A 72,089-nucleotide genomic window follows, 5' to 3' on the forward strand; every position below is an offset into this window, starting at 1 on the left:
ATACAGGCAGCCTCCCCTAGGTCCTTCATAGCAAAGCACTTCCCAATCCAGGACTTAACCTCCTGCAAGGTTGGGATGTCATTTCCTATAAGTAGTATGTCATCCACATACAGTACCAAGAAGCTAACTATACTCCCACTAGCTCTAACATACATGCAAGACTCATCTTCACTTCTCGAGAAACCAAACTCTTTGACCTTCTCATCAAAACAAATATTCCAGCTACGAGATGCTTGTTTTAATCCATAAATGGACTTCTTAAGCTTGCATACTCTATTTGGGTACTCTGCACTGACAAAACCCTCTGGCTGATTCATGTACACATCCTCAGCCAACTTTCCATTAAGGAAAGCGGTTTTGACATCCATTTGCCATATTTCATAATCATGAAATGCGGCAATGGCTAACATAACCCTAATAGACTTAACCTTTGCTACCGGCGAGAAGGTTTCATCATAATCAATACCTTGAGTTTGAGTAAAACCCTTCGCAACGAGTCGAGCCTTATAAGTATGCACTTTTCCTTCCATGTCGGTCTTCTTCTTGAAGATCCATTTACACCCGGCTATTTTACAGCCTGGTACATTGTCAACCAGGTTCCAAACTTGATTGCCATACATGGACTGCATCTCGTTGTCCATAGCCTCCTTCCATTTGGCAGACTCTGGGCCTGCCATGGCTTCCTTAACACTGCTAGGTTCATCCAAATTTACCAATGTACTATCACTGATAAACGTATCACCTTCCGTAGTAATATGAAAGCCATAATAAAACGAAGGTGTGTTTCTAACCCGTGTGGAACGCCTCGGAGGTACAGACTTATCAGCTTGCTCAACAGGAGTTTCCTCCTCAGGTTGATTGCTAGTGTCTGAGGTTCCTTCACCAATTGCTTCTTGAATTTCCTCAAGATCAATTTGCCTCCCACTGTCTCCTTGGCTCATAAATTCTCTCTCACGAAAGACCCCTCTTCTTGCTACAAAGACCACATTCTCACTGGGTCTGTAGAAGAGGTAACCGAAGGATTTCTATGGGTAGCCGATGAAAATACACCTTTCACTTTGGGGTTCGAGCTTATCTTGAGTCTCACGCCTCACGAAAGCCTCGCAACCCCTAATCTTGATGTGATCTAAATTGGGAACCTTCCCAGTCCACATCTCATGAGGTGTTTTGGTAACCTTCTTTGTAGGGACTAGATTAAGGATATGGGCGGCAGTCTCTAAGGCATACCCCCAAAAAGAGACTGGTAATGAATCTCGACTCATCATAGAGCGAACCATGTCTAACAAGGTTCGATTACGCCTCTCAGCTACACCATTCAGTTGTGGTGTCCTGGGAGGTGTCAATTGTGAGACAATCCCACACTCCTTAAGATAGTCAAGGAACTCGGTACTAAGATACTCACCACCTCGATCGGATCGAAGCATCTTAATGTTCCTGCCCAATTGATTTTCTACTTCCTGTTTGAATTCCTTAAACCTTTCAAAGGTTTCTGACTTATGTTTGATTAAGTAGACATACCCATATCTACTAAAATCATCAATAAAAGTCACATAATACCGATTAGCATCCCTTGTGGCGGTTTTGAATGGCCCACATACATCAGTATGTATTAGGTCCAACAAACCCTCACCCCTCTCACAAGTTCCCGTGAAGGGTGATTTTGTCATCTTTCCAAGTTGAAAAGATTCACAACTATCATCCGATTTAAGGTCGAACGACTCCAAGACTCCACTCTTTTGGAGTTGGCCTATGCGTTTCTTGTTTACATATCCAAGACGACAATGCCACAATGATGCTTTATCTAAGCTAGTAGAAGAATCAATATAAAACACATTATTTCCTAAGTTGTCTACAATCGACACAGTTTCATACACACCATCACAAGGTAATGCTTTAAAATAAAACACATTATTAAAGAAAGCATCAATACCACCACATTCATTATTAAACGAAAAGGTAACACCTTGTTTGAACAATGCATGAAAAGAAATAATATTCCTCGCCATTTCAGACGAGTACACACATTAATTCCAATCTAATTTCAACCCATTATTAAGCAACAAAGTATAAACTCCAATCTTGGAAACAGGGGAAGCCTTCCTATTCCCCGTGATCAAGTTTATCTTCCCGTGCTCCACATTCTCACTTCTTCAAGCACCCAAGAGTTAGAATATGATCAGTAATTAGACAATATAGTGTAAATACCTGCGTGGGTGGGTTTCACTTTCCCATCCTTTAGATCCTGCAAGTACTTAGGGTAGTTTCGCTTCCAGTGTGCCTTTTCATGGCAATAAAAGCATTCAGCATCCTTGGGAATGGCAGAAGGAGTGACAGAACCGCTCTTGGTCTTCGATGACGAGCCTTCAAGAGACTTTCCCTTGGTACCCTTCGAAGGATGCTTCCACTTCTTCCCTTTGCCTTGCCCGATAGCCAAAACAGGGGTAGATGTTGGAGTTGGAGTAGTAGAGGTAACAACCGCCTTACCCTTAAGACCGGATTCCGCGGTCTTCAAGAGTCCTTGAAGCTTGCTGAGGGTAACTTCCTCCTTGTTCATATGATATGTCATACGGAAATGGTCATAACAAGAAGGTAAGGAGTGGAAAATGATGTCAATTTCCAACTCGTCAGGGATGTTTACATTGAGCTTCAGCAAACGGTCCACATACCTTTGCAACTTTTGCATGTGGGCCGTGACGGATTCACCGTCCTTCATGCGGGTAGTTATTATGGAGGAGATTATTACATACCGCTCCTGACGAGCACTCTAATGGTACCTTTCCATCAGGTCTTGGTGCATCTCAAAAGGGTAGAAATCTTCATATGACTTTTGAAGCTCGGCTGTCATCGTGGCCATCATGATACATGCCACCTTAGTAGCATCTCTCTCATGAGTCCTGAATTCAGCGATCTCCTCAGGAGTAGGAGTAGTCTAATCAAGCTCTTTTAACTCCTTATCGAGGACATATTCTTTGTCCTCATAACGAGTAACCATCCTGACGTTCCTAGTCTAATCCATGAAGTTGGAACCATCAAAGATGACCCGCCTACAAAGATTCATGAGAGAGAAAGAACCAGTTGGGTTAGAGCCCGAAGCATTAGTGTTGGTAGACATCTGAAAGAAGAAGGCAAGTTTAGATTAGATATATAGAATCCTTAATAAGACACCCAAATGTAATATTAAGGCTAGAACCCAATCACAATATATTATACTTAGAAGAGGGATGTCATAGTCTAAGTAAAAATATATTTGAAAGGTAGGTGAATGACGATTCACCAATTTCCACCATGAAAACAAAATGAATTATTATGTTTAATTGGATTTGAAATTCCTAGATTCTTTTGAGATTCATTGAACTTTTCAATGGCATGTTTCAATCTCGATTGTGCCCTTCAAGTTTTGTGACTGGGATGCCGAGGATCACAAAACAAGGTGTGAATAACCATGCTAATTCACTTGGTACCCTTAATATTATCACCTAATCAATGTGCCGGTTATCCACACACGCTCCACCAACAACTTTGTAAGGTACAAAGTGTGAATTCCACGGACTAGCGCCATGTTCACATTTTTCCTAAAATAACTAAGATTGGGAATTAAAAGAGTTTAGTTACTTTATAATATTCACTATACTTTTAATGAGGATTTAAAGTCATTGTTCTACCCGTTCCGCTAACGACCCTCCACCGATCAAGCAAGCGGTGGGTGAGAGTATACACCCATTAAGTCGCCATTTTATAGGCAACAACCTTATACCCACCTTATAGACCGGCTTCGTGAATGAGGCCTACTAACGGTAAAACGACTTATTCTTATACATATATATATATAACAATTAATCATTAATGTTATAAATAGTATAAGGGTTGAATTTTAAATATTAAAACTCTAAGGGTTGGAATTAAAATTTATTAAAGTGTGTGAAACTTTACAAATTCCAAAACTTGAGGGCAAGTTTTGTAACTTTGCAAAACTCTTCATTTCATAACTTATGAATTAAAGGTTCATAAAAATGAAGACTCTTCATTTTCATGTAACTTATGTGTTTTAAGTGTGTTTTAAATAAAAGTGACCTTTGGTAATCCATAACTTGAGGACAAATTATGGACTCCATTAAAACACATAAATGATCAAAAATTAATTCTAAACAATTCAGCAAATAATTCCTATCATTTTCTAAATTCATATAGAACATGAACATGATCATCAAAAATTCAAGAATTATATGAACACATAAAATCATGGAATTTTGATATATGCTATTGCAAATGCATTAGAACAACCATTACACCAACTAAAATAAGTTTTATAACACCAAAACAGTTTAGGGTAATGTTTCTAGTCCATTTCCAGCAGCAAAAGTCGAAAAACTGCACTCTTTCGATCATACTCGTCGAGTGCATGAACTTACTCGTCGAGTAGGTTGAAGTTTGCCTTGGACTCGTCGAGTCCCCCCAATGGACTCGGCGAGTCCACCATGCTGACAGCAACGATTTCAACTTTTTTCACTATTTTGCATCAAGTATCAAACAAGCAAGCCTAGGCTCTGATACCACTGTTGGGTTTTGAGCAATCTAACACTTCCTAAGTGTGCATGCAACCCTAATAAACCTTGGATCTATGTTTGTCTAAATACATGCAAAATAATAAATTTTCCAAGGTTTATAACCTATCTAACATGGCATGGGGAACATTTCAACATAAAAGAGTTAGAAGAGATTACATACCTTTTGGTGAGTTTGGTTCTAAGGAGTTTGAGGGCCAAGGACCAATAGTGTGAATGCCTCAAATGGAATCACAAAACACCACAAACTCTTGGAAAACTTTGAGAGAGTATACACACTTGTATAAAATCGGTCACACACAAGCACACACACACTAGTTCCCTAGTTTCCTCTTAGGCTCCATTTCATGCTCCATAAGCATGCTTATATAGTGTGCATGGTTAGGGTGAAACCCTAATAACCCATGTCTTTTCCTTTCCAAAGATCCATGGGTTAAAAGCTCCATGGATCATCCATGGACTTCCACATAAGCCTACCCATTAACAAATGAGTATTAGCCCACACTATATAAAACAAATAGCCCATAATCTAATTAGTCTTCCTTTTAATCTCTAAATTAATTCATAATTAATTTAAGACTAAAACTAATTAAATAACGTAACTTCATATTAATATATTATAACTCACAATATATTAATAAACATATGTGTATAACTCTCATAAAATTATCCACAATAGTTTGGATGAGATGCAACCCAAATGGACCATGTCAGTCGGGTCAAGTATATACCAAATAAGTTATGGACTTAGACACCTTATCCAACACTACCATGATCCCCCGATTCCTTGGTCAAGGCAACCGCTCCTTCATTATCACAGAAAATCTTCATGGGCTCCTTTATGGTAGGTACAACTCCAAGGTCACCGATGAAGTTCTTCAACCATATTGCCTCCTTCGACACTTCGCTCGCTGCAATGTACTCTGATTCGCACGTTGAATCAACTTCGATTTCCTGCTTGGAACTCTTCCAAGTTACTGCTCCTCCATTCAGGGTAAAGACCCAGCCCGACTGCGAACGGTAGTTGTCCCTGTCAATTTGAAAGCTGGCGTCACTATAACCTCGCACCTTCAAGTCATCACTCCCTCCGAGGACTAAAAACCATTCCTTCATCCTCCGAAGGTACTTAAGGATATTCTTCACCACAATCCAATGGGCTCCGCCAGGGCTCCCTTGATATCTACTAACCATGCTCAAAGCAAAAGCTACATCAGGGCGAGTACAAGTCATAGCGTACATGATTGAGCTAACTGCAGAAGTGTATGGAACTCGGCTCATTTCAGCTATCTCAACTTCGTTACTCGGACTTTGATTCTTACTCAATTTGGCATTACTTTGTATCGGTAATTCTCCCTTTCTTTGAGTTTTCCATACTAAAATGCTTTAGTACCTTCTCTAAGTAAGTGTTCTGACTGAGTGATATTAGTCTCTTAGTTCTTTCTCTTACTATCCTTATTCCCAAAATATAGGAAGCCTCTCCGAGGTCCTTCGTAGCGAAGCACTTCCCGAGCCAGGACTTAACTTCATGCAGAGTCGGGACGTCGTTTCCTATGTGTAATTTGTCATCGACATATAGAACGAGGAAGCTTACTATACTCCCACTGGCTTTGACATACACACATGATTCATCTTCGCTTCGTACAAATCCAAATTCTTTGACTTTCTCATCGAAGCAAAGATTCCATCTGCGAGACGCTTGCATAAGTCCATAAATGGACTTCTCAAGCTTACACACTCTATTCGGATGCTTCGGATCCACAAACCCCTCCGGCTGAGCCATGTAAACATCCTCAGCCAACCTCCCGTTAAGAAAGTGATCTTGACATCCATTTGCTAAATCTCATAATCATGAAATGCGGCAATAGCTAGCATCACTCTAATAGACTTTATCTTCACAACTGGTGAGAAGGTCTCATCATAGTCAACTCCAGGAGTTTGAGTAAAGCCCTTCGCAACCAATCGTGCCTTATACGTGTGTACTTTTCCATCCACGTCGGTCTTCTTCTTGAAGATCCATTTGCACCCAACGGTCTTACGTCCGGGCACATTATCAACCAAATTCCAAACTTGGTTATCATACATGGATTAGATCTCGCTATCCATTGCCTCTTTCCATTTTGCAGACTCCGGGCCTTCCATGGCTTCCTTATAGCTATTAGGTTCATCAAAGTTTATTAGTGTACTATCACTAATCTACGTGCCCCCTTCGGTAGTAATATGAAAACCATACAACTGGGGTTGAACTCTAACTCTTTCGGAACGTCTAAGAGGTAATGATACGTCAATCGGTTCAACCAGAGTTTCCTCCTCGGGTTGAGTGCCAGCGGTAGAGGTTCCTTCATCTATCGACTCTTAAATCTCTTCTAGCTCGATTTGCCTCCCACTGTCTCCTTGGCCTATGAGTTTTCGCTCTCGGAAAACTCCTCTCCTCGCAACAAAGACAACATTGTCCTTCGGTCTATAGAAGAGATATCCAAAGGATTTTTACGGGTATCCGATGAAAATACATAGCTCACTACGAGGCTCGAGCTTATCGTGAGTATCTCGTCTTACGAAAGCCTCGCAACCCCAAACCTTGATATGTGCTAACGAAGAATCTTTCCCCGTCCACATCTCGTGAGGTGTTTTGGCAACCTTCTTAGTATGGACTCGGTTAAGGATATGGGCGGCAATCTCTAAGGCATACCCCTAAAAAGAGATAGATAGCAAAGCACGAATCATCATAGAGCGAACCATGTCCAACAAGGTTCGATTACGCCTTTCTGCCACACCATTCAACTGTGGTGTCCTAGGTGGCGTCAATTGTGAAACTATTCCACACTCCTTGAGATAATCGTGGAATTCAAGACTTAGGTACTCTCCTCCTCGATCGGATCGCATCGTCTTAATTTTCCTGCCCAATTGATTCTCCACTTCATTCTTGAATTCTTTGAACTTTTCAAAAGTTTCTGACTTTTTCTTGATTAAGTAGATATACCCTTATCTACTATAGTCATCGGTAAAAGTCACGTAGAAGCGGTTTCCATCCTTCGTGGTAAATCTAAACGGTCCACACACATCGGTATGTATGAGGTCCAATAGACCCTCACCCCTTTCGCACGTACCAGCGAAGGGTGACTTAGTCATTTTTCCAAGTAAACAAGACTCGCATGTGTCATCTTCCCTAGAGTCGAATGACTCCGACACTCCATCCTTTTGGAGTTGGGCTATGCATTTCTTGTTGACATGTCCAAGACGAGAATGCCACAAGGATGCCTTATCCATACTATTGGAAGAATCCATGCATAAAACATCATTTCCTAAGTTATCTACAATCATAACAGTTTCATAAATTCCATTACATGGTATAGCTTCAAAATAAAAGACACCATTTAGATAATCCAAAATAGAATCATTCTCATTATTAAAAGAAAATATAAAACCTTGTCTAAACAAACCATGAAATGAAATGATGTTTCTAGCCATTTCTGGCGAATAACAACAATTGTTCAAATCTAAAGATAAACCATTCCTAAGCACTAAAGAATACACTCCAATCTTGGTCACAGGCGACGATCTTCTGTTCCCCATGATTAGATTTATTCTTCCATACTCCACGTCTCTATTTTTTCTTAGTCCCTGCACATTAGAACAAATGTGGTAACCACAACCGGTATCAAGAACCCAAGAAATATCATGAGACGAATCGTAAGATTTAATTGTGTATATACCTGCGAAAGACGGCTTGATCTTTCCTTCCTTGATGGCTTGCAGGTACTCTGGGCAGCTTCTCTTCCAGTGTCCTATCTTGTGGCAGTGGTGGCACTTTGCCTCCTTTGGGTTTGGGCAGGGTTTAGCAGGATCAACTTTGGTCCCACTAGAAGAGGCACCATCTCGGGGCTTAACCTTGCAATGGTTCTTAGATGAAGCCTTCCTCTTCTTTCCCTTTCCTTGTCCAATAGCCAAAACAGGAGCAGTGGGTGGATTGGGAGTTGGTGCAACAGACTTGTCCTTGAAGTTTCTTTTAGCGACCCTCAAGAGACCTTGGAGCTTGCTTAGGGTGACCTCTTCTTTGTTCATGTGGTAGGTCATCCTAAATTGATTGTAACTTGGAGGCAAAGAGTGAAGCACCATGTCGATTGCCAAGTCCTCCCCAAAGTTAACATTCAACTTGCAAAGACGGTCGACATACCTTTGCATCTTTTGTAGGTGCATGGTAAGAGACTCTCCATGTCCCATCTTAGCAAAAATCATGTTAGTAAAAATCTCATAACGCTCTTGTCTCGCATTTTGGTGTTATCTCTCCAACAAGTCTTGGTGCATCTCGTACGGGTACATGTCCTCATAGGACTTTTGGAATTCGGAGTTCATAGTGGCTATCATGATGCAATGTACCTTCGTTGCATCACGCTCGTGAGTTTCAAAAGTGGTCATTTCAGTCGGAGTAGCGATTTCAGGGTTGATTTTCTCGAGCTTCTCATCGAGGACATACTCCTTGTCCTCGTAGCGATCAATTGTGCGAATGTATCTTATCCATTCGCTAAAATTCATCCCATCGAAAGTCACCTTTTGAAAAAGGCTCATCAATGTGAATGAACTAGCAGCAATGTTGTTCGCGTTCGACATCTACAATTAGAAAGGACAAAGATAGATTAGAATATGAATCCCTAATTATCACCCAATAAGAAAAATTAGGGCTAGGATCCAACAACAATATTTACACATTAGAAAAGGGATGTCGTAATCCAACATGCAAACAATTTGAAGGTAAGTGAATGACGATTCACTAATTCTCCATCATGAAAACATAACTTTAAGTTCTAAATGCATTGAGAATTCCTAGTTATGGATGAGATTCATTGAATCCTTTCAATGGCATGTTTAAATCTCGATATGCCCCTCTCGTTTGTGACTGGGATACCGAGGATCACAAAGTGGGTGTGAATTACCATGCAAATTCACATGGTGCCTTCATTGTAACAATCACCTATTCGATGTGCCGGTAAACCACACACGCTCCATCGAACTATGATAAACAATGAATCACCCTTTTCCACCTTCGCTTAGAACCAATTTGTGTGCCGGTAAACCACACACGCTCCACTAACTTCTTAGCAAGGTGCAAAGTGTAATTTCATGGGATTGCATCAATTCACTTTTCCTAAAGTAACTAGGATTGGGAAAATTTTGAAAAACATGTAGTTACTTTGTATTTCATATTATACTTTTAATGAGAGGATGAGGTTGTCCTATCCTACCCGTTCGGCTAACGACCCTCCACCGATCAAGCAAGCGGTGGGTGTGAGTGTACACCTATTAAGCGCCATTTTATAAGTAGCAACCTTATACCCACCTTATAGACCGGCTTCGTGAATGAGGCTACTAACGGTAAGACCAGCATATTAATTATACATATATATATATATATATATATATATATATATATATATATATATATATATAACTTGTAATAATATAATAGTATAGGGTGTATTTTAAACATTTCAAAAATACTAGGTTTTTAATCTCCAATTTAAAATTTTCGAAATTTAATACCATTAAAATTTTAAATATTAAAACTCTTGATTTAATAATTATCACAAATTAAACTATTAATTTAAATTATTAAATCATAAGGGATTATCTAAATCATGAGGATAGTTACCATTTAAACAATTAACTTATCCTAATCCCTTTTATCCCTATAAATTTCGAAAATAATGGGATGAGAGAATTCAAAATCTTTAATTACCATATTTAACCATTAAAAGATAATTACAAGATATGGGATTATCCAAATCCCTAAAATTTAGGATTTTATCTTGGGGAAGGAGGCAAATCTCGAAATCTAAGGGTTTGTAAACCTTAGATTTCGAAATCTTGGATTTAAAAGGAAAGGATTCAAAAACCCTTTCAAGATTTTCGCAAATTAGGGTTAGGAAACCCTAATCTCGAAATCTATGGCCTCCTAGGGTTTATTGGCTATAAACCCAAATTTGTCAAGTTCATACAATAAAATAATACTAATTGAAAACAAGTTAACCAAAGGCTCTGATACCACTGATGGGTTTTATACAAACAATCCTATGTGTACATGCAACCCTAATTTGGATCTATGTTTTCACTATTAGATACACAACATTATGATCACATGGATAAAACCCTAATGTAGCACGTTATTTTTGAAAATCATATATAAGGTTAAATTACATACCTCTTGTTGTTATATTGCAATAACAACTTAAACCTTCAAACCCTTAGTCTTGAAAGCAAGCACCACAAGTGTAGTGCCTCTAATGGCTCACAAACACCACAAGCAATTGGAGAGGCTATAGAGAGAGAAGGGAAGAGGTAGAAATCATCCTTAGATTCTCTAGGTATCAAGTGGACGAAATCCTAAGGCCTTAGGGGTCTTTATATAGGGTTGGGATTAGGGTTTCAGTCCTTATGCTTATCCAGTTACTTGCCCACCAAGCAACCACAAGATAAGCCTTGAAAACCCTTATCTCTTGGACCTTGGATGCTTTTAAGAATATCCTTATCCTTGAATTTGTCCATCCTTTAACAAGGATAACCATTGCCCTATTTTACAACTATCACATAATTACAATTCAGTCCCTCTAGTTTAATTAATTACACTTGATCACAAAATTAATTCCTAATTAATTATTGACCAATATTAATTAAACAAATATGATTTCTCCTTTAATATATTATTCTTATAACATATTAATAAATCATAATAACCGCTTTCTCTATTTATTTCTCCAGTCAAGTTGCTTTGGTGAAGGCAACTCAAAAGGACCATGCACAACCGGGTCAAGTGCTTGCCTAATATAGTTGCAGCCTTAGACACTATTCCAACACGTAATAGATAGTTAAAAGTCAAGATGGACCAAAATACTTAAAACATGATTTAAAAGGGTAATGGCATTAAGGTTTTCGGCCATGGAAAACCATGACCGAAAACATCTCTTAATGGATGAGCTAAGGACGGAAAACTCTCTTAAGGAGTCATCTTAGAACCGAAAACCTTAGGAAAAGGCCCAATAAGGCCGAAAACTCACTAATTCAAAAGTAAAGGGCCGAAATCACTAGAAAATGGTATGATTTTGGTCAAGCAAGGAAGTTAAAAGGGTTTGCGGCCAAATTAAAGTAGTTTCCAGTGGGGTTATTCTTCAATAAGATTTGTTGTACGTCAAAGATATACATTGGGAGAAAATATTTAGCTTTACACAATTATACCCAGTACATACCATGCAACACACTCAAATATCTAACATATATCCATACCTAATTCTTTCCATTTAAACCATAATAGAAGACCTTTTTCCATTTACCAGCATCCTTCATTTCTCCATCTTCCATTCCTTGTAACACTCTAACTTCATATTTCAAAATTCTCTCAAGAAGCAAGCTTGGTTGTCCTCAAAATTTTCATCATCTAAGTGGTCATTAGAATTTTAGTAAGCCATTTCGAAAACCCCTAGTGTTTTTACACATTATTTTGTTAATACCATCTCATTTACACACAATATTGTGTGTTGACCATCTTAGGATAATATAACCTTCAAGGAGTTCATTAAGAGCATCCTATTGTTTAGGCTCGAAATCTTCTTCATAACACTTCAAACCATCCATAAAACCAACCCAAGGTGAGCTTCATACCCCCATTTTCTTTGAATTTTTCATGCTTTTAGGGGGGGGGGGGGGGGGAATAAAAGTCAAAACATGTTTATTTTATGGATATTTTCTAGTCTCATCTTTATTATTTGAATGTGAAATAATATCAGCATAAGATGTGCCTATCACTATTTTATCTACACAAAAATCGTGTTATGTGAGTTGATGTACAACAATAAACCTCATTATGTGTTATAAGTATCAACAAGAAAATATGAGTGCTAAAAACTACAAGTTTTGGTAATTCTTTTTTCTAAAAATAGCTTTTCTAGTAAAAGTGGCCATATTAGTAGTCATTACTGTTTTGGTGGGTTAAAACCCAAAAATATTATGTTATAACAACATATATTACTACTATACAACACTTCAAACCATCCACAAAACTAATAAACATGTTTAGGCTCGAAATCTTCTTCACAACACTTCAAGCCATCCACAAAACCAACCCAAGGTGAGCTTCATACCCCCATTTTCTTCGAGTTTTTCATGCTTTTAGGGGGGGGGGGGGGGACGGGGTATACAAGTAAAAAATATTATGTTTTAACAACATATATTACTACCAAACAAGATTTCAACTCGATATTTATATAAGGTTTATATAAATAGTTTACATGAAATGGCATACAAGAACAACTTTAAATGGTATTAGTTTTGGTGTCATAATACGCATGTCATAAATTTTCAATAAAATAACTAACCCATTATACATGAAAATGGGAGTCGTAGTTCATGTAAATCCGTAATTCACTAGTAAGAAATTCTCTTCACCGTACCTACCTAACGTATACTCCAAGTCATGCATTATAACTAGACTCTCCTTAAGGGAGAGCAAGATAGTTGTGTATAGATCTGTATGGGATTGACGACCCACACCTGAGTTGTTCATTACAGCTAGACATGTCAGTCTAGGGTGACAAATAACTTACCTATTGTAACGCCTGAAGAACGTCGTATGGGCAGAACAGTTACATCAAGCATGGTTATAATAATTTACATAGGGATTAACAATACTATCTTGGTTTACGTAAATCTTACACTTCACCGGTTTTATTAAAAATAAAACTACATACTATTTTCCAGTTCACTATCACTACAATTTTGGTCTTAGGGTTTTAAGACTATAGTTTCATACATCAGAAAATATTGGATTTTCTAGGAACAGACATTTTCGTACATACAAGCGAAAGATATAAAGGATACACATAAATTTTTAGTCTTGGTTATTAGACTAAAAAACTTGTAACATCCGGAATTGTGGGGATGCTATTTTAATTATTTAATCATTTAATTTTCGGAGTTATTGGAAAGACTCGATGAGTTGGTGCATCAACTCGCCGAGTAGGGTCGTAACTTTTGACGCGTTTTAGCGACTAGACTCGACGAGTTGGGTATCTGACTCGACGAGTCGGTGCTGACAAGGAAACCCTAATTTCTCGGGTTTAGGACCTATTTAAAGGTTCTTATGGCCTTCATTTATGGCCACTTACACCCCTGAGAAACCCTAGAGAGCGAAAAGAGCTTAGAGAGCAAGGGAAAGGCTAATTCATCATCCTTTTGGTGTGTTCTTGCAAGAAGGAGTGGGAAAGTCCAAGCTAGAATGATTGTGGAGCTTGGATAAGTGTTATTAATAATGAGATTCGCTTCTGGAGATACAAATCCTTTCCCATTTCGTGTATTTGATAGATTTCTTGAATCTAGGGTTTCTTTGCATCATTTTGAGTTGGATTATGAAGCATGTGATATCCCAAGGTGGTGTAGATGTTGGATCTGGACATGAGAGGTCCAAAAGTCCCAACCTTCTAGCTTTATGTTGTTTCATGAGATTTTTGAGAGTAGGTTACCATTTTGAAGGTTATTTCTCCATTTATGGCTTTATGTGTGTTGAATGAACGTAAAGTTTAAACCTTTACGTGACTTTTGAGTTGTAGAAGGTTAGATCTATTAGTTAGAGAAGCAGATCTGACCTCATAAGGTCGTTTGAGTGTTGCCATGAAAGGAACTCGCCGAGTCCATAAATGGAATCGACGAATCGAATCGGGTTGCCCCACGATTCATGACCAGTGGTAACCCGTCGATTGCAAGGTTCACTCGACGAGTCGAGTGAGGTTTAGAAAGATCCAAAGGACACGCTTGGACTCGCCGAGTCACCTATGTGCACTCAATGAGTCTGGCTAAAGTTTCACCGTCGACTACAGTTGATTTTCATTGAATTTTAGGGCTGTGTCAACACTTGGACTTTTGGACCATTAGAAGGGTAAAATGGTGTCACACCCCGAAAACCGAAGGCGGAAACATTTCCGAGGTTGACTCCACGTTGAGTATCAAATCCAATGCACATAGTAAGTAAAGTAAAGCAACCATTACATTACATAATAAAAGTTTTACAGTTGTTTCAAAAGTAAAGTTTGTACAGTTCTGATACATAGTATATATATACAAAATGAAACGGGTCTTCATGTACTCCGTCTTCTGATCAAAAAGGGATCTTCGGGTACCTGTTCTAACGCTGACCTGAGAACACAAGCGGTTTGAAAATGAGCATAAAGCTGGTGAGTTCATAAGCGGTTTTTGTTTGTGAAAATGTTTCGAGTTTCCTTTCTGTATCTGAAATGTTATGTACACCAAGAAAATCCCGTATTTTCTTAAAAGTTGGTTATGTTTCACAAATGTAAAGTATAGTAAGTTTGTACACTGAAAACATGTCTACTCATATGAAAATGTATAGTTGGTTATCTGACTTGTTAAACTGTTCTGTTTACTTATCATGTGTTACCAGGAAAGTCCCATACTTTCCTTATTGTATGTTACCAATTGTAAAAGATGTAATGATATCCAGTTTGTTACTCTTTCTAATTATGTAAGTGTTACCCAGGAAAGCCCCATGCTTTCCTGCATGTTGGTTTCTAATGTAAACGATGTTAAAGATGTAAAAGATGTAAACGTGATTAGGTTCCATGTTTTCCCCAGGAAAGTCCCGTACTTTCCTGATTGTTAGTTACAAAACGTGAAAGATGTAAAAGATGTATAAAGTGATTCATTATTACTATGAGTAAATCTTTGTTATCCTAATTGAGAGTTCCATAACCATACAATAGACTGAAACCTGTGGCAATAAGTAGTCCACATGTGGCAATAAGTAGTCCACATACTTATGACTTTCGTCACCCTTGAACCATTTCGGTTCAGCTGTAGGTAGCAGCCGGGTGTGGGGTAGTCAGCCCCGTATAGATCTATACACTCAAGTCAGGCTCTCTAAATACCAGAGATTCTGGTTATGGGTGTAGTCCTCCACTCGCGTATCTCGGTGGAGTGTTCGCCGAGGACGTGTCTCCAATCATACAGGATTAACAAATATTCTAGTAATAATATGATAGTCATCCACTCGTGTATATGTGTGGAGTGTTACCGAGGACAAACAGTGTACAGGTATTATATTCAAATGTCTAATGTCATGCTTTTAACTGATAAATTGTGGGAAGTTTTTTGTGAAATATATGTAAAACATAACAGTTTAAAGACCTATTTCACAAACATATGTTACGTGATCTGCATGTTCAATTGGTTATCAGTTGTGGTAATCAGTAATAAAAGCATATGAAATATGAAACACATATTTGAAAATATGTTTTGAGTACAAGAATTCCCTTGTACTTTGCTTGTGTTCCCCCCTGAAAACAGTGAAAACAGTGAAAAAGGGTAGGGGTATGAACTCACCGGACTCGGAAATGCATCGGTTTTGAATACTAGACGTTGGTTCGGGGTTTGATTACTCACGATGTCCCTATGTAAAATGAAATAATGTCCGTATATATACAATTAGGGATACATTCACTAATCTAATGGAACATTACACTACAACGAGGTTAAACACCTCAAAACGAGCGTTTGGAGTAACCCGGGTGACATCTTCGGACGTGTAATGGCACTAGTGATTTGGGACTTGAGTTTACTCCCCAAGAGTAAAGATTTTAAGGAGTTTACTGCCATTGAACACACACATACATGAGTTTATGGTCGTAAACTCATGTGGGTGTGATTTTGAGTGTTTAATGGCCTAAATGGACATGGGGATTGTTGGAATGGATTTCTAAAATGCCTTGGAATGGATTCTATGAAATTTTAACACTTAAATGGGAGTTTACGGCCACACCATAAGATTTTACGGCCGTAAACTCACCTATGGCCAAGGAAAATTTGATTTGAGCTTCAAAGGACAATCACATATGATTCTAGTTAATTTTCCAAGCCTTGTTATGAATTTAGAACATCATTTAACACACTTTTTGGAGTTCACGGCCTAGAGGCATGTTCTAAGGCCGTAAAATGTATTATACCCATGAAAAAGATAGTTTTTGATGCTTAAAACAATCACATGTGATTCTAGAAATTTATACAAGCCATTTGAGTGTATTTGATGCATTGTTCAACAAGTTTTATGAGTTTACGGCCAAGGGTATGTTCCTAGGCCGTAAACTCCTATAAGTGACATTTTTGATGTGTTTAAAATCCTTAAACTATTTTTAGATGCATCTAGATTTTACCACAAGGCCATTGGTTGAGTTTCAAGGCATTTGGACATGTTTTAAGGCTCTAAATCCCCATTTATGTGGAGTTTATGGCCCAAGAATGTGTCTTGGCCATAAACTCACTATTGTCCCCCAAAAATCATGTTTAAATTGTTCCAAGTCTAGTTTAGCAAGCCTTAAGGTCATATCTAGATCCCAACTATGATTTGGAAGGGTTATTTGGCTCAAAAACCCCCATGTACATGAGTTTACGGCCCAAGAATATGTCTTGGCCGTAAACTCACTTTTGCTCCTCAAAATCAATGTTTTAAATGTTATAAGTCCTTTCCATTAAGTCATTAAGCCATATCTAATGTCCAACATTGCTTAGGAGGGGTTTTATGGCTTAAAAACCCATGTTATATGAGTTTACGGCCCAAGCTTGTTCCTTGGCCGTAAACTCGTGTTCTTGGTCCCAAAACATAATTTAAACATAAATTTGAAGGCTAAAGAGGTTGAATAACAAGTTAGGGGTGTTACCTCTTTGATTTCAAGCCTTAAATCTTTGTTTTGGACCTTGATTTTGGGATGAGGAGAGAGGTTGTGAGAGTTAAATGAGAAATTGACCAAAGGCTTCAAATGGAGGCTTAAACACGTTTATATAGTGTTTAAGTTTTGGACACGTTGGAATTCTACCCGATACCGGCGTTAGACGAGGCTTTTGGTCGTACCCGATTGAGTTGTCGTAACCCGATACGGTAATTTCAAGAATTATTCCGATCACTAAAGTTGGGTGTTAAAATAATTTCTAAATGTATTAAGACACCCATTAAGTCATTTTAAATACGTATAAGTTAATGACTTAATTAAACAGAAGATCGAAAATTGAATTTGGGAACGACGATTGGTTGTGTGAATTGTACTACAAAAGAGTTACAATAGATGATACGGAAATTTCGGGTTGTTACATGATCCCCCTGTTATAGGGAATTTCATCCCGAAATTCAAAGTTTAAAACACAAGACAAGATACAAATCATGGATCAAGAAAAGATTTGTGGATACTTCTGTTTCATTGAATCTTCCCGTTCCTAAGTGAATTCTGGTCCCAGCTTGGCATTCCAGCGAACCTTCACTAATGGGATGCGACTTTGTTTTGTACGTTTGAATTCTCGATCCATGATTTTGATCGGTTCCTCCACAAAGTTGAGGTTTTCATTGATCTCAATCTCGTCTAAGGGAATTGTTAGGGTTTCATCGGATAGGCACTTTTTGAGATTTGAAACATGGAAGATAGGATGAATGTTACTGAGTTCGTGAGGTAAATGAAGTTTATAGGCAACTGGACCGATCCTGGAGAGGATCTCAAAGGGTCCAATGTACCTTGGATTAAGTTTCCCACGCTTACCAAAATGTACAGTGCCTTTCCAGGGCGAGACTTTTAACAGGACACGGTCTCCAACCTGGAATTCTAGTGGTTTCCGACGATTATTAGCGTAACTCTTTTGACGATCACGTGAAGCTTTCAATCGGTTACGGATTTGAATGATCTTTTCGGTGGTTTCGCGGATGATTTCAGGACCAGTGAGAGCACTGTCGGGGACTCGACTCCTGGCTAACTGTGAATCCCCCACCTCGGCCCAGCACAGAGGGGATATGCACTTACGACCGTATAGGGCTTCGAACGGAGCAGCCCTAATGCTGGTGTGGTAACTGTTGTTGTATGAGAATTCAATCAAAGATAGATGTGTTTCCCACAACTTTCCAAAGTCAATGACACATGCCCTAAGCATGTCCTCCAGGGTTTGGATTGTTCTCTCACTCTGTCCATCGGTCTGAGGATGATATGCCGTGCTCATACCTAGTTGGGTTCCAAGGGCTTTCTGAAGGGATTGCTAGAATCTGGAGGTAAACCTGCTATCGCGATCAGAGATAATGGATACAGGTACACCGTGTAGATGTACTACCTCCTGAATGTAGATTCGTGCAAGTCTTTCCATCTTGTATGATTCTTTGATTGGAATGAAGTGAGCGGATTTTGTCAAACGATCGACAATTACCCAAATGGTATCGTACCCACTAGAACACTTGGGCAGTTTGGTGATGAAGTCCATGGTAATCATCTCCCATTTCCACTCAGGGATCTCAGGTTGTTGGAGCAGACCTGAGGGTTTCTGATGTTCAACTTTGACTTTGGCGCAAGTCAAACACATGCCCACGAATGTAGCTATCTCAGCTTTCATGTTTAGCCACCAGTATTGTTTCTTGAGATCCAGGTACATCCTGTCCAAACCCAGGTGAACAGAGTATTTGGTTCTGTGTGCTTCTTCCATGACTATTTCCCTGAATCCACCGGATTTGGGAATCCAGATTCGATCCATGAAACAGTGAACTCCGTCACCTCTGATCTCAAGTTTCTTTTCCATTCCTCTCAAGGCTTCATTTGATATGTTCTCGGGTCTGATGGCTGTTAACTGGGCTTCTTGGATTTGTATGGGTAAGTTGGAATGGATGGTCATTGTCTGGTTCTTCACTTTGTGGCCTGCACTATCCTTTTGGCTAAGGGCATCTGCTACCACATTGGCCTTGCCGGTGTGGTAACAGATTTCACACTCATAATCACTGAGTAATTCTACCCATCGCCTTTGCCTCAAGTTTAAGTCTTTCTGATTAAAGATGTGTTGCAGGCTCTTGTGATCAGTGAAGATCGTGCACTTGGTTCCGTAGAGATAATGTCTCCAAATCTTCAATGCAAAGACTACTGCTCCTAGTTCCAAGTCATGTGTAGTATAGTTGACCTCGTGTGCTTTCAGCTGTCTAGAGGCGTAGGCAATCACCTTTCCTCTTTGCATAAGCACACAGCCTAAACCTTGATTAGACGCATCGCAGTAGACAACGAAGTCCTCTGTCCCTTCAGGTAGAGACAGAACAGGCGCGCTGCATAAGGCTCTCTTCAACGTTTGGAATGCAGTTTCTTGTTTATCACTCCAACAAAAGGGTACACCTTTCTGTGTTAGAGTGGTTAAAGGTTTGGCGATTTTGGAAAACTTCTGAATGAATCGTTGATAGTAGCCGGCGAGACCCAAGAATTGACGAATTTCTATGGGTGTTTTCGGTGCCGACCAATTCTCTATCGCTTTAATCTTGGAAGGATCTACATGAATACCCTCCTCGCTTACCACGTGACCGAGGAAAGTTACCTTCCGTATCCAGAATTCACGTTTGGAAAATTTCGCGTATAGCTTTTCGGATCTAAGGGTCTCCAACACTAGTCTCAAGTGTTGCTTGTGGTCTTCTTCGCTTCGGGAGTAGACGAGGATGTCGTCAATGAACACGATGACAAATTTGTCTAAGAAACAACATCACACCCGGTTCATCAGGTCCATGAACATAGCAGGTGCATTGGTTAGACCGAAGGGAATCACTACGAACTCGTAGTGTCCATACCGAGTCCTAAAAGCTGTTTTGGAAACATCATTTTCCTGGACTCCTAACTGATGGTACCCTGATCGAAGGTCTATCTTTAAAAAGTAGCTGGCTCCCTGGAGATGATCGAAGAGGTCGTCTATTCGTGGGAGAGGATATCGGTTCTTAACGGTTAACTTGTTCAGTTCACGATAGTCGATACACATCCGAAAGGATCCATCTTTCTTCTTGACAAACAGTATCGGAGCTCCCCAGGGTGAGGAACTCGGTCTAATGAATCCTTTACTGAGCAACTCATTGAGTTGACTGGATAACTCCTGCATTTCTACCGGAGCTAAGCGATACGGAGACTTTGCTACGGGGGTAGCTCCAGGAATTAGGTCAATACGGAACTCGACCTGACGTTCGGGAGGAATTCCTGGAAGCTCTTCGGGAAACACATCTGGAAAGTTACAGACTTCGGGGATGCTCGCGAGGTCTCTAACTTCTTGTTTCTCATTGATCACATGGGCTAAGAATGCAATGCACTCCTTCCGTAGGAGCTTTCGAGCTTTGATGCAAGAAATGATATGAAGATTGGAACTGGGTTTATCGCCATAGATTACGAGAGTTTGATCCGAAGGAAGATTGAGACGAATGGCTTTTTCGTAACAAAGGATATCAGCATGATTGGGACTCAGCCAATCCATGCCAATGATAACATCAAAGCTCTTAATGGAAACGGGCATGAGATCTATAGGAAATGAGTGATCATTTAGGGTAAGCGTACAACCTATGAATACATCGTTAGCGCTTTCTTTCTCACCGTTAGCCATCTCGACGGTAAATGTTTCAGTTAGTGGTTGAGGATTTGGTTTTAGATTATGTTTGAATGCATGACTAACAAAACTCCTTTCAGCACCCAAATCGAAAAGAATACTAGCATATGAGTTGTCGAGAAGGAACATACCCAAAACAACAGTGGGATTAGCAACTGCTTCCTCCCGCCCCATGGTTAGAATCCTTCCAGTGTTATCAGCAGTTGATTTCTTGGGACAGTTCCTTTTAAAGTGCCCAACTTCTCCACACTTGTAGCAGGCTTGACTAACACCTACTCCAGATGATTGGTTGGCTGATTGGGTAGGAGTTTTACAGAATCGAACTGTGTGCCCTTTCTTACCACAGTTGGTACAGGATAGTTCTCGGTAGGGACCAGGATGATGATGGTATTTGCACTTGTCACAGAGAGGAAGATTACCAGCATATTTACTGGTAGGAGTTGGAGTTGTGGATCCCATGACAGAAGCAGCAGCAACAGGGGTAGTAGTAGCAGCATGAACTGCTACCGTCTGTTGTTTCTTGGAAGATCCTTGAGAAGATTGACCCTTCTTCTTCTTCCAGAATTTTCTCTTTTCGCCACTCCTTTGAGTCGGCTCAGAAGTGGTAGTGATTTCCTTAACATCGTCGCTGTGATCAATTAGAATTTGAGCTAAAGTCTTAGCACTATCATAGGTATCCGGACGAGCAGCCAAAACATGACTCTTTGTCGGTTGTGATAACCCCCAAACGAACCTTTTGATCTTTTTGTTTTTAGGAGTGACAAATCCCGGGCAAAGAAGTGCGAGGTCATCGAATCGGGAAGTATATGCAGCAATGTCGGAACCTTTCATCTTCAGGTTCCAGAGCTCGTGCTCTAATTTCTGCATTTCACCACGGGGCAGTATTCGGCAATAAGAAGTTCTTCCATGGCTTCCCAGCCCATGGCATTGGCTACTGGTAAGGTCAGAGATTTGACTCAACCATTCCACCAAGTCAAGGCTTTATCAGCAAAGGTACAGGCCGCGAATTTAACTTTATCGGATTCCACACAAGCACAGATTTCAAAGATGGACTCGATTTTCTCGAACCATCGAGATAAGGAAATGACACCTCCAACGCCATTGAAGGATGTTGGTTTTGCGTTCATGAAATCTTTTTAGGAACCCCCTCTTTGGTGTCCCTGGCTAACCTCGGGGTTTTGAGATTGAGGACCACCCCCTGAACCACTAGGGTTCATTTGTGACATAGCTGCTACCATTGCAGCTGTCATCATCGTCTGGAGCGATGCTAGGTCAAACTGGGGAAGAGGTGGCGACGAAGAAGGATTGTTGTTGTTCTTTGAGTTGGGTCTCTTTCGGGGAGGCATCTTGATCTAATAAGATCAAGAAAGAGAGGATGGTAAGTCCTCTACATTGAATCGATAGATATGGCAGTTATATGATCCGAATAAGCGAAAAAGCAGGAAAGAGTTACCGAAACAAATAATTTATCGCTAAAAATAATCACATAAAGCCACTCGAATAAGGATTACTACAGAGGATTGGGATCGAGAAATACTCCCATAGTTTTTCATGAATTGATTACGACAATTGTTCGATGTTTGGGATATTAGGGTAAGTTTTAGGCATGCCGTATACCACAGTCACTGCCAAGCACATGTTGGCCGTGTCTCGAATGAATATAGTTGGCCAGGCTATATTGACCCTAGACACGACTACATAACTGCCCAGGTTTAACCATAGTACACAACACCCAATTACTTATGTTCTGTTCTACTTGTGGTTACGGATGACGACGGTTCGGTATACTTGTACACTTTTGAAAATACTTGTACTTTGAAGATACTTTTAATTCAGAGCACTTAGGCCCTTTAGTGTTATAGTTTTATACCATGTAAGGTTTGGTATACTTCATTGACTATAAACAAGGGCTCTGATACCAATCTGTCACACCCCGAAAACCGAAGGCGGAAACATTTCCAGGGTTGACTCCACGTTGAGTATCAAATCCAATGCACATAGTAAGTAAAGTAAAGCAACCATTACATTACATAATAAAAGTTTTACATTTGTTTCAAAAGTAAAGTTTGTACAGTTGTGATACATAGTATATATAGACAAAATGAAACGGGTCTTCATGTACTCCGTCTTCTGATCAAAAAGGGATCTTTGGGTACCTGTTCTAACGCTGACCTGAGAACACAAGCGGTTTGAAAATGAGCATAAAGCTGGTGAGTTCATAAGCGGTTTTTGTTTGTGAAAATGTTTCGAGTTTCCTTTATGTATCTGAAAGGTTATGTACACCAAGAAAATCCCGTATTTTCTTAAAAGTTGGTTATGTTTCACAAATGTAAAGTATAGTAAGTTTGTACACTGAAAACATGTCTACTCATATGAAAATGTATAGTTGGTTATCTGACTTGTTAAACTGTTCTGTTTACTTATCATGTGTTACCAGGAAAGTCTCATACTTTCCTTATTGTATGTTACCAATTGTAAAAGATGTAATGATATCCAGTTTGTTACTCTTTCTAATTATGTAAGTGTTACCCAGGAAAGCCCCATGCTTTCCTGCATGTTGATTTCTAATGTAAACGAAGTTAAAGATGTAAAAGATGTAATCGTGATTAGGTTCCATGTTTTCCCCAGGAAAGTCCCGTACTTTCCTGATTGTTAGTTACAAAACGTGAAAGATGTAAAAGATGTATAAAGTGATTCATTATTACTATGAGTAAATCTTTGTTATCCTAATTGAGAGTTCCATAACCATACAATAGACTGAAACCTGTGGCAATAAGTAGTCCGCATGTGGCAATAAGTAGTCCACATACTTATGACTTTCGTCACCCTTGAACCATTTCGGTTCAGCTGTAGCTAGCAGCCGGGTGTGGGGTAGTCAGCCCTGTATAGATCTATACACTCAAGTCAGGCTCTCTAAATACCAGAGATTCTGGTTATGGGTGTAGTCCTCCACTCGCGTATCTCGGTGGAGTGTTCGCCGAGGACGTGTCTCCAATCATACAGGATTAACAAATATTCTAGTAATAATATGATAGTCCTCCACTCGTGTATATGTATGGAGTGTTACCGAGGACAAACAGTGTACATGTATTATATTCAAATGTCTAATGTCATGCTTTTAACTGATAAATTGTGGGAAGTTATTTGTGAAATATATGTAAAACATAACAGTTTAAAGACCTATTTCACAAATATATGTTACGTGATCTGCATGTTCAATTGGTTATCAGTTGTGGTAATCAGTAATAAAAGCATATGAAATATGAAACACATATTTGAAAATATGTTTTGAGTACAAGAATTCCCTTGTACTTTGCTTGTGTTCCCCCCTGAAAAAGTGAAAACAGTGAAAAAGGGTAGGGGTATGAACTCACCAGACTCGGAAATGAATCGGTTTTGAATACTAGACGTTGGTTCGGGGTTTGATTACTCACGATGTCCCTATGTAAAATGAAATAATGTCCGTATATATACAATTAGGGATACATTCACTAATCTAATGGAACATTACACTACAACGAGATTAAACACCTCAAAACGAGCGTTTGGAGTAACCCGGGTGACATCTTCGGACGTGTAATGGCACTAGTGATTTGGGACTTGAGTTTACTCCCCAAGAGTAAAGATTTTAAGGAGTTTACTGCCATTGAACACACACATACATGAGTTTATGGTCGTAAACTCATGTGGGTGTGATTTTGAGTGTTTAATGGACTAAATGGACATGGGGATTGTTGGAATGGATTTCTAAAATGCCTTGGAATGGATTGTATGAAACTTTAACACTTAAATGGGAGTTTACGGCCACACCATAAGAGTTTACGGCCGTAAACTCACCTATGGCCAAGGAAAATTTGATTTGAGCTTCAAAGGACAATCACATGTGATTCTAGTTAATTTTCCAAGCCTTGTTATGAATTTAGAACATCATTTAACACACTTTTTGGAGTTTACGGCCTAGAGGCATGTCCTAAGGCCGTAAACTCTATTATACCCATGAAAAAGATAGTTTTTGATGCTTAAAACAATCACATGTGATTCTAGAAATTTATACAAGCCATTTGAGTGTATTTGATGCATCGTTCAACAAGTTTTATGAGTTTACGGCCAAGGGTATGGTCCTATGCCGTAAACTCCTATAAGTGACATTTTTGAAGTGTTTAAAACCCTTAAACTATTTTTAGATGCATCTAGATTTTACCACAAGGCCATTAGTTGAGTTTCAAGGCATTTGGACATGTTTTAAGGCTTTAAATCCCCATTTATGTGGAGTTTACGGCCCAAGAATGTGTCTTGGCCGTAAACTCACTTTTGTCCCCCAAAAATCATGTTTAAAGTGTTCCAAGTGTAGTTTAGCAAGCCTTAAGGTCATATCTAAGTCCCAACTATGATTTGGAAGGGTTATTTTGGCTCAAAAACCCCATGTACATGAGTTTACGGCCCAAGAATATGTCTTGGCCGTAAACTCACTTTTGCTCCTCAAAATCAATGTTTTAAATGTTATAAGTCCTTTCCATTACGTCATTAAGCCATATCTAATGTTCAAGATTGCTTAGGAGGGGTTTTATGGCTTAAAAACCCATGTTATATGAGTTTATGGCCCAAGCTTGTTCCTTGGCCGTAAACTCATGTTCTTGGTCCCAAAACATAATTTAAACATAAATTTGAAGGCTAAAGAGGTTGAATAACAAGTTAGGGGTGTTACCTCTTTGATTTCAAGCCTTAAATCTTTGTTTTAGACCTTGATTTTGGGATGAGGAGAGAGGTTGTGAGAGTTAAATGAGAAATTGACCAAAGGCTTTAAATGGAGGCTTAAACACGTTTATATAGTGTTTAAGTTTTGGACACTGTGGAATTCTACCCGATACCAGCATTAGACGAGGCTTTTGGTCGTACCCGATTGAGTTGCCGTAACCCGATACAGTAATTTCTAGAATTATTCTGATCACTAAAGTTGGGTGTTAAAATGATTTCTAAATTTATTAAGACACCCATTAAGTCATTTTAAATACGTATAAGTTAATGACTTAATTAAACGGAAGATCGAAAATTGAATTTGGAAACGACGATTGGTTGTGTGAATTGTACTACAAAAGAGTTACAATAAATGATACGGAAATTTCGGGTTGTTACAAACGGTCTTTTAGCCTCCTGAGAGAACATTGGAATAGATTAGTCTAGCCTGGAGAGCCATTATTGATTTGAGATGATTTCTTATGTGTTTAGGCGGGGCTAGGTTATTTTTACGAGGATCAGGGATACCGAGCACGTGAGTTACTAAATAGTATACGAAGTGAGTTCCTCTATGTGTGACCGGAAGGTGTTATATGCTATGTGGAGTATGTGATATGTGTTGCTATGTGATATGTATGTGTTATGCTATGTTATGAGTACCATGATATGGACTGGAAGGTCAATAGTGTATGCACCGGAAGGTCAAGATGATAAAGAACGAAAGATCATACAGATAGGGCCGAAAGGTCTACCAGAGTTGGGACGGAAGTCCCCTGAGACACATGGATCGAAAGATCCCATAGAGTTATGGCCTTGAGTGGCGTATGTCTTGTATGTGGTATTTTGGGGAACTCACTAAGCATTTATGTTTACCGTTATATATGATATTTGTTTCAGGTACTAGCGAGGACCGTGGGAAGGCGTCGGCATTATCCGTATACACTGGCAGAAGATTTAGTTTATGATCTTGGGATATCTTTTTATCATGATGACATTTTTTAAACTTGAGATTTGAGAATATTGACTGAGTTTTATGTTATTTGAAAAAATGAAAAATTGTTGTGAATTTTTTCGTTGTTACAAAACTATTTTATAGAAAATATTGGATTTTATGGAAAAATACGAAATCATGGTAAACAAAGTAGTTACAAACCTTTTTCATACAAAAGTGATTATGAACTCAATAACATTGTTGTTGACGTTTTTCAAAATCACTTGTATTCTCAGGGAACTAGTAACATGTAATCAACTCTTTTTTAGATCAAGTGATGCAACACTATGGAACTTTACTTTTCAGTTATTTTGTGTAACTTATGAACAATTACAATATGTAAACTATGTAAGTTTTTTTTTTCTCAATGTATGCTGCCTGGTTGCTATGTTTCATTTATATTCAATTGTTATGATATTATACAATGACGTCCGTCATCTGCCCACGGACGTTTTGTCGTCCTTGTTCGGGGTGTGACGCACACACACACACACACACACACACACATATATATATATATATATATATATATATATATATATATATATATGAAAAAGTTCAACAATGAACCATTTTAAACCATAGAACAAAGGAACCATTGTTTTTTCAAGTATTAGATCTTATTATATATTGAAAAATTTTCTAAAAATATAAAAATTCATAACTTTTTATCTTATTTGCATTGATATCAAATTTGATAATTGTTATTTATTTTTATTTTTTTATCTGTTGTGCACTATAAATCATTAATTTTATATAAATTCACTGTATAAATCTGTATAGATTCATAATATGAATCTAAACAAATTCAGTGTGAATCTAAATAGATCATTTTTTTTTCAATTGAGAAAAAAAAAATTGAGAATGGAGGAATCAATCTCAAGCACTCATTTATTTTTACCCCAAAAGCCTCAGTCGTACCAGTGGAAATGAGAAAGAAATAGACATGTGTTTTCCAACAAAATATGTTTCCTTAAACAATGCTAATCATTACCTTAATATGTACAAAAACATAGTCTTTTTTTTTTTTTTTAATGTTTTTAAGAAGCTATTTTTATCGAAAAATGATTTTAAATATACCAAATTTCATGATTTTTTATTCTTTACAAATAGACATCTATATTGATAGAGTTTTAAGATAAAATAATTTTTTTTTATATATTTTCAGCTTTCATTATTCATAACTAAATAAAAATGCATCAGGTTTTTACTACAATACATTCGTTATTCACTTATGAATAAAAAGTATGATTATTTTTTTTTTTTTTACAGTTTAAGTATCACTCACATATAAATATATCATATAATAAAGATAATAAATTCATATTTAAATATTCGACGATACATTAGTATATTCACTTGTGAATAATAGATGGTATATCCAGTTATGAATATTTGATGATATTTTCATATGTGAATATTATATAGTATTATATAGTATATCACATGCGAATATTACATATTATATTAACTTGTGAATATTAGATGATATATTTATTTATGAATATTACACAATCTATTCACATATAAATATTGCAAGGTGGTTTCACAAATATATATAATTTTTATATGTTATTCACATATGAATAACGTACAGACTTAATTGTTTTGTGTTTTTAATAATCATATACTGATTCAGGTGAGAAAACATATTCATATGTGAATATAACGTGGTAATTTAGTTTTTGCATTTCATCAAACAATTGGAATGCATACAAGTTAACTTTTTTAAAAATGTTAAAAACATGATACTTCCGATTCAAGTTATCAATTTCAAATCATCATATACTTCCGATTTCGACTTTGAAGCGTGCAATTCCGATTTTGATTTCATTCCAACAAAAAATTCCGATTTCAATTTTGAAACCTTGAAATCCTGATTCTAGATTTCTTTGTAATACTGATAATCAAGATGCGAACTGTTTCGATTAGAATATATGTTCCAATTTCAAAAGCTTCTAACTTCAGATGCGACATCTTATGTCTGATCGATTTCACATTTTGATTTTAATTTCCGAAAATTTGATTGGGAACCTGCGAGTACCGATTCCGAGTCTTCAATGTCGACTGTGACTGCGAATCCAGAACTCTGATTCCAAATTCATGAACAGCGAAGAAATTCCAATTCCACCTGAGTTCGTTTGTGAATCTGGGAAATTCCAAATCGGAGTATTCAGCAAAGAAATCGATGTTCGTATTTGAGATTGAAGGTTATTATCATATTTACAAAATTTTCACTGTGTCTTTTTATGTTTAGATTAAATGAATGGTTGAAAATGATTTCCTAATATGAATATGTTTTCTCACCTGAACCACTTTTTGGCTTGAAGACAACATAAAAGTTGAGAAGACTCCTGAAAATGTTGGCTTCTTGCAAACTAAGAAATAAAACAAAGTGAACCTTATTAGCTTGAAGATGGTATCGAACTTATTTTCTTTCAAATCTAGATTGTTCCAGAAAAATGAATAGCTTGAAGTCCATTAATTGAAAGTAAGCTAATTTGAAACTGGATAATTGGAGCGCAAAGTATATGTGTAACTACGTTCAATCCAAGTTTTTATTGTTTCAAGTGCATCGTTCAAACCGTGTGATTGGCAAATCCGTCCGGCCCAATATGAGTCACAATTAAGCAAAATGGCCATGTTTGATTTATGCTCACTTCACTAGATCATGGTGGCACCCGATTTTTAAACAATGATTTTAAGTCCCCAACATATATATAAAAATACATGGGAAAATCTATAAAAAAAAAAACTAAAATTTTTGGGAAAAATTTCAATATAATATTTTTATTTATTATTTATTATTTATTACTTTTTTAAATAGAAAAATCTCGATTATTTAAGATTTTCCTTAATTAACAAAAAAGTCTTTATATATATATATATATATATATATATATATATATATATATATATATATATATATATATATATATATATAAAAGTGGGTTCGTGTACAAATGAGAGTAAGATGTGAAAATGGTAAGAACCAATAGGAAAGAACCATGTGTATTAGAGTAGTTGTTGTTTTTATTTCACACGTAATCGTTTGTTTTTTATAAATTTTTTAATTAAAAGGTTATAAATGTAATTTTATTTTGTAGTTTTTTTTTTTGAATCTAACCGTCATTGACAAGTCAGTAGTCGGTTTTCAAATTGATGTAACCGTTTATGCGTAATTGTTTCAAGGTCTACGTTTATGTTGTTTGAAATTTTATTCAGAGGGTTTTCTTTTAGTTTTATCTATATTAGATTATGTATTTCAACATTATTCAACATAGTGTTTGCGTTTAAAGCTTTGTTAGATGCGAAAGTGAACAGGAATAGGCAAAGTTCGAATTCGAAACCAATGAAGAAATTTACAATTGCATCACAACGAATGATATCCAGTAAGAAGGATTATTTAAATGAGAACGTGGTTAAAGTTGATTGCATGGTTAATTCTCGTGATCATCCTATAGAAATAGAAGATGATGAAGTATTTGAAGGGAAAAAATTTATATATGATGAAGTTAAGAAGGAGAGTAAGTTATGATGTGTTGTTGTTAATGTTTTTCAAATTGACTTATTTTATCATTTTTTCGGTTTGATTTTGTTATGCCTCCATGTGTATATGATGAGAGTCCAATTGAGATTTATTCCAGTAATTCTAGGAATAAGACAATTGACATTTCATCTAGTAATTTTTGGAAGAAGAAAAAGCCAAGGAATAATGTTAGTCAGTCTGATTATAGTTAGATGAAAAAGAGAAAACATGGTTTGTTTAGTCGATTAAATTCAAAATCATCTGATTCAGAAGGTTATTTTTTATTGTGTGGTTATTATTTAAGTTTATTATTAATGTAGATTATAATTTTTTTTTGTTGGACATAATTTAGATTATGTAAGTGATTCTGATTTTGAAGTTCGGAGCATTACAAGGAGCAGGAAGTTGGTTAACAGAAGTGTTAGAAAAGTTAGTAAAACATTTGTCTCCGAACATGGTAAACTTGAATATAATGTTACTTATTTATTGTGTTATTTATTTAATGATTATGTTTTGTTAATGTTTTTATATTATTTTACATCGTTTGTATGTTGATAATTTTGTTGTAGAGTTTTCTAGTGATTCTGATTTTGAGGATGGTTCCGGTAGTAGTGTGAAGAGGGTGGATAATATAGCTGATAAGAAAGTTAAAAAGAAAATGGAGTTGCATAGTGATAAAATAAAGTCATTGTATTCTCGTGTTTCTCTTCATTCTATATATGGTGTTGTGAAGTCAATGAATCATAAGCAAAAAGAATGTGTGAGGAGTTTGGGGTTCGGATCATTGATAGACATGAAGACTCAAAGTATTCCAGCAAAATTATGTTATTTTGTTGTTGATTCGTTTGATCCTTTAGAGATGGTTATTAAAACTGAGGTTTCTAATATTTTGGTTACAAGGGAAGATGTTAATAGGGTGTTAGGGCTGCCTATGGGGGTTGATCAGTTAAATAGTGTTGATTTAAGAGGTAATGAGGAATGGTATGAAATCTGGAAAGATCAATTCAAGAAGTCGTTGTCTTTAATTACTCCAAATGATGTTGTGTACAAGATAATAGAATGATGTGAAGCAGATATGGTGTTTGTTGCAAACTTTATTATTCTTGTATGTACATGTTTTGGATCATGTAACAAACAAGGTGCATGCAATTTGAAGCTTCTACCGTATTTGTCTGAATCATATAAGTTAGATAAGTTTGATTGGTGTACATATGTATTAAATTGTGTAAAAGAGGAAAAGTTGATTTGGGGTAGAAGTGATATTAAGACCTTCTTCAATGGTCCAAGTGTCTTTCTAACGGTATGTCATTTAATGTTGTTTGAGTAAATATTTTAAAAATATTAGTAATATTTATATTTTGTTATTATATTTTGTTTTTTTTTTGTAGTTGCTATATGTTGATAGGATTCAATGTAGGCAAATGTTAATGGTTAGAAGATATCCAGTAATTAATAATTGGACTTTAGAGCAGTTGAAAGTGAGACAAATGAATGAAATTTCTAATGGAGGTTTTGGAAGGCCATCTGCTACAGTGGAAAGTGTTGATGAAGTTTCTAGAGGATCAATTTTAGTAAGAAATGTTATTTGTGTATTTTTGAAGCTGAACATGATTTATTTGTTTGTATGTTGTTTTTATGTTTAAAATTTAAGTTATATATATTAATTAAACTTTGTTATGTTTTTTATTGTTATCAGGAGTTTCATTCAGAAATGAAGTGGTGTTTAGTAGATATGTCTAAGAAAGTGGATAAAGCCTTTAAAACGCATGGAAATTTGAAAATAGTAGAGTTTTATGGATTAAAGCTGAAAGAGTTATGTTCTGCATATAAAGCTTTTCGTCATAGTAATTATAAATGTGAATATGTTGCTTGGGCCCGAAGATAAAATCTACACTCCACTTTGTCAAGTGAGTCATAGGAACAACAATCTTAGAGAAATCCTATGCGAACCTCCAATAGTAACCTTCCAACCCTAGAAAAGTCATAATACCTGATGGGGACTTCAGAACCTCCAACTACATAACTGCCCTAATCTTGGCTGGATCGACCAAAATCCTGTCCTGATTGATGAGATATCCTAAGAACTGGACCTCTCGCAGCCAAAATTCAAACTAGGAGAACATAACATACAATATTTCCTTTCTCAACAATCCAATTAACTCCTACAAGACACTATGAGTTATTGGTTATGTCGTTTGGACTAACCAATGCTCTAGCAACATTCATTGATTTGATGAACAGGGTTTGTAAACCATTCCTCAATAAACCTGTGATAGTGTTTACAAATGACATTCTGATATACTCAAATAGCCAGGAGGGGCATGGCAAGCATCTACGAGAAGTATTAGAAGTCTTGAAGAAGGAGAAGTTGTGTGAAATTTTCTCTAAATGTGATTTTTGGATTCGAGAATTCCAATTTTTGGGTCATGTGGTTAACCACGATGGAATAATGGTTCAGTCAGTAAAGATCGAAGTTGTGATGAAGTGGGAACCACTGAAAAGTCCCACGGAGATTCAAAGCTTTCTGGGATTAGCTAGATATTATTGAAGGTTTATCCAAGGCTTTTCTTTGGTAGCTGCTCCAATGACACTTTTGAACCATAAAGGAGTTACTTATACTTGGAGTGAAAAGCACCAATTCTTTCCTTACCCGACGGAGTTGAAGAGTTTGCAGTTTATGGAGATGCAACTGGAGTTGGGTTAGGTTGTGTTCTGACCCAAATGGAAATGGTGATAGCATATTCATCTCAACAATTGAAAGAGCACGAAAAAAAACTACCCCACTCATGATTTGGAGTTGGCAGTGGTAGTATTTACCCTAAAGATATGGAGGCATTATATCTATGGCACGAAGTCCAAAATTTTCCCTAATCATAAGAGTCTCCAGTACCTCTTTAATCATAATGAATTGAACATGAGACAACGACACTGGCTAGAGTTACTCAAGGATAATGACTGTGAGATACTTTACCACCCCGGTAAAGCAAATGTTGTCGTTGATGCTCTAAGTCGAAAGGTAAACCTTGAAAGGAAAATACCAAGAGCTTTAAGCATTGAAGTAGTCTTAATAATTGAGGAAAACATTAAGAAATCTCAGGAAGAAGCTTCAGAGAAAATGACAAAAAGGAAGAACGTTTGGGTAAAACGTTAGTGTATGGTACAAACGGTCAAGGATTGAAGGTATTCCAAGATAGGATTTGGGAACCTAAGACAAGAGAAATAACAGATCTATTGATGGAAGAAGCTTATAAGACGATGAAGCTCGATGTTACAAAATATGTGGCCAAGTGTGTAACATGCTCGAGAGTTAAGGCACAACATTAGAAACCATAAGGGAGTTTAGAACCTTTACCTGTACCCATGGGTAAATTGGAAGACATCACCATGCATTTTGTGACTAAACTGCCCAAGACGAAGAACGGACACAACATGATTTGGGTATTCATGGATCATTTCACTAAGAGTGCACACATCATAGCAGCCAATGAGAGATGGTCTATGGATAAGCTTGAAAATGATTACGTGAAGGAAGTAGTAAGACTTCACGGTGTTCCTTTAATGATTGTATCAGATCGTGAGAGTCGTTTCACATCAAGGTTTTTGAGGAGTCTACAAGAGGAAACGGGTACCAAACTGTGTTTAAGTACATCTTACCATCCACAAAATGATGGTAATTCAAACAATTTAAGATAAGCTATGAGCATGTACCCTAGAGTTCCAAGGTAACTGGGATGAACACTTACCTCTGGTAGAGTTTTCCTATAATTATAGTTTCCATTCAAGCATCAAGATGGCACCTTATCAAGCTTTGTATGGACAGAAGTGTTGTATGTCATCTTCTTGGCTTAAATATGGAGAAAAGTTGTTTATCGAACCCGAGATATTCAATTAGACAGCTGAAAAGCCAAAGGTGATTAGGGAAAGAGTTTTAGCAGCGGAAGATCATCAAAAGAGGTATGCTGGCAAGAAAAGACGACCGATGACATTTGAAGTTGGAGATTTGGTTTTCCTTAAAGTCTCACCATGGAAGGGACTTATAGGATTCAAAAAAGGAGGAAAGTTGAGTCCAACGTTTATTATATCATTCAAAGTTCTTCAGAAGATTAGGGACCAAGCTTACAAGCTTAAATTACCAGAAGAACTAGATGGAATTCATAACAATTTTCGTGTGTGTTATTTGAGGAAGTTCACGGGAGAAGTTCCCGACATAATTCAAATTTTAGAGTTAAGGATGGATGAGCCTGAGGCAATTGTTGACAATAAGACAAAGAAGTTGCGATGCAAGATGATCGACTTAGTGCTTGTGCGATGGAAACATACGAATGGGCCGAACCTCACTTGGGAAACAAAGAGTGACATGATGAGTCGCTATCCACATATGTTTGCTGATGTATGATTCCGGGACATACTCATCCAAAGGGGGGAGAATTATAACACCCGTGTTTCTAGGATAAGCATTAAAGTGATTATGTAATAGTTAGGGTCAGCCATTATAACCCACTTTGAAGTAAGAAAGAGGAATTAATAGAATATTATGTGAATTATGTGATTTTATGTGCATTATACTTATTGATAAAATATAATAAATTAAGAGTGAAAATAAGCGTCAAAAACTGATAAAATATAAGAAATTAAGAGTGAAAATAAAAGTGGTAATGGTCATGACTAGGATTTCATAAATATAAAGAACACTGAAATTCAAGTTATAACGAAGAAGTTATGACCTGTCAAACTTTTACGGCAAAACTGACACGGCACCGATAATCATAAAAAGTGAATTTTTGATAAACTAATTTTTAGCCACATATAACTAAATGAAAGTTCTAGTATACGTTAAACCGAGATCGTATATAAAAATAACGTCAAAATCTGACTTTGTGCGAGGAATTTATGATTTTTCTAAGATTTTGCAAACGAGTATACATCTTGGAATTCGAATTTCAAATCAAGTGATTTTTAGCCGACAAAACCTAAATGAGAATTTAATATCCCATTAATAGGAACTCAACGATAAAAATACAGTTGAAATGTAGAAGTTATGAATTTTACACGATCGTTAACAACGTAATATTCTCATACTATTAAATTTAAAATCAGTCGAGGATTCTAAACGAAAATTGTAGATTATGTCTCCACCTACGCATGAATATAAAGAACGTCGAAAATACAGGTCGTATTCGAATGTTATGGGGTTTATAAGTCGATAGGGTGCTACTGCGAATGGGGTGACGTAGCTGAATCTGGGTCATTGCTTACTCCCCAAGTCTTTCCACCAGATGGTGACATGTGGTACCATGGTGAGCCATATTTCATCCTATAAATAGAACCCCTTCCACCCTCATTTCTTCACACCTCCACCTTTATCTTTCTCTCTCTAACTTCTCTCTGAACCTCCCAACCCCCCCCCCCCCCCGCCCAAAGCCCTAGGAAACTCCCCCAGTGCTAGGACAAAGCTCTAGAGCGCCCGATGGCTCCGAGAAAAAAGAGCTTTTTGGCTCAGAAGCTCTGCTCCAGTGGAGCCTGATTTTTGGCAAAACCCATTGTAAGTGAGATACGCCTACCCTAGTTTAAATATAACTTATGTTTAAAAATAATATCATTGTTATGAACCTATGAATAAGATTTTTCAATGATTCAAAGTCGTTAAATTGATTGATCTACTTACGGGGATGATGTCTAGGCTATGATTTAGTGAGGTGTTTAAAATGGGATTTCTAAATAGTATACTTCGTATACCAAACAGACCCTACCTCCAATATGATCATACCTGGTTGTTCCTTACGTGATAGATCATGAAAGTAGACTTTGAGTTAATCATGAATATAGAATAATAATAAGTCGCAATAAAGATTAGACTAAAACTTAGCGATAATAATGATAGGTTTCGTCGAAGGAAAATATAATCATTAGAAGTGAAGCATTGCCTGAGTTTGGAACCATCACTTTAACAAGTGAGTGCATAGTTACTTTCATCTGACACATAGATATGAAGTATTTATTATAAATTACGTGCTATGTGTGCATATTATCTGCATACTTACTATGTATGCTGGATGAACGATTTTATACATGTTTTAAATGATTTAAATTGTATATCTATTTTATATCTACAAATATGTTGGGTAAAACATGGATAGATGTAATAGTTGGTGTGTAATGAAATAAAATGATGAGAGGCCTCGATGTTGAGGATGTTCCAGTTATCTAGCTGAGTACAGATGAAAACCATGGACTCTTCTACACAATCCAGTGGAACGCTAGCAGACTCGCAACATGTAGGTGTTTGTGAATGATGTGTTCATCGGTGTACTCCATCCGCCCCATGGTTTCCTTACGGAAAATTATTGATGAGGAACCCCCTTTGCAGTAGTGTCCACCCCAATGAAAATCCATAGGCTAGGTCCCTTATATTAGATGCTTTAGGGATGTAAAGTGAGGATAATCGGGTTTGTTGGGTGTGATGAAATTAATAAACTTATTTATTGTGGGTTGAAAACCCTATGTGCTCACCAGGCTCCCAAGCCTGACCCACTAAGTTTCTTGTATTATACGTAGTAACATAGGAGCATAGTTGGATGATTTGATGAGGAATTACAAATTATAGGCCAGTAGATATAAATAAATGTTGTAAGGCCTATGTTGTTTTGTTTATGCTTTTGATCTATATCGAACATGACATGCCAAGGTTTTGATATAATGACGTACATTTCTTCGGAAATGCTTTGATAAATATTTATCATATTTATCTTTTGGGAATAAATTCCGCAATACATTTCTTTAAAAGGTTACTCTGATTTTCAAAACAAAGTATAAACAAATCGGTATTTTTGGCCATGAAAATGGGGTTGTCACACCCGACTCCTCACCATTCTTGCCATCACGCAGCTACAAACATCAATACTATTGACCTGTATCCAACATTCTAAGGATATATTGCCATCATTCCATTGTAGGAACCCAATCAACATCTCACTCAACACTCACCCGACTACAGGAGCCATACCATCCTAATACACACACTTATCCACAGTCCAACTGCCACTGATACAAGGTCAGATGAAACATTGCCTCACACAATCCAGGAAGAAATAGACCTCCTAGCTCCTATATCAACATATAAACCTGACATGACGTACTCCCCAGGAGGGAATACAATGCTTTTCAAGCCAACAATGTTTCTTCTTAATCATGACCTTACCCAGAAGGTGATGTACCTAAAATCGAAAAAAACAATAAACTTTTACTGTTATCATACACATTTGTCTAGCAATCACAACCCAATCCCACACCCTGATGAAACTACGCAGATCCCACCAATGCACAAATAGAAAATAAAACTTGAAATATCAGAGGAGAACTCCTCAACTATCTAGAACACAGGAAAAAAATTTGGTAGCAACAATCTGACTAACAATCCAACCGACATGATTTCTAGGAGTGTACTTGGTGTGACTAAGGCCATCTACCAACTTACCCTCAAGAAGAAAAAGAAAAGATCACAGATAATGAATCAAGAAGAAATATTCATAAGGACCAAGGTACTAGCTTTACCGAGTTTGACTAAGGGTTGACTCATCAATTGCCCCTTAAATGATACAACTTGAATACTTCAAATAAACTCAATTATTACTGATAACAAAATAGCCAATGATAGCTAATGGTTCGGGATCTAAACTGGATGAATCCATATATACTGGATACAATCCCCCTTAAAATACTCTTCTCTAACTCTGAAATTGACTGCCACATCAATGAATGCCCATTCTTGTCCATATCTAACTGACCTACAAGGCGACTCAACCATGATTCTAAATCAGATGCACAAAAGAGTGGTTCAAAACCCCTCCATCCATATATGTGGAGCTACCCCAAATGGAGCCATTGGCTACAACAAGTTCCTTACCCATCAAATTTTATCGTGAGGATAGCGCACAAACTTAACGACAACTTACTCTACACTCACGATCTAACAAAACCTTGAATTATCCACATGCAAGGATGACTCCGGCTAATCCCTAAGTTACGGTACATGAATCTTCAAAATCACAAACACTTCAACGATAGCCTACTTCCATCCTTCATTTATACATAAAACTTGAACTAAAATCCTACATCTTTGAACTATAAGTTGCTCTAACCCATCATGATGAAACCATAAAAATCAAACAGCCATCATCCTCCAAGAAGAATACTCAATTCTCCCCGATTTAGCGTTCAAACCATCAATGAATGACTTCTGCAACACAAAAGCCTCATACCCACTTAACCATGAACATACCCAACTAGGCTCTCAAGATGCATATCACAATGCAAGATGATCTTAAGAACAAGAAATATCTGAATCTCAGATGGAGACTTCGCAGATCTTTCTCACGACATCGCCCATTAAACTTAGTGAATTGGACATAACACCATTGGATAGACTTAGCACATTCCAAAATGAACTGGCGTACATGAAGTTTTACACTACACAACCTCATCCTCCACTTGAAACTTCAAGAATCCCCCTTTAGTTGCTAAAAAAAACTCTAACAAACTCAATGCCTCCATATAACTCTAATGCCAATAACATAATCAACTTGATGTCTCCCAGGATACACCTGATCTCTCAGAATCTACATTACGAATTCCACTGGCAACATGGCCTTTACCTTTGATATCGAACCACAAGAACCACTTAGTCGCAAATATCACTTCGTTGCGACCCAGAGATGATTTACTGCAAAATCAGAATTCTACTTCCTTCAGCAGAATCGATAAGGAGATCACCATCTTCTACCTCAACCATCGACTGACCCATAACCGATCTCTCATCCCTTAAGCACATGACGTAGGAAAAGACTACCCCAATCAAGAAAGTAACTTCCCTTTCCATCGGTTGACCACTCACCTTCATGCTGCAATCCTCCTGTTGATCATCATAACGGCTTCCTTCTTGAGTTCTACAACATAAGCTGGCACTACTTTGAGCAAGGTCCTTGATGTCTCTGAAATCGCTAAACCTCTCACATCAGTACTAACTAGACCCTAAGTACCACATACACTCAAGCCTAATTGATTACCGGCCCCATTTTGCACAATCATATCTGACAGGCTGGCATCGATGACGACGACTAAAATTAATGTTAGTACTATACCATACTACCTAACTACCACTATCTTAGTAGAAACCTTGTTGACCCTTCGTGATCCCTGTATGAATCATGTGCTTTGAGTATTATGGGACCCTAATACCTTCCAAACCTATCTATACGTGTCCCTTAAATTGCCTCCAAGTCTCTAGGTCACTATACCATACCACTATCAATATCGTTTACCTATGCCACCATAGGTACACACTACAACCCATCCTAGAATCTTTCACTCTGGGATTTTTCTCATGCATCAACCAACACTAAAATTCTTTTCCAAGAACTCCACCACTGACAGGGGTATCGGCACACCCATGAGCTTAGAAAAGGCGCCACCAACTTCTTAAAATTCCAGCTTAGAATTCCACTCATACAAGTGCTCACACCAGCATACCCTAGCACTTTTCCATGACCACGTCGTGAAAATAGTCTAAAACAAGCTTTCTCGTATTTTACTTGTAATGTCCTGACCATCCTCTATCGTGACACACGTTTTTTCCTCAAAAATCAACCATTATATTCCATGAAACCCTAAATTGATCTATCTTGGAAAACGAGTATTACAACTCTCACCCATGTAAATTGGATTTCTCCCACGAAATATACCCTAATCAATCATTTTGAAACCAGCTCCTCCTAAATCTCCTCAAGGGATCTTCTAAATTAACTATTTCTTATGCGAGTTATCACCACCCTAGATTCCCTTATTAGTGACTAAAAAACCCAAGAACTTCCAAAACCAGGCGCACACGCCAAACCTGAACAAAAACTTTCAAAAGGTCAAAAGTCACAACCACTGATCAAGAAAGAAAATCAACACATCACAACCACTTGGTTTGACAAAAAGTTGACTCCCATGTTTGTCACTTAGATAACAAGAATAAGTTTGTCTCACTGTCAAACAAGGCCTCCCTCAGCACCAACCAGTTTGTCCAAAACTCAAATATCTAACCCCATACAATACAATTCACAACCTTACGTCGTCCCACTAATAGTAGAAGACAAGAATTCAATACTAATTATATAGGAACTACCAACCTCTTTTACTTAATTATGTTTTTGCTAAATAGAATTTCTCAAATTAAAGTAACTCCATGCTCTATTTCTCCTTCTTGCCTAGCATAATTCTATAACTTCTAAAGTGACACCTGGTTATGAAAGACATATATTACAAAAGGTAATCCTCACCTTCATGTGAGGGTTTTCCACAATGAGATACACAAATATATATACACCCTTGGGCTATTATACATGAACTTTCTACGGGAAAAGGTCATATCCTAAAAGTAAAGGAAAATAATTTGCACTTTAGTTCATTTTTTTATTATTTACTATTTCATTTCCTTATACGTTTAGTTGGCCATCATATATTGATTGGCAATAGTATGTTTCTTAAATGTTATTATTTAATGTGTTTTGCGATTCGCCATCACTACTAGAAAAACAGCCTTTTACGACGCTCATTGCGCGTCGTAACGCTCAGACGACGCGCAAATGCGTGTCAAGGAAGGCCCTGTAATAAAGAGAGATGACGCGCATTTACGACGCTCATTTATGACGCGCATTTACGACGTGCGGTTATGACACGCAATGCGTATCAAGGAAGGCCTTGTCATAAAGGAAGATGACACGCATTTGCGTGTTGTAACCTTACGACGTGCGTTTTTATGACACACAATGCGTATCAAGGAAGCCCCTGTCAAGAAAGGTCATGTCATAAATGAAGATGACACACATTTTTGCGTATCGTAACTTTAAATGTTAAAAAAAGTATTATTTACAGATTTACTAATTTTCAAATTAAATTTGCATGTAATGTCTCATAACAGAAAATATAATATCATATACAAAAAATACAATCCATTGCATAAAATTTATTTTCATACAAATAATCATTCAAATAGTAGACAAATATTTGTACATTATTATTAATAGGTTTTCCCTAACTATATAACCTAGTACTACATTGCTATTTCCTTAGTTAATTTGTGTACATTGCTGTAAGTAGGTGTGTATTGAAGCACCTTCCATGTAGTAGTACCCCCTTGACCAATGCTAGTATCAGAACATAAAGCACCTTTCTGCACAAAAAACAACAATCAGTCAACAAAGAGTCAACATTCTTAAAAATACTATATGAACCTTCTCAAGTGATGCACATGGACCAAGAATACCCTGAATTACAATTTACAATTTACAACAAAAACAAGAACTGATTGAGTGAACCTAGAAGAATAAAATGTGAGGTCAACTTAGCTAAGTATTGAATCCATATGTAATGAATACAATCACAAATGCAAGTGATTAATGTCATTAATGGAATAAATTGTTGCCCTTGTCTGACCGTTATTAGCACCATATATCATGTCTCATTTCACCTCCAAAATCAACAAATTCAAATATCCATGATTTGGACCTAAGAACATGGGAATACAAAGATACAAATAATATTTAATAACATTGTCCCAAATATAAACACTAAGATATGGTGATAGAAGAGAGCGAAAAATGTTATCATATCTCACGAGGGATGTCTTTCTTCCAACATGTCTTTGTTGTTCAACTTGTAACTTATTTGTATGCGCATAATGATTGCTTTCTGCCATAACAATCAACATTCATCGTGTAAATGATATTTTTTTTAAAAAAAAAACACACAAACATTTCATTCCATGATGATTTATTTATAGTTACCTTGCCATTTTGAGTGTTGGTAACTCGTAATTTTTGTGTTATTGAGCCGTTACCATTTGCAGGAAGAGAGTTACTGCTAGCAGGTTCCAAATGCAACTGAAGAATTTAAAAAATAACTTTTTTACCAAAATTTATTATAAAATAATAAATAAATAAACATACTAGGTGAATATGTCTAATAAATTCATCATAGGTGAAGGTGATGAAAGGCTGCCTAGTGGAGTAACTGAAGTTTTCATATTATTATTATTATCTTGATTTATTGATAATATATCATCATGTGGTCTACATGAACCATTTTGATGAGTAGCTGAATAAACATACCTCAGGGTTCCGGGTTTCATGTCAAATTAAAAAGACTTCACCAACCTCTGTGTTGCCTGTAAACACAACAGGGTATTGCGTGTAAACACAACAAGGTGCTCTTCTTCTATAGTAGTCTTTAATAGCTAAAAACATTAAAAAAATGATTATTACTAATGTATCAGGATTCTATAATCTATAAACTAGCAAAGTTTGGACTTTGGCAGTAGTTTTCTAAGAAAATAAAAAGAAATCAATAAAAAAAAGATGTTTTTTAATATTATGTGAATAAATGAAATAAGGTGAATACCCGAATTTGTCCTTCTGGTGGCAACTATTGCAATCAGTTAGCGAAAGCTCCATAATCGCCATATTGAGAAGTGTCTTTCTTTGCAGATGCAAATAGTCTAGTAACCGCTACATCCGGGGTGTCGTTTTCCTGTTAAATTACAAAAATACCCTTGTTTGTTATTTGGACTTTAGGCAAACTAAAATTAATAAAAAGATGAAAGTTTTATCTTTGACGTGTAAGGTTAAAAGGGTACTTGTTGATTGGAAAATTGGAATGAATGTTGTTGCCAAAATAATACAAACAATATGTTATCCGTGGTAATTGTTTATTTGGAAAAGGTAATGGAAAGTTCATAGGTTATTCAATTTATAATTTGAAAAGTACCAAATCTGGTAAAGTCAAATTTGAAGCTTTTTTTAGGGGAATTAGATCTTGAAAACTAAGATATGTACCAATATATCAGATCGACAACAGCACTTACATGCAAAAGCTGCAATTACAGATTCCTCTACATCTGGGGCATTTCCAATCAGCCGATGTTGCAGCTTCTTCCGCATTCTCTCCATATCTGATTCAACGGAAAAAATCAACAAAATCCAAACCCTAAATCCCCTCAAAATAGCTTTCTTTCTCAATATATATATATATTTTTTAGAAAGAAAGGTATAATTATTGATGAAATTCATCTTCTGCAAGATAACAGAGGACCTATGCTCAAGAGTATTGTGGCAAGAACTGTTAGACAAATTGAGACCACAAAGGAACATATTCGGTTGGTTGGGCTATCTGCAATGCTTCCCAATTATGATGATATTGCGTTATTTATGCGACTTGACTTAGAGAAAGGCCTGTTTCATTTTGACAATAGTTACAGACGTTGCCCACTTGCTCAACAGTATATTGGAATTATAGTAAAGAAGCCATTGCAGAGATTTTAGTTGATGAATGATATTTGTTATGAAAAGGTGATTGGAGTGGCTGGAAAGCATCACGTGCTTATATTTGAAAAGAGGATGGGCCCAGTTAGCCGAGAAAGCCTTAAACTTGTGAAAAAAGATAAACAACAGGATTTGGAGTGTCCAAACCCCACTACGCCAATTTTACGGGATTAAAAATGACATTCTGATGAAACTGGAGAAGAAGGCTCTGGCATGGGAAAGATATTATGATCTGTCATCACAGGAGCTGGGAGAGCTTGTTCGAGCCCCCAAATTCGGGTGAAATCTTCACAAGTGCATTCAGCAATTCCCAAAGCTTAGTCTTGCAGGACATGTTCAACCAATCCCCCGCACCATCTAGAGGGTGGAACTCACTATCACTCCTGATTTTCAATGGGAAGACAGGATGTGAGTAGTTCAATTGTTGCTGCATATAAATAAATATCACAAACAAAAAAACTACTCTCTTAATACCTTGGCTAATAGTATTACCAACTTTTTTTTTTAATATTTAGCTATATCTTAATAGCAAAGCCTCCATTTGTAGCACCCCTATTTTGTACACCAGCGCACCTGCACATCAAACCAAAATAACAACATTTATAATCAGATTATTGCAACAATAAGAGATGAAATACAACTTTTTATTAAAGAAATACAAACAACTTGCCTTGGTCTATATGAAGTCATTGGTTGATTCCGCATGAAGTTTCTACTACGAATAGGAGCTTTTCTAACAGCTTCAACTGCTAGAGGGAATTTGTTACCCCGAAAGCTAGATCTCCTCTGAGAAAGAACACCCTGATAATTTATAATTATAAACAAAAAGGGTCAATCATCATTGACAAAATCATGTCTTTCATGACTAACAAAACATGCTATGTTAATATGTTATGTGTTTTATGACATGACAAACACGTGTCTAAGGGAGGATCTTGTGTCCATATAGTAGTGTAACTTCATAGATTTATCTTCAACATCATTGTTTGTAAAATTATGATTCTTATTCTGCATCAAATCAGATTAGAATCACAAAACAGTAAATTCAGGAGAAATCTGAAAGAGGAGATGCTTAAAGGAACTCTTTGTTTCTTGTTTTTATTGGTGCGGGTGCCGGATCCAGTCTTGGACATTTTAATGACACCATCTTGAGGGTGGAACTCACTATCACTCCTAATTTTCAATGGGTATGTGGAACCATTTGTATGCTTCATCATAATCAGCTTCCCACCAAAACCAAAAGTAACCAAGGCATGAGGAGGTTGACCTGCAGATGACCACATATTAAGATCCATGATGTGAGTAGTTCAATTGGTTTTGAACTCCATACCCCTTCTCTTCAACCTGATAAGTGAATATCATAAAGTAGTACCCAAGAACAACTTATTAATCTTGTTTTGCTGTAAATAAGGGAAATGATAAATGTTAGGTTCCAAGAAAACATACAAAGCTGAAGCATTTCCTCATGGTTTCACCGGAAGCAAACTGCACCCATAAATAAAACATAAATCGTATGTTGTTTATATTATAAACAAATAAAGCCTAAAATAAAATCATCAAAGTGACTAAAAAAGGGGAAATTGAAAAGTAGGAGTAGTTGATACCATAAAGTCGGATTGCTGCTGCTAATCTACTACAACACCCAGTCCTGACCTAGGTCTGTGACCATGAATGGAAGAAAATGCAATTACAAAAGTCCCACAGCTCCACAACTAATTTTTGGACTATTTTCCATGGATGCAGGATGCAATATGAGTACCTAAAAATATACCTAAATAAAACACTCCTATGTCCCAATTGTCAGGAGCCTTTTTTGGCTACAGATAGTGCACCACCTGTTACTTTTAAGAAATCGGTTGCACAGCAACACCAACAGCATCGGGATTCAATGAAGCAATATCATTCATCAAACAACACAAACACAGATGTGGCATATAAAGAGAGCGTGAATGAGAGATTGAAAAGAGAGCGTGAAGATTTGTCCATGGGTAACCACTAAAAAAATAGAAAAGCAGATGATAGTGACATCAAGCAGCAACAACCTTCTTCTTTTAACACCCCATATCAAATGTCCTTAGAAATAATAAATCTGGGAGTGGGATAAGAACAAATGGTTTTGAGAATGTGGCATATAAAATTTGGAATAGAACCAGAGAGTCGACTGTAGTTGAAACTCGAAACATGCTAATGAAGAAAGCCCAAAAGGAGATTCGCAGATGGCTTTGAGAAAATCTAGGTTAAATTCGGAAGAAGGTAAAAAAAATCTAAAGCGAACGGCTAGAGCTTAACAAGTTTGTCTCAAAACAAAAAAAGACCTACCTGAATAGCTTCCCAAATGGCATAACCGTATGCTCGAATAACCATGGTACCACGAACAGGGTCGTAATCAGCGAGCTCAGCCTGGGAAATGACATTGAGGTACCACACATTCAAATATTGGGAACGAGGTATTATGCAGCGATGGTCGACGATTGAAAATCGATGATCGGCGTGAGCAGGAGTCGATCAAAACAAGGGAATCGATTCAACATGGAGAACAGATTTAGGGAGGGTTATGTGATACGAACTCGAAACCCTAGTTCAAGCAATATTCGATTTTGTGGCCTTATGAATGTAAAGTGTTTGATATCTTATGAGAAATGAAGCGATAGAGATCGATCTATGGAGGATATGGGTTGTTCTTTGAGGGATTAAAAAAACCATGGTTTCCTAGACTTTGTGAGGATGGGGTTTTCTAGTTTTTAGATTCCTGCAAGGTATTAAGGAGTAACGGAGAAGCAGATCGGAGAGAAGAGAGAAGGAGGGAGAGGGAAGAGTGGACTGCGAAGATGAAAGATAGAAAGAAGGTAGAAGACGGGTTTTCAAAATTTTGTGGATTTCGTTTCCCCCTCTACTAAACGCGCATTTCATTAAAATTATAAAGAGACATGTACAGCGGACGCACGTTTAAAATAAAGTGCCCTCCGTGTTTTTAATTTATTTTCTAGAGACACTAGTTTAACGGCACACAATAATGCGTGACATAAATCCTTAAATTTTTTGAAGAGATTACACTTTTTTAATATCACGCTCTTTTGCGTAACATAAATCAATGAGTGTCGTGGTTTGCGCGTCGTAAAAGGGTCTTTTTCTTGTAGTGCATTATGACTTTTTCTTTATTTTTATAGTCTTTTGGTTGTAATGGTTAAAACAATATAAAAATATTTTGTTTGTAATGGTTTTAAATATACCAATATTTTTCTTATAATCGGATGTTGCATGGTTTTCTTATTTTCCATTTCATTATAAGGATAGAAAATCATCAAGACAAAACTACAAAACCATTAGACATTATGAGGTATACCTGAATTTCACTATCATGTAAAAATGGTCACTACAAGACAATGTTTCACCATTACATTATAGGAAAAAATTCAAGAAAAGCAACACTAAAAAGTACAAATTATGCCTATCAATATAGTGTCATGTTTTTTAAAATATATATAAGAAACCCAACCGAAAAACATATTACACTTTATGTTTCCTTGTTTTTTCATGATTTTTCTTTAGTATTCAAGATTAGTTATTAGAAAACTACGATTTATAAATCAACATGTATTTGTATTCACTTTTTATTTATCTCTCCCTTCTTTATAGGGTCATATCTTGTAATTTGTAAATATAAATATACATATCTCACAAATAATTATATGTGTGGTTGATTTGATTTTACATTACATGGTATTAGTTCTACAAATTATCTATTGTAGCAGAATCAAATGGTTCCTCTCTTCTCTTATCAGAAGCTAATATCTTATAATAATGGCTCCTTTATTGCACCACCAGAAAAAATTGAAGTCGACAAAAAAGATGCTCCAAAGCCCGCGTATTCTTCTTGGCGCGATTCTAATCAAAGGGTTTCCATTCTCCTTAACTCCTCTCTTACTAAGGAGACTACTGCTGAAGTTCTTGGTCTTTCTACTACTCGTTCTATCTAGTCTAAATTTGAATAGGCCTACATTAACTATTCTATTGAAATAATCCATTTTCTTCATGATTCTTTATATAATCTACATCTAATTATGGTTCCAGATTTAAGAATGCATGTGACAAACTTGCTGTTATTAGACAACCTGCAGATGAAATTGATAAAATACATTGGTTTCTTTATGGTTTTGGGGCTCTTTTGAAACATTTTCCACAACTATTCAGAACTCCAAACCCTCACCAAGTTTTTGTGATCTTCTAGCTCATGCTGAAGGCGACTAGTTATTTCTTCAATCATTACACGATTCATCTACTTTCCTCATTGTTTTTTTTATCTCCTAATAGAACAAGTTTATAAACAATAGAGGACACCAATAGAGCCATTCGTGTGGTGGTGGTGCCCTTGGCTCTACAAATGGTTGCAGAGGAAGGGATGGTGGTCACCCTCCCTATTCTTAATTATTTTGTACTAATGGGCACTATGCCTCCTCTTATCCTATTCTAGATAGTTATGCATCCAATGCATCAACATCAAAGGAAAACATGGCATAAGCGTTTAACTCATACTTATGCATCCAATGCATCAACTAGAGGAACTACACACATGATTAAATCACCCACAAATGTCTCACAACCAGCTTAATACTAGGGTAATATGCATGTAATTTTTGGTAATGGTGACAAGCAAGGTTGTAAAACTCGCTACTTGGTACCTGTTCGGACGAATTCTAAGTAGCGAGTATGCGGGAGTACTCAAATTAGGTAATTCATGTAGATATATTTATAGGGAAATTATACATATAAAAATCATAAGTTAAAATAATTAGTTGATGGAAATATATAACAAAATTAGATACATGTGAATACACAAAAACTGGAAAACACACACACACACACACTTAATGGTCTTACTTCATGAATACTTACTAAACACTTAACATATATATGCACTAATAATCACATATATGTGTGTGTTAAATAATAAAACATTAAGTGTATTATACATATTAATCACCAAGTTGGCCGAGGTTTTCAACATTACTCGCTTCAGTAGTGGCCGATCGGGGAGTACTCGAATTCTGTAACTCGCCTCGGTAAGGGGCCAAGTAGGGAGTACTCGGCCGAATAATCGGCCAACTCAGCGATTTTTACAACACTGGTGATAAGCTTCCTATTTATCATACGGGTAGTTCTATGGTTTCAAAAAAATGCGTTATTAGAATATATTTTGGTTATCCCTCATTTAACTACAAATATTTTATCTATTAGTAAACTTAAAATGGATCATCTGGTTAATGTCCTTTTTTCTCAACCATTCCTTACTATTCTGGACAGGGAAGGAAAACAAGTATTTATGAAAGGAATGTGTAAAGATGGCTTATATGTGATTCAAGATGGTACAAAAGCTTTCGTTGCGTCATCTGGAGTTTCTAACAACTATTCCTTTGAGACGTGGCATAATCGCTTATGGCATACTTCTTTTGATGTTATTTATAGTTGAAACAAGTTAGGCATTTTGAGTGTTACTTCTTTTTTACCTAAACCTGTTATGTGTGAACCTTGTCAGCTTTGTAAAGGACAATCATTACCATTTAATTAAATTTTAAACGTTCATTGTTTCCTTTAGATTTAAGACATTGTGATTTATAGGGACCTGATTATGTTTCATGAAATGGCTATTTTTACTATGTTTGCTTTGTAGATGATCACTCACGATTTACATGGTTCTGCCTGATGAAAACCAAATTTGGTTTATGTGCAGTATTATCTGCATTTATTAAGCATGTTCGAACCCAATCCTCCACAAAAATCAAGGTCATTCATAATGATGGTGGTACTAAATTTCTCAACAACAATGTTCACCAAATTTTTAAATCTAATGGAGCTTTTCATCAAATATCTTGCCTCACACACCATAACAAAATAGACATGTTGAACACAAGCATAAACATCTTGTGTGAAACAGGTTTGGCTATGTAATTTCATGCTCATGTTGTCGTTTCTTGTTGGTTCGATGCTTTTAGTTAAGCTAAATTTATTATCAATCACCTACCCACCTAAGTACTTAGAAATCACTCTCTATTTGAGCTGCTCTATTCGCATATACCACACAATGATAATTTTTGAATTTTTGGTTGTCAAGTGTGTCCATATCTATGTGATTATTCAACATACAAATTGGCCTCGAGAAGTATTTCGTGTTTCTTCACTAGTTATAATTAACAAAGGCTATAAATGTCTTGATCCGGTCACATATCGTGTATACATCGGTAGTCATGCAAGTTTAATGAATCCTTATTTCTTTTTTTGGGTTCTTTAAATCTTGAAACTTTTGATAAATTGGAATTGCACTACTTTTTTTTTTCTAATGATGCGTTTAAATTGTCATCAAAATCGTCGATCGGGCCTGATATTACATCTCAATCCACCAATGATGTCTTACCAGTTTCTTCCAAAGCTTCTAATCCTTCTCCATGTCGGTTATGTGAACTGCCTTTGGAAGTTAGCTTTACCTCATCACCATCTGCTTCTTTAGAATCAGATCACACCACCAATTTTGACCTCCTATCCCTACATCTCATGCATTTGGTTCTTCACATCCTATGACATCTCGTTTGAAATATGAGATTTCAAAGAAACATCATATAGCTAATTTATCTTCTCTTACTTCACAAAACTTACATGTCGTCTTACTTTCTACTCACAAACCGAAAGGCTTCAAGTCAACTTCGAAAAATCTACATTGGATGGTTGCAATGCAGAATGAAATGGAAGATCTTTGACCAAACAACACATACACTTTAGTTCCACGACCACTTGGCTCCAATGTTGTGGCTTCTATGTGTGTTTATCACACCAAATATAACTCTAATGGCTCCTTTGAACGTCTGAAAGGCCATCTGGTCGCTCAAGGTATCTCCTAAATTCTTGGTCTTTATTATTCCTACACCATCAGTCTAATTGTGAAAGCATCTACATTCGTATTATTCTCTCACTTTTTGTCTTACATAATTGGCGTTTACATCAATTATAAGTTAAAAACATGTTTCTTCATGGTTATCTAAATGAAATAGTCTTTATGGAGCAGCCACCTGGTATCGCCGATCCCCAATTCCCCAACCATGTTTCAAGTTATCTAAAGCCTTATATGGGTTAAAACAAGCTCCACAATCTTGGTTTCATCATCTTAGTACCTTTCGTTTTGCCAATAGGTTTACTTGCATCCATGCAGGCCGATCCCTCTTTATTTTTGCAAAAGATTTGTCACGCCCGTAGATCAGGGCTAGTCAATTTAGATACGATAGGCGTCAAAAATGAATTTTTGATGAAAGATTATTTAGAATGAATAATCTTAACTAAGTTATAGTATATGTTACAAGGTTTCTATGCATATAAAGAACGCCAAAATCCGAGTTATAACGAAGAAGTTATGACATGTCGAAGTTTCGCGACAGAACCGGCACGACACTGAATGACGTAAAAAGTGAATTTACGTTAGAGTGATATTTAGCCTTAGAAATCTAAACGAAATTCATAGAATTTGTTAAACCATGAACGTGCATCAAAAGAACATCCAAATCTGACTTCATATGAGGAAGTTATGATTTTTCTAAGTTTTGACTTAGCAGTATGCAGCCCGAATACTCGATTTGAGATCGAGCGGTTTTTAGCCAAAACAATCTAAATGAGAATCGAAGATCTCGCCAATTATAGTGAAACGATAAAAAGACAGACGAAAACGGACGTCGGATGAAGAAGTAGTGAATTTATAATAGAGTTTTCCTGTCCCGGCCTACTAAAAATAATATAATAAAAATAAAGTTAAAATTAGCCAACGGAGTCTAAATGAAAGTTATAGAGCATAATCTCACCTACACATGGATATAAAGAACGTCGAAAACGGAGCTCGTATGCGAAAGTTATGAATTTTTGAAGATTGTGGCACGCATACTAAAGCTTATCCGAAGCGTACGCCCAGCGTAACCAAAATTACGCCCAACGTACTTAGAAATTATGCCCAGCGTAATCCCAGACCCAGCAGCCTATAAATAGAAACCGAGATCAGCCATTTTCCTTGCTCATTTTCTTTCTTCTCTCTAAGTTTTTGCCTCGATTTGCGTGCCAATTATACACCGAAGCCCCGGTATCATTCTCGAGCCCCGAAGCAAGTTCTGAAGTCCCAAAGACCTCGAGAAGTGAGATTCCCAAGCTGAAGCCCTGCCCGTGAGGAGCCCGGTTTTTGTGAAGATCTTCCAGATCTACCCAAGAATACTACCTCTACAAGTCGTAGTGCTATCCGATCATCTTCTGATCAAGTGAGTGTATAGTCACTTTCGTCTTACACATACGTATGAAGTATTTTATAAAATACGTGCTATGTGTGTGTGTGTGTATATATATATATATATATATATATATATATATATATATATATATATTGCTGTTTATATGTATGAGTGTGTGGTTATTTTCTTCTAACACATAAATATGAAGTATTCGCTATGAAATACATGTTATGTGTTTATATACTGTTGTTTATTTGAGATAAGTATGGAATAGATGTTTTATATGGTTTTTAAATGAGTTAAACTGTATATGTATTTTATATCTACTAATATGTTGGGTAGAACATGGGTAGATGAGATAGTTGGTATGTGATAAAATGATGAGGTAAATGATGAGGTATGTAAGATGATTAAGAATGATATTGGCAAATGCACCGATTAGAGAATGTCATAATACTAGCAGATGCGCTTAAGAATAATATTGGTAGATGCACCAAATAGAGAATGCCATAATACTAACATTACTAGCAGATGCGCTTATAGGATAATGTCAACAGATGTGCCTAAAAGAGAATGCCATTAACCTGGTAGTCGCACCTCATAGTGTATGACGTAATCCTGGCAGAGGCGCTTAAAGGATGATGTTGGTAGATGCGTCTTATGTAGCAATGGATTTTGTGTCAATTCCTTAGGTCAATCCTTAGGAATGAATGAATGAATGATAGTTGAATTCTTAGGGTAAAACCTTGAGAAATAAAGAAGATAATAGGGATGGGTAATTGGGTTGATTGTTTGATGGTTGAAAATAATAATTATATTATTATGGGTCGAAAACCATATATGCTCACCAGGCTCCCAAGCCCGACCCACTCAGTTTTTTTTGTATCACATGTATCAATACGAAGACATATTTCACTGAGAGACTAAAGGAGATGTAAATCATTAGTGTAAATAAATATAAGTTTTGTTTATGCTTATGTGTATGTATCGGAACATGACATCCCGAGATTTTGTTATATAATGAAAATACTTTTTTTAACAAATGCTTTGATAAATTTTTATCATATTTTGTTTTGGGGACAAATTCTGCAACAATTCTCTTTAAACGATTACTCTGATTTTAAAAACAAATCATAAACAAATCGGTCTTTTCTGGCCGTGAAATTGGGGATGTCACAAGATTCTTGTATCATGTATTTGCTAGTTTACATGGAAGACTTAATTCTGACTGGTAATCAAGAATCAATATTCAAGGGTTTCAATACTCTTTTACACCATGAATTTGTAATTAAAGATCTTGGTGATTTAAATGATTTCCTTGAACTCGAAGTTACTTAAGAAAATGAAAGATAAAAGCTAATACATATAAATGCTAAATATGGTGGAAGTGAATGTTGGTAATCCTAAAGGAAAAAAAACAAGAAAAGGATGGAACTACCCTCATGTGAGGGGCATGTGGGTGTGACATGGAAGAGTCTAACCTCAAAATTAAACATAGGGCAGATACTGAGGAATTAAAAGATACTGAGGAATTAAATATTCTCAAATACCCAGGACGAGCATGATAAAGGGCCCTTGTCGTTATTATAAGTTTTTATTAAATATGTAGAATAAAAAAACTAGGGCATGTGCAACTGCCCATCCCCACGCCCTCAACGTCCCTCATGATTAAAGGAAGTTACTATAAAAGACTAACCACTTTGAAAATCTAAGAACCAATAGTATAATATTGGGAATACGACGCAACAATCCTATTATGTATTTCTACTTTACCTTTTCAGTCCCTAATTTTTTTTTCCTTGAACAAATTATGTTGAGACCTGTTCATTTGATCACCTAAACTAATACAACCAACTAATTGTTGACTTGCCTAGTCAAACTTGATGATGTGTATTTTTTTAATAAAAAAATCGAAGAAAAATCCTAATAACCACTTGTGACGCATCAAAAGGGATGAAGTGATTTTTTTTCAACACAACCTTAAGCCCCCATGACAACCTTTTTCTCCGATGTCACACTATTCTCCAATAGAGCCCCTTTCTCCAGTGAGGCATACAAGCGATGTCTCCAGCTCCAAAATATTTCTCAAGTACATTCTCTTTAACTCCTCTCCCTTTCTTTAGAATCGATTGAATAGTATCAGGGCCTATTGAAACGGATTTTATGTTTTCTGGTGTTTGACAACCAAGTATCATCACATCCATCTCTTAATACGACTACAAAACTGATGCTACTATCGTTTAGATCCTCTAACACCGCCTAAACCCCTAAATCCCTCATTACTGTTGAATGTTCTCACTGGTTATCTTCACCGATGCATTTTGCCTCCATCTTCCTTCTCCAAGAGACCTGAAAAGGTAGCAAAAGTGAGAAACAAAACAAACATATGCTTTCCTTTGAGAACTCAATGTGTGTCACTGAAAACCCTGTAAAATATGTTTTTTTAATGTCTTTGACCAACAATGAATGTGTATGTGTTTGTGTGCATGTTTTTGTGTATGAAATTAAGAAGATATGTATTGTTTTTTGGATAGGCTTCCTAGACATTCAGAAAAACCACAGCGAGTAGTGTCACTCCTTTGAAGATTCTCAAGCTCAACAACATCCAAAGACGTCGATTTTTGGGTATCAACCTCTTCTACGTTTTCCCAAATACTCTGAATAGTTTCACTACCAATGTCTATGGTGATGTGGCTACAATATAGATGCATTTTTCGAGGAAGGATGTGATTATTCTTCGATTTCAAGGGCTTGTGAGAGACGGAAAAAGACTATTACAGGTTGTGAAAGGTGTGAATCGGGTAATGGATTTGGAGGAGAAACAAGACATTGGTATGGTCAAAACTCAAAATAGGTGGGTTTTTTCAAAGTCAACAACCATGTGGCAAAAGGGTAACCGGGTTACCTATTTATTTTGTCTAAAGTGATCAAATCGATCCGATAAAAACTACTTTGTTCACTTAAAAGGCATGAAAAAAACTTTAATCGCAATATATAATAGGACCGTTACGTCATTTTCACAATAATATTTGCTAAAATTGTTCTAAAAGGTCTGTCATTTTGAAATTATACGATCAATAATCCGATTTTATTTGCTAAAATTGTTCTAAAAGGTCTGTCATTTTGAAATTATACGATCAATAATCCGATTTTGTCTAATATCCTTTTCACAATAATATTTGCTAAAATTGTTCTAAAAGGTCTGTCATTTTGAAATTATACAATCAATAATCCGATTTTGTCTAATATCCTTTCTTCCTAGGTTGTACCACTATGCGCGAAATCATCACCGACCCAACATGTTATTTTACCTTTATCCTCCACATGATAAAATTTTACCCTTACGTTGTCAAAGTTATTCTGGCATTTAAAACACGTGATGAAAGTTCTTAATTAAATAATAATAATAATAATAAAGAAATATAGATCTATATCTGATGAGAGTTGCTTCCGTATCCTTTGAAGCAATATTAAAGGCCCACAACAAATTTCCCTTTTTTTTACGAATCCCCCCACAAAAGTAATAATCATTGTCAGTTCATCCCAAAATCTTTCTATTATCTCCGTTGTTTGTGACGTCCGACAACGATAAGAGTGACGTTATTTTATTATATGGTTTGAGATCGACATCACTCGTTGCCCACGCAATTCAATTTGTATGTATTTGAATAACCAAAAATATTATTTGAAAATGACAAAACGAAGTGATAATGACTTTTGCTAGAACAAGGTTTACAAGTTTTTTATTGGTCCGTTTTCTAGAATTGTCCCAAGTAACAAGTTGTTACCATACAACCGTTTGTAGATAAAGTGAGGATTTTAGTTAACACTGATCAAACAAACTCATGTAGGGCTGTAAACGAATCAAATGCACATGAACAAGGTCTTGTTCATGTTCGTTTGTTTAAGTTAGCCGAACAACAAACGAACACGAACGAGATTTTCTTGTTCATGTTCGTTCGTTTAACAAATCATGTTTGTTCATTTATGTTCGTGAACATGCTAAACGAACATAAATGAACCAACATAAACGAACAAAGATAAAAAAAAAAAAAATACAATTGAACATATATGAATATAAACGAACATATAACATAGCAATATAATAAAAAATAATTTAATATAGATGAATATAAATAAACTTAAACAAACGAAAATAAACGAACGTAAACGAACATAAACGAACGTAAACGAACATCATAAACAAACGTTCACGAACATAAATGAACGAACGAGACCATTGTTCATATTCGTTCATTTAACTAAATGAACGATAATTTTTGTTCATCTTCGTTCATTTATTAAATAAACGAACATAAACGAACTTCCCACCAAACAGTTCACGAACGGTTCGCTGAACGTTCAGTTCGTTTACAGCCTAAACTCATGCATTGTCACATAATAGTTATATTAATTTTCTATTCACTCCACAAAACTTGTAGCTACCATATCACATTTTACGGAACTTTTTTTTTTTTTTTTTTTAACTTTTTTTTTTTTTAAATTAAATGTAATTTAATAAAAAAAATTTTATAAAATTAAGAAAAGGAAAATATTACATTAATTTAATTAAAAAGATCACAACGATAAAATGAATAAAACGAATACATGGATATTACGATAAAATGAGTACAAAATACGACTAGTTGTAATATTATTTCATAATATCCGTTCGAGCCCTCAAAATCATATTGAACTTGTTGCAAGTGAAATGATGGATTGGGTTTGTTAAACATTCCAAATCACATGTATTTTTGTCTTCTCATGAGTTTTTTGTTTCTCCTCTTGTGCTTTCCTTTTCTCTTCTATCTTTTCTTTCTCAAATTTCAAACGACACTCAAAATTTCATTTATAAATATACAAACTATATCTGACATTTTGAATGTCAGAGCAACTTCCAACACCCGATTTATTTGATGAAGACCCTTTCTTTTTTCGCTCTATCATACCCCATTGGTCGAACTACTTCTTCAAGTTCAAGATCATGGACATGTTTAAATCAACCCTAAAATGTGCATCCGATGAGGTGGTATAACTTGTCTCCGAAAATTTTGTTCTTTGCTCACCACATTCTTCTTCCTCCCCGTACTTTTTTATCTACTTCGGGAATGCGGATAAAAATCTTCAAATATCAATAATTTTGAAAAACTTTTTAATATCAACAAAATATATTTTAAGCACCTCGAAAATTCTCCAAATGTTAATAAATTTGAAAAACTTTTTTTATCAACAAAATATATTTTAAGCACCTCAAAAATTTGTTGATCACTTTCCCCGATATTCTGGTGAGTAAACAAGTTCTTGTAAATGTCGTTGAATTTAGTAACAGGATTTTTCATCTCTCAAAACTTGCTACAACATTGGTAGTTTGTATGGTATTCACCACGACCTATGACCCTAAGAAACTGCTCCATAATGTGATGCCAAAAGTGCTCATATTTTCGTGCATTTCTGGTTTGTGAATCCTCAGAAATGTTGACACATGACTCGGCCGATGCCATATCTTCATCCGATTGTCATTGTTGACTCGAGGCCTTCTCTTTTACCAAAAACGATGCTTTTCCTTTCCCACGTTTTTTGTGGTTAAATGGTACGATTTGTCTTTAACGAACAACGTCGGGTTGGTTTTCGGTTACCGGTTCGGAATCAAGTTGTGTTTCATGTGATTCCTGAACAAATTCAACATCTGAGATATATTCGTGAAACGTGGAAATTTTTTGAAACATGTTTGAGCTTAGAGGTTGGATGGGATAATAGTAAACTTGTTTGGGTCGGGGCTAAGTCATGGATGGATCAAGTTGGGTTCAGTATACCAACGTATTCAACGATCAAACATTTGAATGTGATTTGCCACGAGCGGTAACGTAAGAATTGTTTGGATTCACTTTTTGGAAGAAATAAGTTTGAAAACTAATGGGATTGGGAGTGTTGTGTGTGATATATGTGTGAGGTATGAATTTAATTTAGACAAAATTGCAAACATGGTCCCTGTGGTATGCATTTTTTGGGATTTTGGTCCAAACCACGAGTTTTTTGGATTGGTGGTCCTTTTGAGTTAGTTTGCTTGTAATTTTGGTCCCTCGGTAAACCGAAAAGACTAAAATGCCCTTTATGATATATTTTTTTTTTTTATATTTTTTCTATTTAATTTAAAGGAAAAAAGAAAATACATAACTAATTTGGGCCCACTTATCTCTCTCTCTCTCACACACACACACACACACACACCCAAACACCCCCTTTTGCTACTGGTGCTTCCCCTGTATGGGTGTGCCACCGGAATAGAAAGAAGAACCACGAGGGAGTTGCTGGAGCAACCTCCCTTACCACATCAAACGGCAGGATCGCCTCCTCCTCCACACTGTTGCAAATCGCCACCGTAAGACAAACTGCCACCACCTCTGCAGCTCCCTTCCTCCTCATTTTCTTTCGTGTTGATTAATCACCCCAAACACCCTACGATTGCTTCGAGCGCTAACCCACATCCGCAGCCGATAGCAAAAAAAGAATATAGAAGAGAAGAGCACCGGAGCAGCCTTATTGCCACCACCGTCTTCATCCCATCACCACCACTGTTGCCCTATTCCAGCCATCACCTTCGATTGTTCAACTAACCCACAAAGGTGAAGAACCTTCCTCCTTCAATGCTTGTGCTACAGGACAAAAACAACCCATCTCACCATTAATGGTGGTGAAAGCGATCGTCGTTTCTGCTACTCCTATTCCCTGCATATGAAGTCGCCGGCGAAGAGTTGAATGAGACTAAGAAGATCATCGGAATTGAAAGTTCTTCCTTAAACCATTGCCTAGTCACCTCACTGAAACTGCTTTGCTCCTTTGATCCGTGGCTGCCGATTGCAGATTAAACCATAGGGGAGGCCGGAGATCGGCTTCCCTCCTAGCGATTTGTAAAGCCTTTAGCGAGCCACCCTCTCCTACCTTGGTTGTTGCCACTGTGAGTACTCCAACCATCGCCAACCACTGATTTCGATCACCACCAACTCTTCCTTCCTCCCTTATGTGTAACAACATAATTTTGAAAACAAAATTTTCATTTTTCAACAACCAAATTTATATAAAAATATTCTCAAAAGTATTCAACCATAGTTATCAAAACATAACATATCTCAAGATCACAAAATCAAATCCATCCTCTAGTGTGTACGGGTCACGCCGGCGCCTTTCCACGGTCCTCGCTAGTATCTGAAAAACATAACACAACAACTGTAAGCATAAATGCTTAGTCAGTTCCCCAAAATACCACATACAACACATACGCCACTCGAGGCTACGGTAGGACCCTCCGATCGATGTGTCTCAGCGGGACCGTCCAGTCGTGTAGCTCGTTGGGCCCTCCAGCCCGGTCTGAATCGTTAGACCCTCTAGTCCGGTCTGTATCGTTGGACCTTCCGGTCCGGTCTATACAATCATATAACATACAAATATCGCATAGCACATCGATTCACATAATCTCATACATAGCACATAAGACCCTCCGGTCCACATAAATACCACTCTAGGTAACGTATAGTGAGAAGACTCACCTCGTGTAGCTCGGTAACTCGTAAATCTCAGAAATCTTGGACTCCGTGGGATAAGATCTAGCCTCCGCCTAATCATATGAAATAACACTCAACATCAACACATTTCCCTAGGCTAGACCATTCCCTCTAATCAATCTCAGGAAGGTAAAAGACCATTTTACCCCTTACTTGGCTCAATTACACTAAAGTTAACCAAACCCTAAAAGTCAACAAAAGTCAACCCTCCGAGTTATGCTGCGCGTACCAAATGTGTACGCTGGGCGTACCCGTGGCCTTCACAGAATCGGGGTACGCAGCCCCTTACGCCCCACGTACTGGGATTACGCCCAGCGTAATGCCCAGTTTCCATATCCATCTCATTCAGGTCTTAATCGGTTAAGACTTGCATCCAAACTTCGGATCTGACTCCTCTAATGTGACTTAATCCATAAAGTTGAAACCCTTAAGCCTTTGCATGGTTGTAAAGGGCACTTTGTGCTAAAAACACCTTTCCTTTTTCAATAATGAGACTATAACTCATGCATGACACAAGATCCATGTCCAAGACTGGATTTTTATGAATCCTCAACACAATATACACTAGAAAAGGTCAGATCTAAGCTCATGGAGACTCTTTGCACACAAAGTCTCCAATTTTGAACCAAAAACCCTAAAAATGGTCCATCGGCTACGACATTAGCCTTTCCTGGGTGGTACAGGATCTCACAATCATAATCCTTCACCACATCCAGCCATCTCCTCTGGCGCATATTCAGGTTTGGCTGATCCATCAAGTACTTCAGACTCTTGTGGTCCGTGTATATGGTACACCGAACCCCATATAGATAGTGCTTCCAGATCTTGACGACAAACACCACAGCCCCCAGCTCCAGATCGTGGGTGGGATATCTCGACTCATGAGGCTTCAGCTGCCTCAATGCATACGCTATCACGTGTCCCCTTTGCATAAGCACTGCCCCTAACCCAGATATTGATGCATCATAGTATACCACAAAATCCTCCATCCCTTCCGGGAGTGCGAGCACTGGGGCTTCGAACAACTTCTAGCAAAGTATCTCAAATGAGGACTGCTGCTCCGGACCCCATGAAAATGCAACACCCTTCCGAGTTATCTTGGTAAGTGGCACGGTGATCTTGGAGAAATCCTTAATAAACCTTCAATAATAGCCGACCAATCCTAGAAAACTCCTGATCTTAGTGGGTGATCTCGGCACCTCCCATCTCATCACCGCCTCGATCTTGGCCGGATTGACCAATATCCCTTTCTGGTTAACAAGATGCCCTAGGAACTGGACCTCTCGTGACCAGAAATCACACTTGGAGAATTTGCCATACAACCTCTCCGATCTCAGAACTCCAAGGATCTCCCTCAAATGCTCCTCATGTTGCTCTCTAGACCTCAAATATATCAAAATATCATCAATGAATACGATCACCGACCGATCCAGCATCGGCTTGCACACCCTGTTCATGAGATCCATGAACGTAGCTGGGGCATTGGTGAGCCCGAAAGGCATCACCACAAACTCGTAATGTCCATAACGAGTTCTGAATGCAGTCTTCTGGATGTCTTCATCCTGAACCCTCATCTGATGATAACCCGACCTCATGTCTATCTTGGAGAACCAAGATGCCCCCTGCAACTGATCGAACAGATCATCGATCCTAGGTAACGGATAGCGGTTCTTGACTGTCAACTTGTTCAGCTCCCGGTAATCAATACACATCCGGTATGAACCATCCTTCTTCTTGACAAAAAGAATCGGTTCTCCCCAAGGTGAGCTACTCGGTCGAATGAACCCCCTCCACAACAGCTCCTGAAGTTGTGAGGATAACTCCTGCATCTCTGGTGGAGCGAGGCGATAAGGCGCCTTGGCGATAGGTGCTGCTCCCGGAACCAAATCGATACGGAACTCCACTTGTCTTTCCGGAGGCACGCCTGACACTTCCTCAGGGAAAACATCCAGAAACTCGCACACCATCGGGACCTCGTCGATCGAACTTGGCCTCCCCGCGGCCATTCGTGTGTCGATCACATAAGCTACAAACCCACGACATTGTTGCAAACTCTGCCTCGCCCTGGCAGTCGAGTAAAACGCTGACCTACACCGGGTCCCCTCGCCATACACAGTAAGAACTCCCCCACTAGGGTCTCGTATGGTCACCAGCTGTCTCTCGCAGTCAATAACCACTCCAAACTTACTCAACCAGTCCATGCCCACGATGACACAGACATCTCCCATCACGATAGGAACTAGATCAATCAGAAACTCGATGCCAAAAATCTCTAGCACACATCCTTGAATCACCTCGGTGGCATACACCGCTTTCTCATCAGCTATGGAAACCCTTAGGGGTCGACTCATCACCTCCCGATCAATACTGATGTGCTGACTAAAAGCCAAAGATACAAAAGACCGAATCGCACCCGAGTCAAATAATATGAAGGCAGGTACAAAATTCACAAGAAAAGTATCTACGCATATCATAATATAAGCACAATATCTCAACATGAAAGTAAATACACGAAAGAATACATACCAGCCACGACATCGGGCGCCACACAGACCTCCTCCACAGTCAACTGAAAAGCTCTCCCACCAGCCTTCGGAGCCTCGGTCTTAGTTGGTCGAGTCTCTGTAACCCTAGCAGCAGGCGCAGATCCCTATGCTGATCCCTGGTGAAGCTGAGGACACTCGGCCTTCCGATGTTCGGTCTGGTTGCAATGGAAGCAAACCATAAATCCCTTGGGGCAATCCCTGGGAATATGCCCCTCCTTGCCACATTTGTAGCAAGCACCTGATCGATAGGCCCCCTCGTGACCCTTGCCGCACTTTCTGCAAGTGCGGCCCTTCTGGCCCCCCACCCTTGAATTGGGGGACTTGGTCCGCTTGGCTGACGGTTGAGACTGATCCGGCCGCCTATCCATCCTCTGAGACTCGGCTTCCTACTTGGCCTAAGTCTCCAACTCAATCTCCCTCTTCCGGGCATTTTCCTGGAGCTCATCAAATGTCCGGTACGTCGAGTTCGATACGAACTCCCGAATGTTCCTCCTCAGAATACCTAAATATTGGCTCATCAGTGCCTGCTCAGTAGACACCTGCTCAAGGCAGAACGTCGCCCTCTCATGAAACTTTCGGGTGACCACAACAACTGAATCATTACCCTGCTTGAGGGTCAAGAACTCCTGAATCACTCGTTCCCTCTCCAACGGGGGAACATACTCGTCTCTGAACATGGTGGTGAACCTCTCCCAGGTCACTGCCGAAATCTCTGCAAGAGTGAAGTTCGCTGTTACGAACTTCCACTAATCCTTCGCTCCTAGGCGGAGTTGGTTCAAAGAGAACCGTATCCTCAGATGCTCCGGACATGAACACGTATAGAAGCATCCCTCAATGTCAGCAATCCATCTCATCGCAGCGATCGGGTCCTGAGTCCCATCAAACTCGGGTGGCTTCGTGTTGCTGAACTCCCGGAACAACACCGAGTCACCTCGTTGAGGTCTGGCAGCAGCCACAGCTGTTGTAGCTACAGCAGCTGCGGCCTCAGTCACCGTGGCGTACCGCTCATCAAAAGTCTCCAACAGCGTGGGTTACTTGGGTTGCCCACTGATCTGGTGTCTTTAGTAGTACGGGCCCTATACTACTGATTACACCGCATCATCATTCACCCCAAGTCCTCCTCCTTGGACCTCGGAATGCGAGTACTCTATTCTTGCTATGCATAGGCAACCTACTCGCTCTCAAGGCATCTCATAGCAGCAGGATTCCCTTAGACTAAGGGATCACATATCAGGCCACTCTAGTCCTAATATGAATACATAGTCTACTCTAGCATGCATAACATATCATAGCATATCTCATACCACATATTGTAAGGGTATTTTGGGAATTTTACCGTTCAGGCGTTGGCTCACCGTACACACTACTTCTTCTTTGGTTATCACAAAATCTCTTATAGAGATTTTTGCTTTTATTTTTTTGAATTTTTTTTCTCAAATCCTCAGTTTGAGTTCACTTATGCCCGAAGGTGTACCCGAATCCCTCAAACCAAGGCTGTGATACCAACTTGTAACAACATGAATTTTCAAAACAAAGTTTTCAATTCTTAAAACGTGTTTCCAACCAAAACAAGCCATAAAATCCAATGTATCATAATCATAATACAAAACATGTCAAATCCCAAGATCATAAAATAAATCTTCCGTCAGTGTGTACAGATCACGCCGGCGCCTTCCCACGGTCCTCGCTAGTACATGAAACACATATCACAACAACTATAAGCATAAATGCTTAGTGAGTTCCCCAAAATACTACTTACGCACATCTGCCTTTCCAGGCCATGACCTTTCGGTCCATGTGTCTCAGGGGACTTCCGTCCCAACTCGGTAAACCTTCCGGTCGTGCCAGCATCGACCTTTCGGTCCACATCACAATGCCTTCCAGCCCATAACATAATGCCTTTCAGTCCATATCAAACATAGCATACATAGCACATACAAATGGTTAACTTAATCACATACAATGCATACAACTTATAACATATCCGACCTTCCGGTCACACATCGACACCCTTCCGGGTACAGTATAGTGAGAAGACTCACCTCTGATATCTCAGTAAATCACTGACTCGGTAAGAATGCGATCTAGCCTCCTCCTAAACATATAAGGAAAACAATCCCATAAATATAATTTTACTCTAACCTTTCTTAACATCTTCAGAAGGCTAAAAGACCATTTTATCCCTCTTCTAACTCAACGGCCTTACTGCTGACCAAACCCTAAAAGTCAACCAAAGTTAACGGTCAAACATTGACCCGACTCGGCGAGTGCACTTGGGCAACTTGGCGAGTCCACCTATCTCCACTTAACTCCTTAATCCCATTTAACATGTCGAGTCCCTTCCTTTACTCGACAAGTCCCCAAGCATAAATCGTCGGGCTACCTTGACTCAACTCGTCGAGTCCCAAGAACAACTCAGCGAGTACATGCCATGCACAGATTCTTTTGACCTCCTGAGGTCAGATCTGTTCTTCAATTCCACAGATCTGACCTTCCCAATCAATATAATCACGTAAAGCTCGAAACTTGATGCTTATAAACATACATAATGGCATCAAATGGAGATTTAGTCCCAAAAATGGCAACCTAAATCCAATCACCCCTCAAGGACCTATAAAGCATACTGGATTGAAGTCTCTGAACCTCTTTGAGTCCATATCCAAAGCATAGACTCGATAAGGGACCAATTGCTCCACATAAACATCCTCACACGAGGTTAGAAAACCCTAATCTCTAAGTTCAATACTAAAACTGAAGAAGCTTCGAATGAATAGCTCAAGTTGGAATCTCTGGACTCTGAAACCACTTGAATCACACCTCCTTCAGCCTCCTCTTGCTCTTTATCACCTTCTTTTTGCCAAGCCAAGGATAGAAAGATCCATAAAGGTTTCTCCTTCCTTCCAAACGATATAGATCACTAAGGGTGCTCTCAAAGGACTGGTAGCCGCAATGGGAGGCTAAGAGTACCCTTAAATAGGATCCAACCCCGGAGGATTAGGGTTTCATTAAACAGCGTGGACTCGCCGAGTCCACTCATGGACTCGTCGAGTCCAATGCGAATCCGGATGAACAATCACGACCCTACTTGGCGAGTCTACGCATCAACTCGCCGAGTTCCTTCACATAATTCAAAAAAAATATTAAATAATATACCTGGGATTTCGGATGTTACAACTAATTTGACAACTCTCTCAAAATAGAAAGGACATAAAGCTTACCTGGATTTTGGGCTGCTACATTTTGTCATTCCCGTCGAGTGTAACTCGAAAACGAAGAAGCAAAAAGGGTTGATGTTATAAGAGAGAGAGAGAGAGAGAGAGAGAGAGAGAGAGAGATAAGTGGGCCCAATTTTATATTTATTAATAATAACAATTTTAAAAAGTAAAAGAAAAATAAAAACTAAATTCATTAAGGGTATAATAGTGATTTTAGTTTGGATAGGAACTAAAACTGCAAGCAAACTAGCTCAAAATGACTATCAATCCAAAAAACTCATGGTTTGGACCAATACCCCAAAATAATGCATACCACGAGGACCATTTTTGCAAATTTCTCTTTAATTCACAGTTGAAATATAAAAAAGAAAAAAAAACACAAACCAAAAAGTTGAAAAAATGATGTTGTCAATGGTCAAATGTTCAAACGATTGCAATCACATGCGGTAAGGTCACCTCCCTGTGTAAGGATCTCGAGTGCGGTAGGGGAGTCGAAGTTCTGTTCACCGCACACTACAATGACAAATCAGCTACCATAGCATGTGGTCTAGGGTGATCCACCGACCTTAGAAACACGATTTTTAGAATTTCTAGTTTCTAACTTTAAGAAAAATATTGAAAAAAAAATTTGAAGGAGTAGGAGCTTTTAACTTTTGGATTAAACAAACACCTTCAAATCAAAAGTTACTTCAACTAACATAAGCAAAAAATTGTATTGAGAACTTATGAGTAGAAGTCTTATTTGAGACATAATGTTGTTAAGAGTAGATAGAGGAGTTTTTCATTTAAAAATAAATAAATAAATAAATTGACATAAATACCCTATAAAATAAATAAATTATATATTTACTTTTGGGTAATCATCTTTTACGATTAAATATAAATATAATCTAATAATTATGTTGTATTTATTTGGAATAAAATACATCTGATACGATTAAATACGAATATAATTTAATAATTATCATGTCTTTATTTGAAACAACCATATCATTAGATTTTATAATTTATTTGTGTTCATTCGAACAAATAAATAGCTATTTATTATATGAAATTATAAACCAAAAATAATATAACATAATAATCTTGTTTTTTCTAAAACGTAGAAATATATTTAGTATCTAAAAAGTGTTTGGTGTCATCTATTAAAATTTTGAAAAGTTTTATTGCCTTATTTGTAAAATATTTATCATTTATTAATATGCAAAAAGAAAAAGTTGCAACCAATTCAGCAGCTTAAAAGGTTCATTTCACATTAAAATTTAACTTATGGTAATATATCATTATTATATTTTAATTTTAGTTTATATCCATATACATTTTTATGTAATTTTATATAATTAAAAACCTTTGACCTACATGCCTTAAATACATTTTTACGAATCTATCCTATAACATCCGGTTATCAGCAACCACATTCCTATTATTTTTACTGAATACATTTATAACATCCGGATTCTAGGAGGTATTTAATTGTAATTTTCCGCTTAAACTTTGAAAGTCACCACGTCGTGGTGAAGGCACACCGCAACATGGCAATGCTGAAAGATTCACGGATCATTTAATAATCACCATGACGTGGGATCTATTGGCCATGACGTGCGCCCCTGTGTCATGATAACCCTAATTTTTTGGTATTTAAAGGAATGTGGGGAGGCTACGGTTACCCATCTTCAGCCTCTATCATTCTTAAACCTAGAAAAGCTAACCTTAATCCTCCTTGGTGCTCTTGTGCTCATTTTAGTTATCTTGTGGTGGTTTTGAAGGAAGAAAAAGAAGATTTATTGCTTGGCACAACAATTGATTCTTTCGTATGTAACATTCCAATTTTCAAGACCAAAAATTTCATTTTGATATAAAGATTTAGAAAAACATTTATAAGAAAACATCATCGAGTCACATTGTTTCATAAAACACAATCACATGTCTCAAAACTATATCATAAAAATGTAAACAATGTTAGAGTACAATCCCAAGAATCTTATAGCTGGAGTGTTGGTGAGCCCAAACGGCATCACCACGAACTCATAATGACCATACCGGGTCCTAAAAGTAGTCTTCTGCATATCCTCATTCCTCACTCGCATCTAATGATACCCGGAGCGTAAATCGATCTTGGAAAACCAAGACGCTCCCTGCAGCTGATCAAACAAATCATCTATCCTCGGGAGTGGGTAACAGTTCTTCACCGTTACCTTATTCAACTCCCGATAATCTATACACATACAGTGCGAACCCATCCTTCTTCTTCATGAACAAAATCGGTGCTCCCCAGGGAGAACTGCTTGGCCTGACAAAACCCTTGTCTAGTAGCTCATGCAGCTGCGTAGACAACCCCTGCATCTTAGGGGGAGCCAACTGATATGGTGCCTTAGCTATCGGAGCCGCACCAGGGACCAGGTCAATCCTGAACTCGACCTATCTCTCAGGAGGTATTCTAGGAAAATCCTTTGTAAATACATCCAGGTAGTCTCGCACTACCAGAACATCATCAACTGTCACCTTGCTCTTCTCCCGGGCATCTAAAACATAGGCAATATAGTCAGCACCACCCTACTGGAAATAGCGCCTCACTCTTGTTGCTGAACACAGAACTGGTCCGCGTTGTGGCCTCTCACCCTGAATCACTAACTCTCCCCTACTGGGAGTGCAAATCCTCACTAACTGCAACTCAAAATCTATCACCGCCCCATTGGGGCTAAGCCAATCCATGCCTACTATGACCTTATTCCCTCGCACGGGAATAGGGACCAAGTCCACCAGAAACTGCTCATCGAATAACTATAGAGAACATCCTCTGTGTACTCTCGCCACCCTAATGGTCCTGTCAGCTGCTATCTCAACCTCAAGTGGACAATCTAGCTCCCCTAAAGCTCTACTAAACCTCTTGCTATGCGCAAGAGAGACGAATGATCGGGTAGCCCCCGAATCAAACAATATTGTGGCTGAAATTCCGTTCACTGAGAACGACCCTATACAAAACATATAACTAAAAGAAACAATCAATAATAAATGCAGAGATAAGGGAAAATACATACCCGTCACCACATCAGGAGTCGCTCGCGCCTCCTCTACTGTCAGTTGAAAAGCCTTACTCTTCGCCACCGGCATCTCAACTCGGCACTGACGGCCATCTGTAACCCTCAAAGTAGCAGGAGTAGGTACTGACACATTCCCCGCAGCAGCTCAACTCGGACACTAGGACTTTTTATGTCCCATCTGATTGCACTGGAAGCAAATCAGATCTAATGCCGCAATGGCGGTAGTAGTGGCTATACAATCTCTGCTCATATGCCCAGTCCAACCGCACTTGTAGCAGCCGGAACTCCTTGCCTTGCACGCCCCATCATGCAATCTACCACACTTGCCACACCAACCGTGGCTCTGCTAACTCCTGGATCTGTGATCTGTAACCTTGGGCTTTTTGCCCGAACTCCCTGAACCCGAAGCCGCCTCCGGCTTCCTTTTTCTCTCCATCTCAAGGTCAATCTCTCTCTCAAGCCCTAACAATCATGTCATCCAGCGTTTTATAGCTGGATCGGCTCACAAACTGGCAGATGTCATTTTGCAGCATCTCATGATAACGGGCCTTCTTCATTTCCTCATCGGATGCGTATTGAGGAACGAGAAGTGCCCTTTCCCTGAACTTGGTGGTAATCTCTGCCACCGTTTCTGTAGTCTGGGTGAGGTCCTGAAACTCCCTGGCTAACTGTTGCACCTCAATAATCGGTGCGAACTTAACTTTTAACCTGGCAGTAAAGTCAGCCCAGGTCATAGCATCCAAAGTCGCGTCATCACCAATGACATGTCTGACCTACTCCCACCAATCCTATGCCCTGTGCTTCAGAAGACAAGACACCAATCTAACCTTGTCCCCCTCAGGACATCTTCTCGTGCGGAAAGCGGTGGCCACATCCACCAACCATCTAGTACTCGCTATGGGGTCCCGTACCTCGTGATAATCTGGAGCTCCACATGCCCAGAACTCCCTGAACGTAAGCGTGCGCGACCTCATCATGGCCGCCACCTCAACACGAAATGTGCCTAGTATCTCCTCCATCAACTCTAGTATACCCTCCTTGATCGAACCAAAGATCACTGGAGTCTGCTCAAGAATGATACGGGTCACATCTGAAGTGAAGAACTCTCTGGTCTGCTCATCTAGATGCTCGGCTCCCGAGCCTGATCTTGATCCCTCTCCGGCACCTGAACTGCCGGCTGCTGGCCTAGGTCGCACAACCACCATTCTGAAAACATATCATGCAAAACGTCAGTAAACTGAAATATCTCAAGGGATCACTGCTACTACAAGCTTCCCGGTCTCATCTCAGCCTTCCTTGATTCGAGTATGGATCCTCTGCTTTTAGTAGTACGGGCCCATACTATCTTCCACATATATCTGTACTTTCCTCAAGAACCGCCTCGACTCTACCAAGTCACTCTACTGCTATTGACTTCTACTACTCACATCCTAGGCTTGCCCCAGGGAAACCTTTGAATCCACCCAAACCAGTCCTCAGTTGCTGAAGGCCTCCTTGCAATGCCAATTAGCCACCACCTAAATACCATCACATGTAATGAGGCTCGGATAATCCTTCGAGTAAAAGACTCATCCCTACAACGGTTAGACTCAAGCGAGAGCTTCACAATAGGGTTAAATTCGGCACTCTGAGATTATCCAACAATGACCACATATGACGTGATGTATTCACCTAATGGCTAACTCCCATCACTCAAATTCCCACTAAGCACAAAGCAAGCAACATTCGGATAAAGGAAACATACTCATACGAACTATTCCCATAATCAAGAAACTGTACTAGCATATAATGCTAAGCTCATGCTATCAGGCATAACCTACACATGCTATCCTACTAATGCCTACTCACTACTAGCATGCAATTCTCATCAAGCTGAAACACATAAAGCATGCACATAAGGCATCCTCCTAGATCCTTAGTCCTATACTAGCATGCTGTTCTACTGAAACTGGAATTGATAACATAAACTTGTATGGGTAATTTGGGAGTACTTACTTGAGCTCGGCTGATCGCACGCACCACACCTTTTTCTCTTTATCAAAACTCTTTTTCTTTCTATGTTCTTTTTTTTTTAAATCTTTTTCGAAATGTTTTTCCTTTGAAAATGTTTTACCGTTTTCTTAGTTTCAGTTTAGACACACCCGAAAGTGTATCTGAATCCCTCAAACCAAGGCTCTGATACCAACTTGTAAAATCCCAAAATACGACCCAAAAATTTTTGTTTACTCATTACTAAAATCATTAGATCAATACCATAGAATAAAGCCCATACGTTAATGTATCAAAACCATAACAAGGTATCACAAGAAAACTACATCAAGAATGTATCAAATAATATCAATGAAAAGCTAAATCAAATCCCATGACAAAAATTGAAGTCGTGGTGTGTGCGATGCCATCATCCCGAGGTCTTCCCTTTACTTGTGGAAGTAGCTGAAACCAAAACTGAAACTGTAAGCACGAAGCTTAGTGAGCTCCCTCAAACTACCACATACCATACAATAACATATAAATACATACTAGGCCTTGACCACTGCATCGGACCGAAGTCGGGAAACTGCATCGGACCGCAGTCCGGAACTAACTAGGGCCTTGCCTAGTACATCAGACCGAAGCCTAGAAACTGCCTCGGACCGAAGCCCGAAACTAGCTGGGACCTTGTCCCCTGCATTGGACCGAAGTCCGGAACTAACTACATCGGATCGAAATCCGGAACTGGCTGGGACCTTGTCCCCTGCATCGGACCGATGTCCGGAAACTGACTGAGCATAACATGGCATAGCATAAACATATCAACTAGCATAAGCACATATACTACATACTGCATCGGACCGAAGTCCGGACCACGTAATACAAGACATACTTGAATCACAAAGGCATCAAGCTATCTAACCATTGCATCAGATCGATGTACGGAAGTACTGCTAACTAAACGAGCCGACATTGTGGCCGTAGACCCGTTCCTACCGGAAGGAAGACTCACCTCGTAGTCTAGCTATTGAGTGAACTGCTTTGGAATCTATCTACTGCTGCTCCGGTTTCACCCCGACTACAATTTCCATAAGTACACTCAATCAAATACTGATAACTATACTGAGGGTGAAATGACTATTTTACCCCTGGTCAAAGTCAACTTCTTGGTCCAAGTCAACATACAGTTCACCTGACTCGTCGAGTTGGGCCACCAACTCGTCGAGTCATTACTATCATTTTTCAATTCTACTTGCTACTACTCGTCGAGTTTGTAGACTCGACGAGTTCCTCTTTGATACGAACACTTAGTCAATCTACATCCGACTCGCCAAGTTGTATGAACAACTCATCGAGTTCTCCTTCATCATATGAACACTCCATCTAGGACTCGCCGAGTTGTATGAACAACTTGTCATGTATGTTCTTGAGATGTGAAGATTTCCTTGGACTCGCCGAGTCAGGGCATATACTCGCCGATTCCCTCCATGGATGAGTCCGATCTCCGACTCACGAGTCCCCCTAAAACTCACTGGTTCCACTCGGGATAAAACATAGAAGTGGAAAACTCGAGGACTCGTGACCCGACTCGCCTAATTTGAAGAACGACTCGCCGAGTCGGTTGCATGCAACTTCTATACAACCGATTCTACTCAAAACCACTGCATACAATTTATAGATCTGGGTTCCTAAGGCTTGTTTACCACCTAAAGTTTCCAACTTTATGTGTACATATGCATGAAAAGGGATTTAAAGGCTCAAAAGACACTTAAAAGAGTAGATCCAGGGCTTTCATGCAAAAATGGCTCCATAAAGGCAGTAGATTTGGGCTCTTGAAGCTCAAACCTAGTTAGATTCAAAGGCCATTCCACTTAATATGATCTCTATATTACAATCAAGCCAGGAAATGGATAAATATGGC

This window comes from Lactuca saligna, chromosome 3 (genome assembly GCF_052625555.1).
Source record: "Lactuca saligna cultivar CGN05327 chromosome 3, ASM5262555v1, whole genome shotgun sequence".
Taxonomy (NCBI): Eukaryota; Viridiplantae; Streptophyta; class Magnoliopsida; order Asterales; family Asteraceae; genus Lactuca; species Lactuca saligna.